General features: G+C 42.2%; 1 protein-coding gene and 1 long non-coding RNA gene across 3 annotated transcripts in view; both read left to right on the top strand.

The window, feature by feature from the left end:
• Window positions 1-1,203, top strand: part of LOC311088107 — a 1,733-nt gene extending 530 nt beyond the window's left edge. The window contains exons 2-3 of the long non-coding RNA XR_014607446.1: window positions 106-166; window positions 891-1,203. This is a non-coding gene — a long non-coding RNA (uncharacterized lncRNA). The remainder of the gene's footprint in view (window positions 1-105; window positions 167-890) is intronic.
• A 19,486-nt stretch (window positions 1,204-20,689) lies between these two features.
• Window positions 20,690-44,923, top strand: LOC311088095 (bactericidal permeability-increasing protein-like). Of its 2 annotated transcripts, none has more exons than XM_084121751.1 (16): window positions 20,690-20,753; window positions 28,927-29,036; window positions 34,682-34,793; window positions 35,015-35,143; window positions 36,923-37,075; window positions 37,189-37,252; window positions 37,368-37,428; window positions 37,799-37,890; window positions 38,689-38,865; window positions 39,046-39,105; window positions 39,340-39,507; window positions 43,407-43,471; window positions 44,292-44,334; window positions 44,429-44,492; window positions 44,638-44,714; window positions 44,846-44,923. In XM_084121751.1, exons 2-16 carry the CDS (start codon window positions 28,940-28,942, stop codon window positions 44,894-44,896), a joined length of 1,413 nt encoding a protein of 470 aa, XP_083977877.1. In that variant the 5' UTR covers window positions 20,690-20,753; window positions 28,927-28,939; the 3' UTR covers window positions 44,897-44,923. The 2 variants fall into 2 exon arrangements, with proteins under 2 accessions (XP_083977877.1, XP_083977878.1); XM_084121752.1 differs by having other exon boundaries at window positions 20,704-20,753; window positions 28,930-29,036.
• The last annotated feature ends 27,166 nt before the right edge of the window (window positions 44,924-72,089 follow it).

The following is a 72,089-nucleotide window of genomic DNA, read 5'->3' as shown; positions in this document are numbered from 1 at the left end:
TCTTTGCTACATCCACAAAGTAGTTAAAATAAAACAATATTGTTTACTGTTTTTATTTAACTACCCTCTTATTTAAGTTTGTGTGTGTTTTGTTTTCATTAACAGAATTTCCAAATGTTGTCTTGCCTCTTGACCGCTGCATTCGGGAGAGAGCACAGAAGTGAGGGTATGTGTGTTAATGGTCTTTTCCAGCCATGGGGTTGTCCTATCCAAAATTGAATTTACATTTTACAAATCTTTACATTTTGAAATAGCTGGCATCAGACCCTCAAGGAGCACTTACCTCATGTCAACTGTAAGTGAAAGTAAGAAATATTATATATTTCTAATTATTGTGAACAGCGTGATTTTTTGTTTTGTAAGATAAAATCAGAGATTGATTTGGTAAATATGGATGATGCTCAAAGACTGAGATGGCTGTTCACATATGAAACATAAATTAGCCAATTATCTTGAGAAAGCCTGGGAGAAGAGGAAAAAAGCTCTTTATCGAGATGATCTGTAGACGAGGATTTGTTTGTATATGCTGTGTGTGTGTGTGTATGTATATATTTGTATTCATGTATATCTCTGAATGATTTGTATATGCGACCGGAAGATGTTTGCTAAATAAGTTTGTGGTGTCTTGTAATCCCATGTGGGATGGGCCAAATGTTTGGCATGACACAGAAATAAAATTTAACTGACTATATATGGTGTGTTTAAAACACTGTCTTATTTGGAGTTTGTTGTCAACCTTTGTTAGAAGTGCAAGTATTTAACCAAGTATTGAATGATTATTGATACCATTGTTTTCGCTCGATGTCAATTCAGTCTCCCCTGAATTGACCTTTACTTGGATTTTTTTTTTTTTTTTGAGGTGAAGTAATCCTGTGTAATTTCTTTCACAGAATCATGTCAAATGCCTTAATGGCGATTTTCAATATGAGGAGTGGTGGCCAAATTGAAAAGAAGTCATTCAACGCTACACGAACGCTTTGTACGATGTAATTCAAGGTAATTTTGGCCTTATGACAGTAAAAAAAAAAAAAATCTCTTGTTCCTTGTCTAATATTAATGTAATTTTTATTGTTAACTTTTATCTATTCAGGGGACATTCTTTAAAAGACCACCTGTCTTTATCAGAAATGTCCTTTTCACTTTTACAGTTACACACCTAGTGAAGGGTCTTTCTTAAGGGCTCAGTATTGAAGAGGGCAAATGCTGTTTTTTTTCCGTTTGTTTGTTTGTTTTGTTTTTTCACTATTCGAACACATTTAATGCAGAACATATTGGCATAAGATTATTATGCAGTAAAATAACATGGTTATTTTCCGACATTAAAAAAAAAAAAAAAAAAGTATGTCATTCTTTTTTTTTAAACCTTATTCTCTTTCCTCAGATGCTGTGATGAGGTGGAGCCCAAATGCTACAGACTCAGACTGAGTGCAGCAGCGGAGGAACACCTGAAGAACGCTCCAGGAACAGCTGGGGGTGGTGGATTTAAAAAATGAGCCATAAACAAAACAAAAACCATAAAGCCATAAACAGACTTCATAGACTCTTAATAAACTTTTATTTATGGCTGTTTAACAGTAATGCAAGACTGTTAGTAACTGAAACTTAGTACTGCCACAGCTCTGACTTCTATTCATCAATGATGGCATATTATAGAAAGACTCTAAAAATAGAATGTGTTGACTGTTCCTGTACTTTTGTTATATTCTGGTTTGATTAATGTCTGCTTAACCTTAATGTGAAACTGTTAGAGAAAATGCCATTACCACAGAATTTACCACATTGTACTATTTCTATTATCTTTTTTGAATAGTAGCTGTTTAACAACTGGAAGACATTTCAAATGTAATATTCACAATAAAATGTTGTGCTAAATTATAGCACTCTTTTTTGCTTTAGTCCACAAATAATCTGTTGATGTACACGCAGAGGTGGAAGTAACGAATTACAAATACTCACGTTACTGTAATTAAGTAGTTTTTTTGGGTACTTGTACTTTTTTGAGTATATTTTTTAATCTGTAATTTTACTTGTACTCAAGTACATATTAAACTAAGTAATCTACTTCGCTACTTGTAAAATCACATTTCGTTACTGAGTACAATTTGAATTGATATTCAAATCTTTGACCGGCATTTCGGTAGCCAATAAAAATATTCCATCGTAAACGGACCAATAAAACCCCTGATATTTGGACTGAATTAAAGCCGCCGCAGTCGCAGCAGGTTTTAAGTGAAGGAGGCGAGGAGCTCAGTGATTAATGGCTGGACTGAAAGTTTGGAGAAACATTGTCAAAATATCTATATTTTGATACATATCAATACTGAAAAATCTATCAATACTCATTTTGGCCTATACACCGATACGATACCAGCTGCGCGTTCTCATTCTCTCATCTCAACGACAGCGAGTTTGACACACCCGCCTCCTCTCAGCGCGGGATTGCAGGTAGGCCTATTACGCATAATTGTATTAATACCTGCAAGTTGCTATGGCATATTTTAATGGCAAATGTCACGAGTGCAATATTGTAACGCGAGGGCACATTCATGTGATCGCAGAAAACTGGACGCGAGCTCTCAAATACGAATGAACTGGACTCGGATATTGCGTGTGCGCTTTGGGACTGTGTCATCATGTGCAATCGCGAATCTCTCCAAGTGGTTCTCACTGCAGACTCAAATGACGTCCAGCTCCAATCTCTCCATGCTCTTGAATTAAACGTTGTCAAAAGTTATGAAAAATCTAGTCTTTTTTGCAAATTAAATTCAGTTTGAAATCAAGCTTCCTAGTGCTGTGTGTGAGCTATTGCAACTAACATTACCCTATTGTAAAGACAAATACACTGAGTGAGTAAATATTTAAGTTAGATTATTGTAATGGTTATTGATCAATGTTTAAATATGTAAACAAAAGCCTAAATTAAAATCTCACTGTATAAAGTGACGTGTCTCTTCAGAAGACTTGAATTAAACTTTTCCATTCAAATAGATTACTGTTACAATGAGTGTTGTGCTTTTTGATGCTTGAGAATAATGAATGCATTGACAAAATGGATGGACAAAAACGTAGATATTAATTAAAATATTAAGTATGTGGTAGTTTTCCCGATGGTATTAAAAATGATAGGCTAGGCCTACTGAATACTGACATATTTCACGGTGTCATATTGAAGTTAGAAATTCCAGTATCATGACCACTAATTAATGTCCTTCGACAATAAGGTAAAAACGTGTTAAAAGTAGCCATTTTCTACATAAATCTATGATTTGGTTGAATATTTATTGGTAATACATTAACTATCGCCAACTAAAAAGTAACTAGTAACTAGTACTCTGAGTAGTTTTTGAGAAGAGTAATTTGTACTTTTACTTAAGTACTTTTTGACACCAGTACTTTTACTTGTAATTGAGTATTATTTCAGCAATGTAACGGTACTTGTACTTGAGTACAAATTTTCAGTACTCTTTCCACCTCTGTGTACACGTGATTAGACGTTCAGGTCTGACCGGACCGATTTTGGACCTTTTTAGAACTTTTGTCAAGTTCAGATGTGTAAAAATAGCCTAAATGATTGCCTTTCACGGTGTTACACAATATGGGTGTGATTATTTTATATGCAGGATTATATATACACATACATTTGGCAGCAACACATCTTATAAACATCCAGAAGAACTAAAAAAAATAAACCCATTTAGACGTCGTGGGACGCGCAGAAAAGACGTGGAATTCACGGCCAGACGACGTCAAAGATGTCGGTTCAACTTTCATTTTGAAACTATTTTTCAACCATGACGGGACGTCTCAGACGGACGTCTTTTCAACGATCATTAAACGTCCAAATGTTTGCTGGGTATTCTTAAGAGCAATTCTTAGAAGTTTTATACATACAGGCCCAGGTGTAAATGCCCTCCGAAACGCATTCGAGACGGATTTGAATCCGATCGCTCAAACCACTTCAGGAGGAGGTCTGGGCTGCATTCCAGACGAAGTGTAAATGCATCTGGTTGTTGAAACGTCTCGGGTTACTGGATGTAACCCTGGTTCCCCGAGAGAGGGGAACGAGACGCTGCGTCTAATATAAACGCTACGGGGAATGCCTTCGGCATGCGTTATCTGAAGCCACTATACAACTATTCCAATCTGGATTGGTGCGCGTCATCGTGCGTCATGACGTTGCATGTGACGGTGACCCGGACGCTATATAAGGGTCACAGGAACAAGGAAATGACAGCTTCGAAAAGGTTCAAAGCAGCTGTTCTCAGGGCACCCCGAAGGTGGGGAGAGGGGACGCAGCGTCTCGTTCCCCTCTCTCGGGGAACCAGGGTTACATCCAGTAACCCGAGACGTTCCCCATCGTTTCGGGGAACTCCCGCTGCGTCTAATATAAACGCTACGGGGAACGAGTACCAGCTAGCCCCCACCGAGAACAGGCGCCCCTGGTGTGAAACATCTGGCACACTCAGAGGCGCTAACGCCAAGAGTTGACAGATCCCACTAGACTAAGAATCATATTCTTTATTTGGTGTAGTAAGGGAAAGATGCCTCAGCAGCATCAAAATTGAAATACAACCTGTATAATATAAGCAGGCCTTTTCAACTCCTAACCCGTCTAGAGGGAGACTCTGGAAGCCCAAAACCAGGCTCTCTTGCACCGTCCATGCAACAGAAGATAAATACCTGAAGAATTAAAAGCCTCCGGTCCCAAAGGGACCGGGGATGAGAGAGCTTATAATCCTAAAATACCCTGCAGTGCCGACAGGAGCCAGGGATCACCTGTCAGCCTGCAACGACAGGATTCATCCAAGAAGCTACAGGATCAATGGAGGTCATGGGACGGTCCCGTGTGCCCACCCTCAGAGCATACGGAGGCCGTATGCGCCATAGAGGCTCTGAACGTGGACGAGAGGTCCCGGAAGGGTGCAGAAGTTCCCGTACTGAAGCCAATGGGCAATAAAGACCGAGTTCCCCCTCCCTTTAGCTATCCTGCATAGCCAAGAGTTCCGGAAGGAATTAGAACTAAAGGGATCTGGACCCCCTCAAGGGCCAGACCCAAAGATTCCAATCTTCAGGGCGCGGGTGAAATAAAGAGCCCGCCGCCTGAGTCAAAAGGTCTCCCCTAAATGGTAACTGCCATGGGGGGTCTGCCAGGAGACTGACCAGGTCGGAAAACCAAATCCGTGACGGCCAGAACGGAGCCACAAGAATAATATCTACTCCATACCTCCTTACTCTTTCCAGAACTCCAGGGAGCAGAGTCACCGGGGGAAAGGCGTACAGACGTCGCCTCGGCCACGTCTGTACCATAGCATCCAAACCCAAAGGTGCAGGGTGCGAAAGAGAGAACCAGAGCGGGCAATGAGAATTCTCATGAGAAGCGAATAAGTCCACCTCCGCCTGGCCATATCTCTCCCAAATGAGCTTCACCACCTCAGGGTGAAGCCTCCATTCCCCGGGCCTCGGCCCCTGCCTTGACAGGGTGTCTGCTCCCACATTTTCAACCCCAGGTATATACATGGATCTCACAGAGAGAAATTTGTCCTTAGACCACAGTAATATATGATGGGCTAGCTTGCACAGAGGTCGAGACCTCAAGCCCCCCTGATGGTTGATATAAGAGACCACTGATACATTATCAGACCTAACCAGGACATGATGGCCTCTGAGATCTGGGAGAAAATGCCTAAAGGCGAAAAACACTGCCATCATCTCGAGGAAATTAAAATGCCGAGAAAGATGGCGGTCTTCCCAGACCCCCCGGGTGAAGCGGCCCTCCATAACCGCACCCCAGCCTGTGCGGGAAGCGTCCGTGGTCAGAATTTTTCTGTGACCCGAAGTCCCCAACACCTGGCCTTGAGACAGGAACCGTACATCTTTCCAGCTGACTAGAGCACGAAGGCATCTGGACGTAACTCTAATCGTGCGGAAGGGGTTAACTTTTGGGGAAAACCCCCTGGTCCTGAGCCACCACTGTAGGGCCCTCATGTGGAGCAAGCCGAAGGGAATTACGACTGAAGCAGCTGCCATAAGGCCCAAATCTCTTTGAAATCGTTTTACAGTGATGGCCTGACCTAGCCTAATCGTCTTGACCTCAGTTAAGATACTCTTGATACGAGTTTGAGTCAGTTGGACTCGCATGGCTTGCGAATCCCACTCTGTCCCCAGAAATGTTGTTCTTTGCTGGGGAGACAAGGAACTCTTCTTAACATTGAGCCTTAATCCCAAGCACTGAAGATGACGCAAAACAACATCTCGATGTTGGATTGCCAGGCTTTCTGATTCTGCCAGAATTAGCCAATCATCTATATAATTAAGAATGCGAATCCCCTGAAGTCTCAATGGAGCAAGGGCTGCATCCATGCATTTCGTGAACGTGCGAGGAGATAAGGCTAGGCCGAAAGGAAGAACCCTATATTGATAAGCTTTTCCCCCAAAAGCAAATCTAAGGAACTTCCTATGATAAGGAATGATGGAAATATGAAAATAAGCATCCTTAAGATCTATCGTCACAAACCAGTCCTCGGATCTGATTTGTTGAACGATATTAGATATAGTAAGCATCTTGAACTTAAATCTCCTCAGAGATCTGTTCAAAACCCTCAGATCTATTATAGGACGAAGTCCACCATCCTTTTTAGGAACGATGAAATACCGGCTATAAAAACCGAGTTCCCTCTCCCGAACAGGGACAACCTCTATCACCTCCTTTGCTAAAAGGGAATTAACTTAATCTTCCATCACCTGGCTTTGATCAGCAGGAACCAAAGTGTGCAACACCCCCTGAAAATGAGGTGGTTGAATTTTAAATTGGATCCTATAACCTTTCTTAACCCTCTGGGGACCAAGCTGTTTTTGGGGTCCTTGAGATGTTCTGACATGCCTTGACATTTGTGCTTTTTTCAGTTATTTATAAACATGTTAATGGCAAAGGTGTAAATTCTCTCTATATAGCACAAACAGGGCTACCATAATATGCGAGCAACGTGTATGTAGATGTTTGTATTTTTAAGAGAATAATGTTTATGCGTGGTTATTGGAAAAAATTAAAATGAAAGTTGCTGAATTAAGACCACAAAACACATGTTAAATATGTGTCCACAAGACTTTTGACTAATGGATGTTGTCCCTTTGAGTTCTAGCTTCAAAATGATGTAAAAATAGTCTTGCTTTATCGTTCACAAAAAAAAATACATTGATTTAAATGGTGTAAAACAGGTTTTGCTTGGAAAGCCAATATGCGAGGGGGAGGAGTAGTTTACACCTTAGATTACAATGTCCCACCCACTCTGCATAATGAGCCATTCATTCAGGTGTGACACTGACTGAGCCACAATGCAAGGACAAAAGATGTATTTAGAAGAAGACTTATATTGACCATTTAAGATTTCGCTTACATCTCTCTTGTAAATATGTTTTGCTATTTTATTAAAAATGTTACAATTACAACAATAATTACAATTTCAACAATATTTCAAGTGTACTCTTTCTTTGTAAAAAAAAAAAAAAAAAAAAAAAGATTATAGGCCTACATTTTATCATATGTATTCATTAGTTTGAATATAGCCAACATTGGAACATCTAACATCTTAGTCTATGAATTTATTTTTGACAAAAATAGTTTTTTTTTTTGCAGTTTAATACGTTGCTTATACAAATACATTTTATTTCAACATATTCCAGTCGATTTTTACTCATCTCAGTAGGCTATAGCAAAGCAGTTTATTCTTTCACACACAGACGCGCGATTCATATTTAGGCTAAACAGTCTTTACAAATATGTCCCCTTCATTCATCTCACAGAAAGGCGAGTCATATTATAGAAATGCGATTCATCTTTTTGCGGTTTACATAGGCCTACACTAACGTTATTCCATAACGTTATTCCACACGTGAGAAAAGAAAACAGCCTACCTCACTCCTCAGCGGAATCTGCTCCTCATTTCAGGAGATATTGCTCCTCATCAGCACTGTTCTGAGGAATCTTTTCTCCATAAGGCAGGCTATAATGTCTCACTCGCGAGGAGTCGCGACGCGCTTTGTTTACAGCTGATGTGGGCGTTTCACAGCTCTGAAATAGTTCTCAGAATTTGCGTTTGAATAGCACGCGCTCTCCGGGGAGTGGTCACATTACTGTGAATTAGCTCGTAATGAGCTCGACAGGAGTCGCTCTCTTTTTATACAGATTACAGAAGCTGAGAATATTTGTTTTTTATATAAATGACTTCATTTAAAAGATGCGATCTCAAGCTTTATGCCCTTGGGTCTGTTTGCCTGTTTGACTGAATTTTCGCGGAGTTATAGATCATTTTCGAACGCGTTTCAAATGGGAGTTTACTGACAGAGAGAAGGCAGAAATCGCATCATGTTAATTTTTCTTTATTTGTCAAAAAGCAAAACACTTTATTTTTATTGTGAGTATACAGAAAAAAAATAGAAACTGAACAGGATCGATTGATGTATTACACGAAAATGAAAGATCAAAATTAACAGAGCATTTAGTGTTTATTTTCATTGCTAAAAAAAAAAAAACGAGCAAAACGCGCGGGCGCGTTTGTGGTCCCCAGAGGGTTAACTATATCCAGAACCCATTTCGATATATTCGGAAGGCCTTTCCAAGCGTCTAAATAATCTGAAAGTGGGATTAGTCTTTCTGGGCTAGTCTCAGGCGATAAAGCAGATTTCACAGTGACCTGAAGCAGTTTACTGGCAGGAAGTAACTGAATCCTTTTCTTTTCAGCAGACCTCAAGAGGGTCGAATGAGACAGGGTTTTTGTCACACGGAGGGGGACACCCTCTGAGGCCTGCGGATCCCGTCATGGCCTCTTGGCCGAAGCCTTCCTGCCCTGAATGACGGTCCTCAGATCCGCCTTCTGAGCCGGGGCTTTCGACCGAGCGAGTTGCCTCCGGAACCAGGCCTTTTGCGGGGGTATCCGGGAGGCAACACTCTCTTTCTGCTGTTGGAGATGTGAGGAGCTAGAGGCGGCGCCCTCACGAGACTGCCCCCTGGCGGCAGGCTCGCGAGGTTTGGGATGACGGCGGAGAATCAGCTGTTTAAATGCTCCATTCCCAAACAAACCACACAAAGAGCGTGAGTATCCCCCTCGCACAAAAAGCGTGGGCAAGGAGGTACACATTTCTGAAAACTCTTTTCCGCCATAATATATACTCTTTTCAAAGACAAACAACACCAAATAGAACAAACAGTGACACAGAACGCTGCTGAAGAACAGAAGCTGTCATTTCCTTGTTCCTGTGACCCTTATATAGCGTCCGGGTCACCGTCACATGCAACGTCATGACGCACGATGACGCGCACCAATCCAGATTGGAATAGTTGTATAGTGGCTTCAGATAACGCATGCCGAAGGCATTCCCCGTAGCGTTTATATTAGACGCAGCAGGATTTCCCCGAAACGATGGGGAACCACATGTAAATTGTACTCCTCCCAAAAATGCTAAAAAAATAAACGTGTGAGAGCGTGTTATAGGCTATATGTCATGTTATAGCTAGATATGACGACACTACTGCAACACGCATCGCCGAAGACGAGCAGCTGAGCATCTCTTCATCAAGCCAACGTGCAAACTATCGCAAATCACAGTGAAAGTAAGTCACAGACACTTAACACAATCATCATCATTAAAAGTAAAGAAATGAAATGATCATCTTACCAGGGCGGTTGCCGCTCTCTCTTATTGCGCTCTTTGATTTTGAAATTTTAGCTGATGATTAATAAAATGCTGCTCATAACTGTTGCTTTTGGTGACGTGAACTCCATTAAATCTGCATATTCTCCATAAACATGTGGGATTTGAAGATCGGATTTAAATCCGTTTTGCAAAAACACATTTATGTGACCAGGTGTAAATGGAATCGTTTTGATAAATCAGATAGCTATCCGATCTGAGAAAACACATGAAGCGGCCAGGTGTAAACTTGGATATTGTCTGCTCTGCTGATATGAAAAGCTCACTGTATATTGTAATAATAAATAGCATTTGTGACAGCAATGATATTTTGTGATATGTGATGATTTATAAATATGTGTACGTGTATATTTCCATTGCAGGTTTGGTCTTAAATTTCATATAAGTTTCATATTGTTATCTAGCAGGTTCAGTTAGTGTGATGGTTTGGTTTAATTGAAATATTTATTCGATAGTAGTTTAGATACACAGTGAGTGCTGCCAATCTTCAATGGGCATGTTGCCTCTTTGCTTTGGAGATTCCTCGTTGTAAACCAACCAATCAGCGTGCAGCTCATCTAAATATTCATGAGCATACCATAAAAGGGAGAAAACCGCAGGGTTGCATTAGGGCATTTAAAATAGCCATCAGGGCATTTTCAGCCCAACCAATGTTACATACCCTATTTGGAGACCTTAAGGAACAGTGTGAAATACCCTATAAAAACATTATATCACTCCTTTAATCATTTAGCAGAAGCTTTTATCTAAAGCGACTTACAAATGAGAACAATAAAAGCAATCAAGTCTCATTTTGTCCAGCACAGTACACGTAACAAGGTTGTTGTTTTTTTAAATACAAAAATAAATAGAAAGAATAGAACAATGAGTCGAAAAAGATGCATCTTTAGCTGTTTTTTGAAAATGGCTCAAGGCTCAGCTGCTTGGGTTATTTAATACAATTAAGGCAAGCAACTTATTTATTATACTATGTAAAATACAGTTTTATGGCCGATTTTAACCATTTATTTTTTCTGGCTGATTTTAACATGAAGTTAATTCTGGTCTACAAGCCATGATACACCTGCTCTGCCTGCATCATGTTTCAAACCAGATCTAAAATCCTCTCCCCCTTTGCTGGAGCGATCCAGCTTTTCACTACAGTTTTATTTTGACTTTTGGATTAATTTTATATTTAACATTCCTCATTGTCATTATCAGTAACGGGTAGTGGATTTGTTCTCAGATCACATTTGTGGTTCCCCTTCATCAGCTCACTATGACGTGAGTCAGAAGTGATTCTGACGAATGGGGATCGCTTGCGAGAGCCTATCTACTTCGAGTGAAACTAACGAGCCAATACACATTGGCAATTGCGATAATTGCGCGAGCATAAAACAAGCAGCAGGTGCGTTCGTATCCTTGTCTTTCGCTTCGGAGCCAGACGGTGTATGCTGTTCTTATCTTCTGCAAGATCTACTGAGTGTCTTCGAGTCTCTGCAAAGAAGAAACTCTGATTCGTGGTGTTGGTGTGACGGCGCTGACAGCGAGGATCGCGATCTCTCTGCGTCTTCTCTCTCAGCATAAACAGCTGTTTTCACAGCTTTGTCGGTTCGGTGGGTGTGTCGATTGAAAGTGAGTGCTCACACTGGGTTGCATTCCTGGTGTGTAGCCGCGGCTATCTCCCTGTGCGTTTCAGCACCTCAGAGCACTTCTAAGAGAGCTAACACGATCTGTCTGCGTCTTTTTCAAGATGTCATTCAGATCATGTGTTTCTGTATGCGGTCAATGTTTGACTCCGGCTGACGGGCATGATCGCTGTATCACGTGCTTGGGCTATAGGCACGCCGAAATGGCACTCATGGATGACTCATGTTCTCATTGCGGGAACATGACCATCGCGGCGTTACGGTCGAGACTCCCTTACCTCGAAAGAGGTGGAGCCCCTTCACCTATTCCCCGATCTAGCGCTTCTTCTTCCCAGCAGAAGAAGCCTACTTCGGTTAATACTCCTCGGGCCCCTCACTCCTCTGTAACGCCACCCGTGGAGCCCCCAAGAGAGTGCGCTGGACCGTCCACGGCGGCCCCAGTCATTTATTTCGGAGCTTCACCAGATGATCAAATGTCGATCGCTGCATCGGAGGGTGAGCTAATGTCCTCGGGGGATGAAGACTAGGCTGCGCTGCCTCCTTTGGTTGTGTCAGCGTTGTCCGAGTCAGACCCAGAGCTCATGGCTATGCTTTCCCGGGCCGTCGCAAGTGTTGGGCTCGAGTGGAACCCTCCACCGTGTCCCGAACCTTCGCGGCTGGACGATTGGTATCTCGGGGTGGCCCGTGCTGGTTCTCAGCGCCCCGCCCCAGTGCCCTTCTTTCCGGAAGTGCATGAAGAGGTTACCAGGGCATGGACAGCACCTTTTCCAGCCCGAAAACGTTCTGGTGCCTCTTCCTCCCTCACTACCCTCGACGGCGGAGCGGCGAAGGGTTACATGGGGATCCCCCCCGGTGGAGCGGTCTGTGGCGATGTAGCTGTGTCCCAAGACCACTACCTCCTGGTGGGGAAATCCACGCCTCCCCTCCCGGGCGTGTAAGTTCTCGTCCGCTCTCGCGGACAAGGCTTAACCCTCTGGGGACCAAAAACGCACCCGCGCGTTTTGCTCGTTTTTTTTTTAGCAATGTAAATTAAATATATAATGCTCTGTTAATTTTGATCTTTCATTTTCGTGTTATACATCAGTCGATCCTGTTCAGTTTCTATTTTTTTTCTGTGTACTCACAATAAAAATAAAGTGTTTTGCTTTTTGCCAAATAAAGAAAAATTAACATGATGCGAGTTCTGCACTCTCTCTGTCCGCGAACTCCAATTTGAAACGCGTTCGAAAATGATCTGTAACTCCGCGAAAATTCAGTCAAATAGGCAAACATACCCACAGGCATCAAGCTTGAGATAGCATCTTTTAAATGAAGTAATTTTTTATAAAAAACAAATATTCCCAGCTTGTGAAATCTGTATTAAAAGAGACCGATTCCAGTTGAGCTCATTACAGCTCATTCAAATGTAATGTGACCACACCCCGGAGAGCGCGCGCTAGTTTCAGTCCTGTGAAATGCCCATCAGCTGTAAACACAGCGCGCCGCGAGTGATGCATAATATAGCCTACATAACAAACAGTGAGCAATAGATCCCGCTGAGGAGTGAGGTAGGCTAAGTTATCTTTTCTTAGCGTTAATGTGGAATAACGTTATGGAATAACGTTAGTGTAGGCCTATGTAAACCGCAAAAAGATGAATCGCGTTTCTGTAGATGAATGAAGGGTACATATTTGTAAAGATATGTACCCTTCGGGTTCTCAGAATTTGCGTTTGAATACCGCAAATGAATGTTTGCCTGTTTGAAACAGAATGTTTGCCTGTTTGACCTAAATATGAATCGCGTGTCTGTGTGTGAAATAATAAACCGCTTTAATCAACTAAAATGCTTGGCTATACTGAGATGAGTAAAAATCGACTGAAATATGTTGAAATAAAATGTCTGTATAAGCAACATATTAAACTGCAAATGAACATTTATATGCCCTAATATTTCAGAAAAACAACGTTATAGTCAGGCGAAATATGAAAGACAACATTTTGTTGACTAGATTTGGGTACAGTTTTTACTGTAGAATATACTGCCACATCAAATATATATATATATATATATATATATACTATTTTTGTCAAAAATAAAGTCATCAACTAAGATGTTAGATGTTCCAATGTTGGCTATATTCAAACTAATGAATACATATAATACACATAATGATAAAATGTAGGCCTATAATCATTTTTTTTTTTTTTTTTACAAAGAAAGAGTACACTTGAAATATTGTTGAAATTGTAATTATTGTTGTAATTGTAACCTTTTTAATAAAATAGCAGAACATATGATAAAATGTAGGCCTATAATCATTTTTTTTTACAAAGAAAGAGTACACTTGAAATATTGTTGAAATTGTAATTATTGTTGTAATTGTAACCTTTTTAATAAAATAGCAAAACATATTTACAAGATAGATGTAATCAAAATCTTAAATGGTCAATATAAGTCTTCTTCTAAATATATCTTTTGTCCTTGCATTCATTCTTTGCTCAGTCAGTGTCACACCTGAATGAATGGCTCATTATGCAGAGTGGGTGGGACATTGTATTCTCAGGTGTAAACCACTCCTCGTTCAAGCCCCCCTCGCATATTGGCTTTCCAAGCAAAACCTGTCTTACCCAATTTAAATCAATGTATTGTTTTATGTGAACGATAAAGCAAGACTATTTTCACATAATTTTGAAGCCAGAACTCGAAGCGACAACATCCATTAGTCAAAAGTCTTGTGGACATATATTTAGTATGTGTTTTGTGGTCTTATTTCAGCAACTTTCATTTTTATTTTTTTCAATAACCACGCATAAAAATTATTCTCTTAAAAATACAAACATGTACATACATGTTACTTACATATTATGATAGCCCCGTTTGTGCTATATAGAGTGAATTTACACCTTTGCCATTAACATGTTTATAAATAACTGAAAAAAGCACAAATGTCAGGGCATGTCAAAACATCCCAAGGGCCCCAAAAACACCCTGGTCCCCAGAGGGTTAATCAGCCTGTGGAGAAGCTGGCTCCGCCCTGCATGCCATGGCGCTCCTGCAGGTCTACCAGGCCAAGGCGCTCAAGGAATTGCACGAGGGAATTCCGACCCAGGGGTTATGCAGGAAATGCGTACAGCGACGGACCACGCCCTCTGGGCAACGAAAGTCACTGCACGCCCTCTTGGTCAGGCAATGTCCACGTTAGTGGTCCAGGAGCGACACCTGTGGCTGAAGGCCGGCCTCTTCGGCGACGCTGTGGAAAACTTTGCCCAGCAGTTTTCCGCAGCACAGAAGCAGACGGAGTCGATTAAGCACATATTGCCCCGATGACCAGCTGCTGCCTCCACCCAGTCATCAGCGGGGCCTCTGTCTGCTCGTCACCAAGGGCGCCCCCCTGCGGCCGCCACCGCCCCTGCTCAGCCTAAGCAGCAGCCTCCACCCAGGCAGCAGGTGGCCGGTCGTAAGGGCAAGCGGCCCTGAGACGGGCGACCCAGCGATGGAGGAAGTTGCTCTTCGGGAGATAGTGTCCGCACCTCTCCCCCGGAGGAGGACCGGGTGGAGAATCTTTTGTTTCGTTTTGTTTCTGTTCTGTTCTGGTACCCACATTTTCAATAAAAGAGCAATTTCTTCCATCTCTGGGTCACAAGAGGGCGTGGATTGCAGTGAGTGATGCTCCCATGCCTTGCCACTCCTATCCCCCTCTTCCATCGCCAGCGGACAGCAGTGTGCGTCTCGGGGTCACCACCAAGCCTTCCCACGCACCCTCTGCCCCACCTTGGAACCAGGTAAGAGTGGCACATTAAGTACCACTTTTAGTGTGCAAGCAATTAAAAAAATACTGTTGGTTTAATAAGCTTGGGATAAATGGTATAATGTTTTATTTTATAATTATAATTACTATTTCGGAGTGTCTATTCACACTAAGTGCAAATAGCCTGCCTTGTTGGTTAACCCCTCCATTGTCTGATTGAGCCTTTGATAACTGGATCAGTGGTGTGGAGAGTAAGGTGGGCTATATTTGCCCGGAGAGGCATTTATTTTAAATACAAAAGAAGAAAATATTTGAAAAGTGGAAATAAATACTAAATATGTTGTTTTTTATTGCATACTGTGCTATATCTACAAGTACAAGGATCACAGAATCAGCATATCAATAACTTATTTCTGTCATTGCTATAAGTGGGATAAGGTGGTGACAGACGAGAAATGCAGTTTTATGCTATCATGCTGTTAACATTTATTTAGTAATTTCGGCATTCATAAAACCAGAAACATAATGGTAAGAATCACCCACAATTCTAACATGTTGTTTCTGGTTTATGATGCAAAACATTAAACCTTAATAAAACCAGTCCTCTGATACTAGCAAAAAGAGCTCAAAATTAACATTTGCCAAGTCTCAAAATTTTGGCTTTGGTCAACTAATTAAACATTGTTACTGGCCAGTTTTTACATGTTACATGTCAGAATGATATTTAGTACTGCTACATTATTGAATCAAGGAAATAAAAGACATGGAAATCAAGGAAATATAACCTTAGAGAAACATGAGGAAATCAGTGACTGTCCAACGTGATCTCATGAGAATACGTGTGTATTTTTACGTAAAGTGTAATTCTACCATACGTACATTTACTTACGTTTTATACACACAGAAACGTATAATACTGACGTATTTACAGCACTAAAACGTAAAATATTTACGTATTAACAGCACAAAAACGTAAATTATTTACGTATGAACATCTCTACCGACGTACATATTTGTACGTATTCTTATTTATGCATATTAAAATCGTGGCATTAATGTTTTGACTCTATTGCATTCAAATGTCTTATCAATTACGTTTTCAGTCGCATTTATTAAATGCAGTTTACTCAAGAAATAGGCTAATAACATTTCGCTCTGTTCGTGCCTTCTGCTGCAAACTCATTTCGGAGGATTAGCCTACATGCAGTTAAACAAGAATACACTTTAAAACCTTAAAAATACCTTATTTAATCGTTTAACCATTTAGTAATATTTAGTTTATTTACAGTGAGACACAAAATGCGTTTTCTCCAATAGAACAATAATACACCAAAACCCAACATAAATTCAAAAAAGACATCAATTTTATTAGCTTGATAATCCAAATCTTTAGAATCCATACGTTTGCAAGAAAGAGATCCAAATTCAGCCCTTTATCCAGTGAGTGATCTTCATCTCCATTTCACAGGCTATCACAGCAGCGCAGTCCATAACTGTCAAATCCCGCGCTCGTGATAAATTCAAATTAAAAAATTGCGCCCTCAAGAAGCGTTACGACATGTTTTACGGCAGTGATATCAAACGCTCATTGGCTCTCGCCACAGATTGCGACATGCCGTATTTCAGTCGGTAAACTACATTTGAAATGGAGAAGCGCACAGAGCGAAGCCGGATTAACATTTTCATGGATTAATAACTTAAATTCTGCTCTGTACCTCATTCAAAACTATTATATACTGAAAGAGAGGACTGTGACTGCAACACATCGTCATGTGAATGACTTTTGGTACCGGTTTTGACATTTTCGCAATAAATAAATTATTGTGATTACACGTATGTTGTTTTTCTTCATAATTGTAGCCTAAGTTATGTAGTTTTAAGAAATTGTTATGGCTAGGTTTAGGGGTAGGAGTAGGATTAGCTGCTAAAAAAATCTTTTAATGCTATATTGTTAATAAAATTGCCATTTCCCTACACATCTCTACGTTTTGTCCTTTTTATATTCTGTATAAAATGGGTAACGTTATGTTTAGGTTTGGGAGTAGGGTTAAGGGATCTTCCATTTATCTATAAAACGGTAAAAGGTAAATTATACAGATATCTTAATTATATGAAAGATTCGTAAATATTTTACGTTTTGTAGCTGTAAAAAACGTAATAATGTTACGTTTAATTGTTGCAGATACGTCCATATCATACGTTTCAGCATCTATCCAAACGTACAAAACGTACGTTTTCTATCTTTGAAAATTACGTATTAATACTACGTATTAACAATGAGACCAGGCTGGACTGTCAACAAGTTTAACTCTACTGACAAATACTGTCAGGTGTTTATCTGGAAAGGCAAGCTTTTCTTTATTGTGTGCCAAAACATGTTTGACTTTGCCTTAGAGGCAACCAAACAAAAATATGAGGAACAAAATCACAATGGAACTGTTTTCCGTGAATATTGTTCTCACCGACAGATTGCCAGTGTATGTATGCTTGTGCTGTTTGATACACATTTACTTTTAATCATTTAGCAGAAGCTTTTATCTAAAGCGACTTGCAAATGAGGAGAACAATAAAAGCAATCAAAGTGCTGTGACAAGTCTCATTTTGTCCAGCACAGTACACGTAACAAGGTTGTTGTTTTTTAAATACAAAAATAAATAGAAAGAATAGAACAATGAGTCGAAAAAGATGCATCTTTAGCTGTTTCTTGAAAATGGCTCAAGGCTGCTCGGGTTATTTAATACAAGGCAAGCAACTTATTTGTCAAAGAAACAATGTAAAATACAGTTTTATGGCTGATTTTAACATGAAGTTAATTCTGGTCTACAAGCCATGATACACCTGCTCTGCCTGCATCATGTTTCAAACCAGATCTAAAATCCTCTCCCCCTTTGCTGGACCGATCCAGCTTTTCATTACAGTTTTAATTGGACTTTGGTGCTTTCATTGACCTTTTGAGTAATTTTATATTTAATGTTCCGGTAACACTTTATAATAACGTTCAGTTGTAAGTCATTTATAAGCGGTTAGTTAATGATGAACTAATCATTTACAAAACATTCATAAATGATTAGCAAGTGATATACTAACATTTTATGTATGTTTTGTAAATTCCGTTACAAGTCATTTACAAGTGATTAGTTAATGATCAACTAGTCATTTACGAAACATGACTATGCATTCATAAATGATTAATAAGTGATATGTTCATTATTTTATGTATGTTTTGTAGATTCAGTTATAAGTAATTTATATTTGATTAGTTAATGATTAACTAATCATTTACAAAACATGAATATGCGTTTCATAAATGTTTAATTCAATTTTTTTTTTTTTTTTATGTTTTGCCCACATCAGGTGCACAGTGGTTAAAGACTCCATGTGTTTCAGAGAAGACAGCTGTCTATACCCTCACCAGTCAGCACTTACACTGCAGTACACACTACAGTGTTCAACACCTGTTATAGATGTGTAAATGCATGAATAAATAATTTACAACACTTTCTGCATCCCCTAATCTAAATTGTAAACTATTCTTCACTTGTAAATGTGTTACACATCATTCGTAGATACGATTTGTTGATCTTATGCCTTGATTGATTCTTGAAGTGGTAATCTACGAATGATGTGTAATTTTTGCGATTTTTGTCATGTTGACAGTGACAATGACAGTGTTTGAGTTTCTTCCTCATATTATGAAAGCATGATATGACTTGTATCCTTTGACAAACAATGTTAGTCTGTTACTATTTGTTTTACCATCTGCCTTTTTTATTCATGTAAATTTGTATTTCTTTCACTTTCAGTTTTTTATCATTTTTCAGACGTTTAACTTTTTTGTCATTGACACCATTATTATGGTTTAACTCATTGTATGTTTGCTTTGAAAAAGCTTCATGAGGAGAGATGGTGAACATATTATTTTTAGCACTATATATTAGACAAATTTGGTAACTAGAAACAGACATTTAAAATGTAATACGGGCACATCTGAGTAACTCGAATAAGTTAACACCATAAACATTGCTGGACTAAACATCCTATAGGCAGTTAAGGCCCCATAAATACATTTTAAAAAGCTCTCTATTACTATGTCCCATCAGTCAACATACTTTAAGATCTACATTATGACTCACCACACTCAATTCAGACTGATAACTCAGACACAATTCAGACTGATAACTCATGAATTCAGTTCAAAACAAAAACTAAACAAACTAAAACCCACAGTGAGAAACTGGTTCCATCATCCACTGTAAAAGTCCCTGTATTTCCCCTATGGCTCTATGCCATGAAGCCGGTTCACGTTCTGGTAGACTGAGGAAGAACCTGTTACACAACATGAGAACCAGCAATCAGTTCACGCATGAAGGCAAGAGAATCTTTAATAGATATGCACTTAATTACATTTTTAGGAGATTATGCAAACATTTACTAAATATTTCACATTTTGATATGAGTTCACCTTCTTTGTCCATTAGTCTTGGCTGCAGATGGAAAACTTTTTGGCAAAAGCTGTTAATATATGTGGTAGAGCATTGCTAGAATATAACTATTGAATTGCAATAGCTTACATCTACCTTATTTTACACTTAGGCCTTGATTTACCAAACGTTGCAAATGTCATGTAGTTTACTGAAGATTGTATCTTTTAGATGCACAAAATAGCATGTCCTGTCATTAATCTGCAGGATTTTTATTGATGTAAAATACAGGGCAATGCCAATGCCAATATGATAATTTTATCAGCAGAGAGCTTTGGGTTGGGATCAGTGATGGTGTAATGCATTAAGTAAATAATTACTGCAATTTAATTACTATTCCCTTGAAAAGTAAAGTAAGGGATTACTCTTAATTTTTCTGTCATTTAATTAGTTACTTCTAATGTAAGTGCATTAAATACTGTATAGACTGCAGAACAATTTTTTTTTTTTAAGTGGATTTAACATCAATATTTAACGTTTAATGTTGAAATGTATGTTTTTAATGTAACCTTCTCTGTTTAAATACTTTGTACAATTCAAGAATGAATCATGCAGTTTTATATTATTTATTTGAAAGGATTAAAAGAGCAACTTCAAGTCAATCCTTGTATTGTTCAACTGGTCGAGGGTGATATGGGATTTAGAAAGTAATTAGTAATGCAATACTTTCTAGAGAGAGTAAATAGTTCAGTAATCAAATTACACTGTTGAAGATGCAATTAGTAGCTAGTAATTAATTACTTTTTTATAATTATAATGGGATTTTGGTGGACAGAAATACAAAATAATGTAAAAAAAAAAAAATGGATGTAAAGTAAATTTTAGTACGAGGATTTAAGGGAAAAACTAACCATAGACTTTTTAAAATAATTTTTATCCAGCTGCAGGGAGATATTTAAAGCTTCTCTTTAGCTGACAACATTTTTCTAAACGATTCTCGTTACAAATTTAGGAAGATGACAATTAGTTATAGAAATACTGTATGTGTGATTGATTAAATTTGTTTTTTGTAAATATGTTTTTTATTTTTATTATTTTTATTGAAAGCACTAGTAATTATCCTTCAATATTGAAAGACACCCAGAGCAGGAACTGAACACGCGCCCCTCCCTTGTGAACGGTGTTCTTTTGAAGCAGCTTTTGAGGAAACACTCGCACAGAAACACTCACTTTCCCTTCAGACACCAGGCTGTGCTGTATGTTTTGAGGTACGTTACAATTTCATATCAAATATGAATAAGAAAGTATTTATTAAATAATGTTTTTTCATATACAAACTTTTTTTTTTTCCTGCAAGGGATTCATGTTGGATATAAATATAAACATACCAAACATAAACTTTTTGAAACTTGTTGAAGCTCAACTGGTAGAATGGAATGCCAATGTCTGGAGTTTGATTGGCAAGAAATATACAAGCTTATCAAATGTCAAACTTAAAACCACAGTTAGTCACTTCAGATAAAAGCATCTTCCCAATTGATAAATATAAATGTGCTGTCTTTATTTGAAATCGCTGCTTTCTTCTCTGCTGTGCAACTCAAAAGCTGCAAGACTGTAAAAGATTCTGAGAGATGAAGGGTTTTTATACACAGATCAAACTGAAGCATCCAGTGCTCAGCATACAGATTACTGTTCTCATCGTCAGAGAGTGAAGATACAGATTACTGTTCACGTCGTCAGAGAGTGAAGATACAGATTACTGTTCACATCCTCAGAGAGTGAAGATACAGATTACTGTTCACATCGTCAGAGGTCAGAGAGTGAAGATACAGATTACTGTTCACATCGTCAGAGGTCAGAGAGTGAAGATACAGATTACTGTTCACATCGTCAGAGACTGAAGATACAGATTACTGTTCACATCGTCAGAGACTGAAGATACAGATTACTGTTCTCATCGTCAGAGAGTGAAGATACAGATTACTGTTCACATCGCCAGAGAGTGAAGATACAGATTACTGTTCACATCGTCAGAGGTCAGAGAGTGAAGATACAGATTACTGTTCACATCGTCAGAGACTGAAGATACAGATTACTGTTCACGTCGTCAGAGAGTGAAGATACAGATTACTGTTCACGTCGTCAGAGAGTGAAGATACAGATTACTGTTCACGTCGTCAGAGAGAGAAGATACAGATTACTGTTCACACCGTCAGAGAGTGAAGATACAGATTACTGTTCACGTCGTCAGAGAGTGAAGATACAGATTACTGTTCACATCGTCAGAGAGTGAAGATACAGATTACTGTTCACATCGTCAGAGGTCAGAGAGTGAAGATACAGATTACTGTTCACATCGTCAGAGACTGAAGATACAGATTACTGTTCACGTCGTCAGAGAGTGAAGATACAGATTACTGTTCACGTCGTCAGAGAGTGAAGATACAGATTCAGATTACTGTTCACGTCGTCAGAGTGAAGATACAGATTACTGTTCACATCGTCAGAGAGTGAAGATACAGATTACTGTTCACATCGTCAGAGGTCAGAGAGTGAAGATACAGATTACTGTTCACATCGTCAGAGAGTGAAGATACAGATTACTGTTCACGTCGTCAGAGAGTGAAGCTACAGATTCAGATTACTGTTCACGTCGTCAGAGTGAAGATACAGATTACTGTTCACATCGTCAGAGAGTGAAGATACAGATTACTGTTCACGTCGTCAGAGAGTGAAGATACAGATTACTGTTCACATCGTCAGAGAGTGAAGATACAGATTACTGTTCACGTCGTCAGAGTGAAGATACAGATTACTGTTCACATCATCAGAGAGTGAAGATACAGATTACTGTTCACATCGTCAGAGGTCAGAGAGTGAAGATACAGATTACTGTTCACATCGTCAGAGACTGAAGATACAGATTACTGTTCACGTCGTCAGAGAGTGAAGATACAGATTACTGTTCACATCGTCAGAGAGTGAAGATACAGATTACTGTTCACGTCGTCAGAGTGAAGATACAGATTACTGTTCACACCGTCAGAGAGTGAAGATACAGATTACTGTTCACATCGTCAGAGAATGAAGATACAGATTACTGTTCACGTCATCAGAGAATGAAGATACAGATTACTGTTCACGTCATCAGAGTGAAGATACAGATTACTGTTCACATCGTCAGAGGTCAGAGAGTGAAGATACAGATTACTGTTCACATCGTCAGAGACTGAAGATACAGATTAGATACAGATTACTGTTCACATCATCAGAGACTGAAGATACAGATTACTGTTCACGTCGTCAGAGAGTGAAGATACAGATTACTGTTCACGTCGTCAGAGAGTGAAGATACAGATTACTGTTCACGTCGTCAGAGAGTGAAGATACAGATTACTGTTCACACCGTCAGAGAGTGAAGATACAGATTACTGTTCACATCGTCAGAGAATGAAGATACAGATTACTGTTCACGTCGTCAGAGTGAAGATACAGATTACTGTTCACATCGTCAGAGGTCAGAGAGTGAAGATACAGATTACTGTTCACATCGTCAGAGAGTGAAGATACAGATTACTGTTCACATCGTCAGAGGTCAGAGAGTGAAGATACAGATTACTGTTCACATCGTCAGAGAGTGAAGATACAGATTACTGTTCACGTCGTCAGAGAGTGAAGCTACAGATTACTGTTCACATCGTCAGAGAGTGAAGATACAGATTACTGTTCACATCGACAGAGAGTGAAGATACAGATTACTGTTCACGTCGTCAGAGTGAAGATACAGATTACTGTTCACGTCGTAAGAGTGAAGATACAGATTACTGTTCACGTCGTCAGAGAGTGAAGATACAGATTACTGTTCACGTCGTCAGAGAGTGAAGATACAGATTACTGTTCACGTCGTCAGAGAGTGAAGATACAGATTACTGTTCACATCGTCAGAGAGTGAAGATACAGATTATTGTTCACATCGTTAGAGAGTGAAGATACAGATTACTGTTCACATCGTCAGAGAATGAAGATACAGATTACTGTTCACATCGTCAGAGAGTGAAGATACAGATTACTGTTCACATCGTCAGAGAATGAAGATACAGATTACTGTTCATGTCGTCAGAGTGAAGATACAGATTACTGTTCACATCGTTAGAGAGTGAAGATACAGATTACTGTTCACATCGTCAGAGAATGAAGATACAGATTACTGTTCACATCGTCAGAGGTCAGAGAGTGAAGATACAGATTACTGTTCACGTCGCCAGAGAGTGAAGATACAGATTACTGTTCACATCGTCAAAGAGTGAAGATACAGTTCACATCGTCAGAGAGTGAAGATACAGATTACTGTTCACGTCGTCAGAGTGAAGATACAGATTACTGTTCACATCGTCAGAGAGTGAAGATACAGATTACTGTTCACATCGTCAAAGAGTGAAGATACAGATTACTGTTCACATCATCAGTGAGTGAAGATATCAAACCCCTGCCATGCATGCCTATGCATTGACTTGGTTAAAACTGATTAGCAGTGTTAAAGGAAATAACTGTTATAGCTTTAGGATAAAAATTATGGTAAGCTGTGGTCATAAACACTGCTATATGTGTGTCTGAGCAGAGTCCTCAAATAAGCAAATGTGTTTTGGTCTTAGTATCAGTTCTCTATCATTTAAGGAAGTGACCGATGCAGCTGAACTGAGGGATCATGAATGACATTTAATACAAACTTCTGCTAAAGCAGATAATTTGTGGAATGCAAATATAAAATACAGGCCTACACTCTTTTAGCAATACAAAGGTCAAGGGCTCCATTTACACACATACTGATAAATGTACACTGAAAGCAGTGTCGGTTCAAATCATCCGAAGAGGCGTTTGGATGCAGAGAAGGTCAAACACATATACAGTCTAAAGACATCTAAGATTTGTTATCTGCTGCTGGAGCCACTTAAATGAAGATTAAAAAGAGAATACACTACACCAATGAGTTTAATACACAGCATGTATTAAAAAAAATATATGACATCAGATTTTTTTTTTTTTTTTTTATCATAATACAATTGATGTGATGTTTGGTTAAATTATATTTTCATCTTGACCAAAAATAAATAAATAAATAAATAAAAACGGTGTGTGTGTGAGAATTAACACCAAAATTCTAACTAAATGTACACTCAGTAATTGTAATAATAAATTGATGTACTGTCAGGATTCCATCACCATCTCCTTCCACTCATTCCCTCACTCTGCCCACTCAGTCATTCACATGCTCATTGTCACCTGATTACTAATCACCGTCACCTGGACCTCATCATCAGTTCACCCATATATACCTGCTACAAACATTCAGTCATTGTCTGATCTCGTCTATACATGACACAGACTCTCTGCCATACTTACTTGTATACCTACCTTCGATCCCGATCTTCTCAGCCAGTCACCATTCCGTCTTCTAAGGAACTCCTTCATCATCATCTGCAAGAGACAGAGAGAGAGAGACTTGGTTACACTTCAGTTAAGCTATCATCTGAAATTCAACTTACTGTTTACTCACCTGTTTCGCTGTACCGATCCATTCTGCAAATTAAAGCATTTAACTTACCATTCTGTCTGCTTCGTCTATGCCAAACCTGACAGAAGATCAGACCACCATGCAGAATCCTTCGGAATCCACAGCGAATTCACCGGTCAATCCGATCGCCATTCATCAACACACCTCTTCAGCTTCACTTCCTCAAGCGCCCGTTGCTTCATCACTGCCTCAGCGTGTCCCATGGCCCGACCAGCGACATTCTCCGGTGAGGCGGAGTGGGTTTCTACTTCAGGTATCTTCGTATTTCTCCATGCTCATCCTGGGACACCCCTGGTTAGTTCAACATCAGCCGACGCTCCACTGGAAATCTGGTGAAGTATTACGTTGGGGTGAGTCCTGCCATTTGTCCTGTCTATCATCCATCAAGAAAATCCCTTCTTCATCATCGACGCCTCAGAAGAGGTCCAAAGTTCCTGTTTGTTCCACCTCGGTTGAGAGCCCTGAAGTAGAGCATCAAGTAGAGATTCCATTGGAGTACCAGGTGTACCAGGATGTGTTCAGCAAGAAACTGGCTACTAAACTACCACCTCATCGGCCATGGGACTGCGCAATCGACTTGCTACCTGGAGCCACTCTACCTAAAGGTCGTATCTATCCACTGTCCATCCCGGAGCAGAAGGCCATGGAGGAGTATGTGGAGGAGGCTTTACAACAACAGTTCATCCGCACATCGACCTCCCCTGCCGCTTCAAGTTTCTTCTTTGTGGGTAAGAAGGACGGAGGCTTGAGGCCCTGCATCGATTATCGTTATCTCAACTCTCAAACCGTCAACAGTTATCCCCATCCTCTGGTCCCAGCTGCCTTGGAGCAGGTGCGTGGGGCTCGCATATTTTCGAAACTGGACCTTTGGAGTGCATACAACTTGATCCGTATACGGCATGGAGATGAGTGGAAGACAGCGTTCGTCACCCCATCTGGCCATTATGAATATCAGGTTATGCCCTTCGGGCTGTCCAACCGCTCCAGCGGTCTTCCAAGGGTACATGAATGAAGTGTTCCGTGAGTACCTCAACCACTTTGTGATTGTCTACATTGACGATATCCTCATCTATTCATCTTCAATTGCTGAACACCATCGTCATGTCATTCAAGTACTAGAGAAACTGAGAGAACACAAGCTTTACCTGAAATTGGAGAAGTGTGAGTTCCATATCACCTCAGTTCAGTTCCTGGGTTACATCATAGATCAGCATGGTATCCAGATGGACCAGAGGAAGGTGGAAACAATCCAAGACTGGCCATTACCCACATCTGTCAAAGAACTTCAAAGATTCCTCGGTTTTGCAAACTTCTACAGAAGATTCATCAAGAACTACAGTCTCATCAGTGCTCCTCTCACATCTTCATTAAAGAATCGACCCAAGTCTCTGTCCTTGAATCCCACAGCTATCCAAGCCTTCTATCGCCTCAAAGAAGTCTTCACGACAGCACCAATCCTCATCCATCCAAATCCAGAACTTCCTTTCATCGTTGAGGTCGATGCATCTTCCACTGGGGTTGGAGCGGTGCTGTCACAGCGGCAGGGTGAGCCTCCCAGACTCCATCCATGTGCCTTTTCTCAAAAAGCTGTCCCCGGCGGAGCAAAACTACGACATCGGCAACCGGGAACTGCTAGCCATAAAACTGGCTTTAGAAGAATGGAGACATTGGCTGGAGGGAGCAAATCACCAGTTCGAAGTAATTACAGATCATCGCAACTTGGAATATCTTTGTGAGGCAAGAAGATTGAATCCTCGCCAGGCCCGCTGGGCACTCTTCTTCACTCGATTCAACTTCGCTGTTACTTACCGTCCAGGAAGTAAGAATTGCAAGGCAGACGCTCTTTCCAGACTCCATCATTCATCTTCAGAGGACCTCAGTACTGAAACCATCCTCCCTCCAGCCTTAATCCTCAGTCCCATTCTCTGGGACATCGACCAGCAAATCTCTCAGGAAAATTCTCGCCATCCTGCTCCGCCGGGAGGTCCAGAAGGGCGTACTTTCATACCTCAACATCTTCGTACTCTCCTTCTGGACTCTGCTCACACAGTTCCGGGCTCTGGACATCCTGGTAGCAAGCGTACCCTCTCGCTCCTCAGTCAGCGGTACTGGTGGCCATCCATCTCCGAAGATGTCTCCAGGTTCGTCCGTGGCTGCTCAGTCTGCGCCATCACCAACAATCCCAGGAAACTACCTGAGGGTAAACTTGTGCCACTACCCAGACGCCCTTGGTCACACATCGGAGTGGACTTCATGACTGACCTTCCTAGATCCGGTGGATTTACCTGTGTGCTCGTCGTTGTGGATAGATTTTCCAAAGGCTGCAAGCTGATACCTTTACCTGGTTTACCCACGGCTTTAGAAACAGCTGAAGCATTGTTTCATCATGTATTCCGAAATTTCAGCATTCCAGAAGACATCGTTTCGGACAGGGGACCCCAATTCATCTCCCGGGTGTGGCACGCCTTCTTCAAGCTCCTCGGGGTCACTGTCAGCCTCTCTTCAGGATATCATCCGCAGACTAACGGCCAGACTGAGCGGAAGATTCAGGAGATAGGACATTATCTGCGAACTTATTGCCACCAGTACCGATACCTCCCCTGGGCGGAATACGCCCAGAATTCCCTCACTCAGCGTACCACCGGGCTCACCCCCTTTCAGTGCTTCCTTGGATATCAGCCACCTCTCTTCCCTTGGTCGGGTGAGCCCTCGGAGGTTCCAGCTGTCGACTTTTGGTTCCATCAGAGCGAGGGGGTATGGGACTCTGCTCATGTGCATCTACAACAGGCAGTGCGGAGGCACAAGGATCAAGCGGATCATCTACGAGCCGATCCACCCCAATACCAACCTGGTCAGAAGGTGTGGTTATCGACGAGGGACATTCGCCTCCGCCTGCCTTGCCGTAAGCTGAGTCCTCGATTCATTGGACCTTTCACCATCCAGAGGCAGTTGAACGAAGTAACCTACAGACTCAACCTTCCACCTCAGTACAAGATCTCTCCTTCCTTCCATGTCTCTCTCCTCAAACCCTTCACTGACCCAGTCTCTTCTGTTCCCTCAGATTCCACCTCGGATGACGTGCCTCCTCCTCCCGTTCCTGTGGAAGAAGAGGCCATCTACAGAGTTCGATCCATCATGGACTCCCGGCAGCGAGGTCCCCGTCTGGAGTATCTGGTGGACTGGGAGGACTACGGTCCAGAGGAGCGTTCCTGGGTGCTCCGTGATGATATCCTAGATCCAGCCTTACTCTCCCAGTTCCATTCTGACCATCCTCGCCGCTGGCAACATCTCTCTTCTTCCCAGCCGTCAAGAGCCGCCTCGGGAGGGGGGGGGGGGGGGGTACTGTCAGGATTCCATCACCATCTCCTTCCACTCATTCCCTCACTCCGCCCACTCAGTCATTCACACGCTCATTGTCACCTGATTACTAATCACCGTCACCTGGACGTCATCATCAGTTCACCCATATATACCTGCTACAAACATTCAGTCATTGTCTGATCTCGTCTATACATGACACAGACTCTCTGCCATACTTACTTGTATACCTACCTTCGATCCCGATCTTCTCAGCCAGTCACCATTCCGTCTTCTAAGGAACTCCTTCATCATCATCTGCAAGAGAAAGAGAGACTTGGTTACACTTCAGTTAAGCTATCATCTGAAATTTAACTTACTGTTTACTCACCTGTTTCGCTGTACCGATCCATTCTGCAAATTAAAGCATTTAACTTACCATTCTGTCTGCTTCGTCTATGCCAAACCTGACATGTACCAAATGTGATACTTTTTTAGCTTTGCAGTGTAAATGCCTGTCAAAAGTTAAAAGACAGGTTAATCTCATGAGTTATATATTTTGTCTTACACAGCAGGAGTTGAAGGATGCAGCTGGTAATTTATTTCCTGATGATAGTAACATACACACATGCAGATTATCCTGCATTAAAAGCTCTTCTGTCAGAGAAGGGTCTCAGAGATGGTAAGTTTTCACTGCATTGATCTGAAATTATATCTAACAACATTCTTTATTGTGAGTTAGACATGATAGCTACTGTCCATCAGGGAAATGCTCAGTGGTTGTTTTCTTTAATATATTATACATTTATCCACTGATTCCTTTCATATGTAACCTTTTCCCTCTAAAATCTAAATTTTTAGTAAGAGGAAAACTTATTTCATGTCACCAAAACAGGATGACATCCGTGAATGTTAATCATAAATGTTTCTAGGCTGGCAGTAGTAGGACATAAACACCAGCCACTGGCACATGCAGTGATAGTGTTGAAAACTGGGCTTAAAGGCACAATATGTAATATTTTTGGATTAATATACCCCAAAACAACTAGAACAATCTTATATATTTAGTTGACTTGTGTGCTTGCATTATCCCAAATGTTTCCAACAATGTTTAAATCCAGAGAAATCACAATTACAGAATTACAGAATCACTTACAGAATACACAAATGACCCAGGAGGGGGCTGCATATGGAGAATCACTGAGGTGTCCAGCCGCAGGTGGAATATTTCAACACCAGGGGTGGCAAGGTGGCTTGCCGAGGGAAAGACACATGCTTAGAGAGGCCTACAGTGGAAATACACATGTGGGGGTCGCCCAGAGGGGGAACTATGCACATGGAGGCACCTAGCCAAGCGCAAAAGCTGCCGGTGACATAACTCTGGCACTGACGTGAACAGTGCTGAACGAACTCAGGGCTTATCAGGCTCACCTGAGGAGAATATCGCACGTATCCCGTCCGTGGAGAGGAATGTCGAGCAAGTGAAGACACCTGAGCAGAATCTAGTACCGGCTGGTTGAAGCGAGTACATGAGAAGAAACTGGCTCCACTCTAAGATTGTAGAATCTCGCGAATGTGTTATTTGTCACCCAGCCTGCAGCTCTACAGATGTCTGTTAGCGAGGCGCCATGCGTTAGAGCCCAAGAGGAGGCCACACTCCGGGTGGAGTGAGCCGTCACACCAAGGGGGCACGGTCGACCTTGCTGCTGGTATGTCAAAGCAATGGCGTCCACTATTCAATGAGACAACCTTTGCTTGGAGAGAGCCTTTCCCTTCAGCTTCCCACCATAACAGACAAAGAGCTGGTCCGAGGTCCTGAAACACTGCGTTCTGTCTATGTAAGCAAGGAGGGCACGTACTGGACAGAGCAGTGCCAAGGCTGGGTCTGCCTCCTCCGAGGGCAGCGCTTGCAGGTTCACCACCTGATCTCGAAAGGGAGTGGTGGGAACCTTGGGCACATATCCAGGCCGGGGTCTCAGGATCACATGAGAATTAGCCGGCCCGAATTCCAGGCACGCTTCATCAACGGAGAATGCCTGCAGGTCCCCTACCCTATTAATGGAGGCCAGTGCAACCAGGAGCGCTGTTTTCATTGACAGGAACTTAAGCTCCACTGATTGCAGAGACTCAAAGGGAGCACTCTGCAGGGAAGTTAGTACCACTGAGAGGTCCCAAGAGGGAACGAGAGGAGGGCGAGGAGGATTTAGTCTCCTCGCTCCTCTTACGAACCTGATGATCAGGTCGTGTTTTCCAACGGACTTACCATCAACTGCGTCGTGATGTGTGGCGATAGCGGCAACATACACTTTCAGGGTGGAGGGAGACAGCCTTCACTCCAACCCATCTTGCAGGAACGAAAGCACAACACTGATCGGGCATCTCCAGGGGTCATCTCGGTGAGAAGAACACCAGTTGACAAAGAGGTTCCACTTCAACACATAGGCATGTCTCATGGACGATGCTCTAGCGGAAGTGATGGTAGCCACCACCGCTGGTGGTAGGGTACTCAAACCTGCCTCGTCCCCTCCAGGAGCCACATGTGAGATTCCAGAGATCAGGACGAGGGTGCCATAGGGTGCCCCATCCCTGAGAATGAAGGTCCTTCCTCAGGGGAATTGACCAGGGAGGTGCTGTCGCGAGGAGTACAAGTTCGGAGAACCAGGTCCGGATGGGCCAATGTGGCGCAACCAAAATGACCTGCTCCTCGTCCTCCCTGATCTTGCACAGGGTCTGTGCAAAAAGGCTCACTGGGGGAAACGCATACTTGCGTAGGCTCTGCGGCCAGCTGTGCACCAGTGCATCAGGAAATAGAACAGGTCGCAGTGGGACGAGTCATGGGAGGCAAACAGGTCTACCTGCGCGTCCCCGGACTGATCCCAAATCAGCTGAACCGACCGGGGATGGAGTCTCCATTCTCCAGGGAGAGGCCGAAGCCGTGAGAGCTCGTCGGCTGCACAGTTCAGGTCTCCCAGAATATAAATGGCTTGAAGCGACCTCAGATGCTTCTGACTCCATAGGAGGAGGTGGCGGGCGAGTTGCGACATACGGCGGGAGCGTAGACCACCTTGTCGGTTGATGTACGCTACTGTCGCGGTATTGTCTGATCGGACTAGTACGTGCTGACCCTTGAGCAACGCATGGAAGCGGTGCAGGGCAAGATGTACAGCCAGCAACTAGAGGCAATTGACATGCCAAAGGCGCTGGGGTCCTGTCCAGGAGCCCGCGGCAGCATGTCCATTGCACATGGCGCCCCAGCCCGTGGTGGAGGCATCTGTCGATACAACAACATGCCTGGAAACTCATTCTAAGGGCACTCCGGCCCGTAGAAAGCTGAGGTTCGTCCACGGGGTGAAGGTCTGATGGCAGGCCGGAGTCACTGGTACTTGGAGCGTGCCGTGTTGCCATGCCAACCTCTGGACTCGATCACGAAGCCAGTGCTGAAGTGGTCCGTTATATGAAGCAATCCGAGCGGCGTTGCTGGGGCTGTGGATGCCATATGCCCCAGGAGCCTCTGAAATAGTTTCAGTGGAACCGCACTCTTGCCCTCCAATTGACGGAGGCAAGTCAGCAGTGACTGCACGCGCTCGCTCGTAAGCTGCACGCACATGGCGACCGAGTCGATTTCCAAACCAAGAAAAGAGATCCTCTGCACAGGGCAAAGTTTGCTCTTCTCCCAGTTGACCCGAAGGCCCAGACAAGCTTGGTGCACTAGGTCCCTGTGTTCGCAGACCTGGTCTCGAGAGTGAGCTAGGATCAGCCAGACGTTGTGATAGTTCAGGATGCGAACCCCGTGTTCCCGTAGAGGAACAAGGGCTGCCTCGACGACCTTTGTGAAGACACGAGGAGACAGGGCTAGCCCAAATGGGAGAACCGCGTACTGGTATGCCCACCCCTCGAAAGCAAACCGTAGGAACGGTCTGTGTCGAGGTAGAATGGAGACATGGAAGTAGGCGTCCTTCAGGTCGATCACTGCAAACCAATCCTGTGGCCGCACACATTCAAAAATGCGTCTGGCCGTGAGCATCTTGAACGGCAGCCTGTGAAGGGAGTGGTTCAAGACACGCAGGTCCAGGATTGGCTGTAACCCACCGGATTTCTTGGGGACAATGAAGTAGGGGCTGTAGAACCCGGACTTCATTTTGGCTGTAGGGACAGTCTCGATCGCACCCAGGGTAGGACCAGCGTTCCACGGAGGTCTGCTCTGCTAGGGTTCTGGCGACAGAGGAGGACGAGAGTGGCGAGGCCCGTGGGCGGCGCACACTGTCATCCGAGAACTCTGTGACAGAGGGGGATGAGAGTGGCAAGGCCCGTGGGCGGTGCACACTGTCATCCGAGAACTCTGTGACAGAGGGGGACGATAGTGACGGGACCCATGGGCGGCGCTCACAATCATCCAAGGGATGGGGGTGAGAACACTGAGAACATGACTCATCCACAAACGCTGCCTTAGCGTGATCAACGCCCAAACACGCAAGGCAGCGATTGTGCCCATCAGAGTCAGAAACAGTCCGACCGCAACCAGAAGTGCACGGGCGAGGCATCTTTAAAAAGACGTGCCGCGTGCAAGCTCTTTTTGTGAGAGGAAAACTCTGCGGATGTTGAAGTGGTCAGGGAGAACACACTCACTGGCAGATCACTGCACAGATCAGCAGGCAATGTGAACAAGCTGAAATCGCCGTCACACCAACACCGGAGAGTTGCTCGTCTCGAAGAGATGTAGAGAAAGAGGAAGAAAACTCAGGATTTGGCTTGTGGAGTGAAGAGATGCTCTTGGCTCCGAAGCGAAAACATACTGAGCTATGCCAGCGTACTTCCTTATATACCCATGGGGTGGGGCATGCAAAACCCGCAGACCCAAGGCATTTCCATTGCCACTGGCTCGTTTTCTAAATCTCGAAGGTGATAGGCTTTCTATGCGAAATCCCATTTCGTTGTCACTGACATAACTCGTAGTGACCACGAAAGGGAACAGCATTTTCTCCACCATACAATGTTTTAAAATTAATTATAACAGATAGGCATAATAAAAACCAGGGCTGTTGATTTAACGTGTTCATTTAATTTATTAGTTATGGGAAAAATTAATGTGTTAAACTTATTAATGCATTTAACACACCCTCCTGCCCCAGATCAGACTTACGTAGTTCATCTTACATTTCATACAGTTTATTGGTGATGAACATGGTAACAACACACTGTGTGATCGAGCCTATAGAAAACAGTTAGTTGCTCTTAACATTTAAGATATCAGGGCAAAAATGCCCCATGTGAGTTTTTGTCTCATATTTATATTGTAGGCTATATGACATCGCACAATTTTGTCAATGAAAATTTTACCTATAATGCCAGAGCAGAACTGTTGTGAACTAATGATTCAATGGCACATTCATAAAGAGAGCCATTTACTTAATTCCTGAATAAATCAGCTGTTTGAACAAATCGAATGAATGAATGACCCAATGACCTACTCATTTAGATATTTACCGCCATCTACTGGCAGTTTTAGCTTTTTATTTAAAGTATAATTTAATTAACTTGCGATTAATTAAGCACCACATTGTGTAATTAATTAGATAAAAAAATTGTAATTGCTTGACAGCCCTAAGAAAAACACCAACATAAAATGTCCTAGTCCTCTCTTGTGCCTTTACTGTCGTCATTCCTCCTTATATCCTTCTGGAGCTCCTCCGTGGGACTCGAGACCGGTGTGTCTCTCAGTAACTCACTCCACCGGCCTTGCTCCGCTCCTAGGCTCTCAGTGAAACTTACATACTGTGCCTTTAAGAATACTTGATATAGCTTTTGATGCGACCATCCAGAGTTTGAATCAACCTTTTTCCAATCACATTGTTCTCCCTTTTCCCATCAAATATCATATCATCATATTCAGAGAGGCATTTATTTTAAATAAAAGTGAAGATAATTTTTGGTAAGTGGAAATAAAGTCCCCTAATGGTCATTTAATAGCATCTATCATTCCCTTGCTTAATGGGTATTTATTGAAAGAGACATGACAGAATGTAATATAAATCCACAAATATTTAATGTTTTAATTATTTTGTTTGAATACTTAAAGGGTAACTTCAGCAATTTTCTTGAAACAAATATGGTAACACATTAGTTTAGGGTCCAATTCTCACTATTAACTAGTTGTTTATTAGCATGTACTGTATATTATTAGGATATTGGCTGTTTATTAGTTAGCCAAGATTTATTAAAAACTCACACTGCCAGCGTGAATTAACCCTTTAAAATACAATCTTGTAATCATGAGGATGCTAAAGAGGTGATATGTGCTTCTGTATCTGTTTCTGTACATGTGTTCAGTGTCTCAGATGTTGTCTGTCCAAATACAAAGCAAACTGAAGAGTACTGAAATCCCAGAGGTCCAGGGTGGGGTGGACATCAAGATCGGCACTGTACATTATGTCTTATCAAAGTCAGTTTGTTGACAAACAATCAAAGCAAATTAACTAATTAAAATGTCTTTAATTTTCACAGATACTAAATGCATATATTCAAACACAAATACATGAAATTCAGTCAGTAGTTCTTATATTCATCACATGTAATAAACAGTTATTTTAACTTAGAAAATATGACTGCGTCTACATGAATATATTCCATAAATGGTGAACCGTTGTGTTTTTGTCTTTCCAGCATGCGGGTTGTGGAGTGCAGCATGCCAGACCCGTCACTGGTGTTTGTAGAGGGAACTGGTGTATCTGTGGAAGTCAGTCAACTCACACTAGCCATCAATGGCAACTGGGCAACACAGTTTGGCATAATGTAAGTGTACCAGTGAATCATGGGCAAGGGGACAGCAATCAAATCAGTTTCACCTGACGTGACCTTGAAAATAAATAACATTTTCTATAAACCTTACTACACATTCACATGAACTTAGTCGATAAGAAGGACCATGCACACAGACATAAGTCAAATAAACCCCAACAAGGGGGATCAAGAACCCAACATAAAGTGGTAATAACCGTTGGTTTATTTATATCCCACTTATTACACAGAATTGACTTATAAATAAATAATTGGGCAAGAACTACTGATTTGAGTAGAAAAAAAAAATATTATTTCACTTTTAATAAACTAATAGCTTCCACAAAGAAAAACAGTTCCCGCACTCTAGCAAACAGCTTTTATCCAAGACGAGCAAACCAGTTAAAACAAGTCGAACATGTAATGAAAAGATAATGTACAGTCATCCTGTTTATTAACCCTTTTCCACACAGCAACCATTTTGGCAAATGAGCATATATGACATTCCCAAAATAAAAATTGCTGCTCATTAGTCATTCTGAATAGACACAAAACCAACATATGTGACCCATGCTGGCAAAATGAGTCTGAATGAGCAAAAAAAATAAATAATTATTGTTATGTTATTTTCACAAAAACCTTCAAAATGATGTATGATTTGTTGGAATCAGACAAATAATTACTGAGCTACACCTGTTTGAAGTCGATAGAGTCAGCAAAGTCCATTTTGAGAAACATTGGGTTTTCTGAAGGTTTCAAAACAAAATCACCCAGCAACCATACCTTAAAATCCCTGGTAATAACACCAAATTTGGCACAAACCCAGTCAAAACCAATATCTATGGGTGCTGGAATGTCTCACGGTGTTGGTAAATTCTTAAAAAAATGTATTATTTTGGGTTAAAATGAGTTGTTGTAATGTGCATTACTGAGATTGTAATGCGTGTAATATTACCAATATTTGATCAGAAATGCGTTATATTACTGCGTTACAGCAAAAAGTAATACTTTTGTAATGCACTGACCCCAAGCTTCTCAGGGTCCTTCAGGGCATGGTTGCGATGACACATACCAAGATTCATAACAATACGTTGCTATATTCGTAAATAATTGCATTTTATTGCAAAACAATTATCAACAGGCAAAACGGCCAAATTTGATCAACACTGGGTCTTCCAGCAAGACAACAACCCAAAGTACATCCAAGTTGGTCCAGATTTTGTTGAGGGACAAGTGGCCCCTGAAAGCCCAGATCTAAATCTCATTAAGAATCTATGAGCTGGAGAAATTTGCCAAAGAGGAATGGGAAAGATCCCTCAAGATAGCTGGCAAGTTAAACATATCAAAGTAAAATGTTTTAAATAAGACATTGTTAATGTAAGAGTTGATTGTGTCACAGTGTCTGGTTTGTGTATCCCTGGGTAACCACTAGAGGTCCTCTTTCCCCCACGGTGTCATTCACTCATGAACTGCATTTCCCATAATCCTTTGTCTGTACTCATCACTCATCATTGCACGCAGCTGTTCCCTCTCACCTTGTTAGTATCTGTGTATTTATACCCTGTCTGTTCAGTCATTGTCACGGAGTCCTTGTTGTATGTCACCTGGCACTTCTGAGTTCTGCTCCCGGTTGTTTTCTTGTTTGTTTCTCGTGTTGGACTGCTTTGTATGGACTATGACCTTTTGCCTGCCTGGATTATGATTATGGATTACCCTTAAACAAACTGCTGTTGGATCTTACCCCGTTTGTTTATAAGATATGTCATATGATTGTCTTTTGTTCTATGATTGCAGCCATGATGGCGGCTCATTTGATCTGGCTGTGTACAATATCCACATCTACACCCTCCTGCAGTTAGCGGATGATGCTGGCCGTCTCTCCATCACCACTGTTCAGTGTAGTGCTAATGTAGGAGGTGTGAATATTCAGTTCCATGGAGGAGCTAGGTAAGTAGTAACAAAACATAAAAGACAGATGATACCTGAAGATACACGCAACAATTGTGAATATCTCTTATGACTACCACTAATAGAGCATTTCTATTCTTTCTATTCTGCAGCATTTTTTTCAAGCCATTTATAAGTGGTTTCAGTGGAAAAATATCAGAAATGATACGTGAGCAGGTTTGTCATTTTATCAAAACAAATTAGCCAACACTATTATCTGCTGCTGATGATATTACTCATTATGTCTTGTATTGTCATTGTCATTATTATTATTTTTATTTATTTTTTTTAGATTTGCCCGGCAATTCAACAAGCAATAAATGGATTAGAGACAACTCTACAGGAAATACCTGGTACTGGCACAAAAATGTCTGAAAATTATATATTATATATAGATCACATAGATTTATAGTTAAAAGAAGACATATTATGCATAAAGAAAACTATTTTTAGGACCAATAATTTTTTTTTTGCATTGTGGCATTATTTTCCATAATCATTATGATAAATGTGATTTAATTGTAATTCAAAAATCACTCTACTTCACCCTACTGTGGGTTATTTCAGCCGTATTATTGAGCTATTGCTACTTAATGACATTAATGTTGTTGGTGTGATTGTAAATACAAAATCCTTAGAAAACTACTTAGAAAACTACAGCACACATTACATTCCTCTTCATTAGATGACTACAGTAATCACGCTCAAATGAATTCTTTCTAGTTAACATACCCGTGGGTCCGTATATATCTCTGAGCATCCCTCTGACATCCTCCCCGGCTGTGACAGCACAAAGCTTTGAGTTAGATATTAAGGTAAGGATTTTTAATTCAGCATTTATAATAATAATTAAAGCCAGGCATACACTGTGCGATTTCAGCATTTATTTTATTAAATACCAACTCTCACTGTACGAGTAAATCGCATGTGATGTAAAGCCAAAGCTCACGATCTATACGGTCCGAACGTGGAGCTGAGACTTAAAATATCTATTTCGTGTCGCAATGGTTTAAATTCTGTTTTCAGGCAGGCGCAGTGAAGGGAAAAGGCACTGAGTTTAGGGCAATTGGTTCGTAGCTCTGCTTCAACTGTGCGATACCCTCACAAGAGGAGACCAAAAGTTCTAACATCAGTAATTAACCCGAGCATCTGATTGCCGGTCGGGAGAGGTTAATCGCCTGTCGTTTCCCGCTGTACACTGCACGACAAAGCTGAAATTCGGCCAGACTAAAAAAAAAAAAAAGAGTCATACAACTCAGGAATCGGCTCAGATTCAGACGAAAATTGCACAGTGTTTGCGCAGCTTAACATTTGTTACAACAGGGGTGTCCAATCCTGCTCATGGAGGGCCACTTTCCAGCTGATCAAGGTCTGCAGAATCACTAGAGACTTCCAGGCATGAGTGTTGAGCTAAACTCTCCAGGAGCAGGATTGGCTTCTCTGAGCTGTCCAACCATCCCTGAGCCCCAACTATTATTAGGTTTCTCTTTCTGAATATATTTAGAATTTGAATAGATTTCTTGATTTGTAAACAGTATTATAGATTTTATTTATTCGCTTTGGAATTTTTACCGTAACCTGCCAGTGACGTTTGGTTGTTGTTCCTGTGACAGGGAGAGTTTTACAGCCGCAATTCTCCGTCTGAACCGCCTTTCTCTGCAAGCGCGTTTGACGTGCCGTATGCAGAAAACTACATGCTTTCAGTGGCTGCCTCTGAGTTCTTCGTGAATTCAGCAGCGTATGCATTCCTCAGCTCTGAGGCTCTTCAAATCAACATCACAGATGACATGGTGAGGAAGTACAAAAAAATAAATACTTTTACCATCTCCAATGAATGAAACTATACAGCATTTGTGTTGGAAGAGTTCTGTATCTTACACTCATTATAGACTTACAAGGAATCATGCCCTCTTATAGATTTAAAATATAGATTTAGCTATTAAGTCACTCATTCTTCTCATTTAATGTAGATACCAAAGAGTTCTCCAATCCATCTGAACACCAGTCAGTTTGGTGCCTTCGTTCCACAGGTCAGTGTATGTACAGGTTGTGACTTTGTAAGGGAAAAATAAATAAATTATAAAATATCTTATGTTTAATGTCAACCAGTAAATAACTAGAGAATATGACTTGTATATACTGATGTAACACCAGTCACGAATCTCATGTGTATTTACATGTCTAAAATGTGTCTATAGTTTTCAAGTAAAATCAAGTTGTTATCAAGATGAATAATGTGCTCTGTTTACAAATTATTTGTTCAGCTACGCACATTGTATCCCAACATGGAGATGCAGGTGCTGTTATACGCCAGCGAGACGCCACTATTCTCCTTCAGTTCAGGGGTGATAGACATTCATGTGCCGGCTGCAGCAAAGTTCTCCGCTGTTAAACCTGATGGTACGCTGGTGCCTCTCTTCAGACTGGATGTGGTGAGTTTCGTGTTTGGATACACAAATTATGCACAAAAACATTGTATAAAAAAGGGAAGAGGAACCCTCACACTTTAACAGGAAAAGGCTAATATCAAAACTGCACAAAACATGTTGGCAAGACCAGGGTGGGGTGAAAGGTGGTGACAATTATAGGGGCCCCCGCTGTCCAGGGGCCCCACAAAATCCAGGAGTTATACTATATAGGCCCCTGTTGTATGAATAATTCTAATATTTATATTAGTTGTATGCCTGAGATTTAAATGAAAACCACAAAAACATGCAATTTGGTTAAATATTTTTTCCAAATATCTGCTTCTCTTGCCTCCCTAAAAATGGTTTAGTCTGATCTAAAGTATTTATTAATTATTCAGTCAGTGACAAACATCAGATGGACCCAGTAAAATTGTAAGTCCCACCCCAGCTTGTGAACAGAACCAATCAGAGTTGAAGCAGCAGTGCCTGAAGTTAACGATGAACTTGGTGGAAGAGCAGGAGATTGACTGAATGAATGAAAAATGTTGGGGAAAAGAAAACATAAACCAGGGTACTAGTAACGCCATAAAAACAAGGAGAGGGAGGCCAGGAGAGTTGTTGTATCCCAGTTGATCAAGACGTTCTTAAAGACAGGTTGTATTGTTATTTTGCTGGGAATAAGAAAATTGCCGTCTACAGCCTGCCGAGTACTGTCACTCTTCATTATCGGTGCGCACCACAATCCACCGAATGATTACGTGGTCAAAATGTTGTCTACAGAGCCAGGTTCTTCAACCCAGCAAATGCATGAAAGTAGGCCAACATCAGTTAGTGAAGGTCAAAGTGAAGAAGCTGAAAGTAGCGCCAGTCAGGACACAGTCACAGACAGCCCAATCTCAGCAAGCGCAGGGAGAAATGAAGGCGAGAGTGGGGGAGATTTTTTGACAGCTGATCCAGGATTATGGCCATAGAGGTTAACAGATCGTGAGCGTGAGGTGATCGTTAGAAAGCTAGCCACTGCCAGTCAGACAGACCTGAAAGCTATTATGCCCAAGGATTCAGAAGCCAAGACATTTCCAGAGTATCTCCAGTTTATTAAGTCAGCAAATGGGCGAGAAAAACAGAAGAGAGACTGGGTGACGTACAGTCTAAGCGTGGATTCATTATATTGTGTGCCATGCATGCTCTTTTCACAAGATAACCTCAAAAATCTGAAATATTCTATGATAGAAGCAAAAGGAATAGATAGCAGCTTGCAAAAACAAATACAACTGGAAGTTGAAAAAAACAAAAGCAATTCTTGAAAGATGTCACACTTTTTTTGACATCAAGAAACTTAGCATTCAGAGGAACCAGAGACAATTTAGGTGATGTCCGCAATGGTAACTTCCTTGGCACATTAGAGCTGTTGGCTCGTTATGATCCTCTGCTCAGTGATCATTTGCAAAAAGTGTCAGAGAGGAGGACAGGTGCAAGAATGACACATTACCTTAGCCCAGAATCACAAAATGAATTCATTGAGATCTGTGGAAAAAAAGGTCTCGAAAGAAATATTGACGGAAAGGGAGCATGCAATTTATTATTCTATGATCTGTGATGCAACTCCTGACATTTCTCATATGGAGCAGAATGTGATTCTGGTAAGATATGTAGCAAAGAAAGAGAAAGAGAATGACCAGTGGGAGATAATTGAGCGTTTTTTACACTTCAAGGCTTTCAATGGTAAGACTGGCCGGGAAATATCAGAAATGATATTGAAGACTTTGGAGGAGCATTGCATTGATATTTCAGATTGCAGGGGACAAAGATTCGACAATGGGGCAAATATGTCCGGCAAAGTGAAAGGGGTTCAGGCTGAAATGAAGAAAATAAACCCTCTTGCCACATATTCACCCTGTGCCACACACTCTCTGAATCTTGTTGGTGTAAAAGCAGCAGAGTCATGTCCTGAGGTGTCCACATTTTTTGGCTGTTTGAACCGCTTATACAATCTCTTTAGTGCAAGTCCAGAGCGGTGGGCAATCCTTAAAAGTCAGACTGGCTGCTCCCTTCAACGCTTGTCAGAGACCAGGAGTGCGCGCATAGCTGCAGTTAAACCTGTTGCAAACCACTTGCCATCAATTATAGAAGCTCTGGACACCATCTGTGCTCAGTGCAGTTTAACAAATGAAGCTAGGTCAGAGGCCAGTGGTCTAAAACAGTACTTCATGTCCTTCAAAGCTACAGTTCTTCTCTCTGTATGGAAGAAAATCCTGCAGTCCATTGAAGACAGAAACACAATTCTACAATCAGGGAAAATGTCAATGGAAGTTGGAAGTACAACATACAGGCACTGAAAGAAGAGATGGGAGTTTTGCGAAACTCATGGGATCATCTTTTAGCAAAAGCCTCCCTCATTGCAGAAGCTATGGATGTGCCCAGGGGGTTTCCAGTCCGCCACAAGAGAAGGAGAAAGAAGTTTGGAGATGAGAGTCAGAGTTCAGAGGATGCAAACCAACAGGAGACAGAACAAATTTGGTTTCGGAACAATGTGTTCCTTGTCGCATTGGATAGTAAAATCTCTGCCTTGGATACCCGCTTCCAAACCACTGCAAATATATATGAAGAGTTTTCTGCAATCTTAAAGTTAAAAGACTTAGAAGAAGATCAGATTCCCCCAGCTTGCCACTCATTAGTGAGCAAATATACAGAGGACCTTACAGCAGGCTTTGAGAATGAAGTGAGGCATCTTAAGTCTGTGTATAATGCCAGTCAGTCAGTCTCCTCTCGACCTGCTGAATTCAGTCTACATGATGAAAAAGAGCATTTCTGGACAAGTGTGTGTTGCAGTGCGCATCTTCTGCACTCTACCTGTCTCTGTTTCTGGTGCATCTCAGGTCTACCCAAACTCAAGAGAGGTTTAAAGTCGACATGAAATCAAAATTGACCCTATTTACTTTGTTAGCGCATATTACTAGTCTTGTGGTGAACAATTAATCTGTGCAAGTTAATACACAGATTATTATTATTTTTTGCCATGGGAATCTTTAATCAAAATCTGAAAAGTTACTTCCGGTCTGGAATGGTGTTCCTTCTCTGATAACGTCAGTTTGACAGCTTGGGTTGAAAACACTTAACCACTCCTCAAACCTTTAGTCTGCTGTGAGCAGAGATGGAGAGGAGGAGCGCTAGAGTAAAACCCTGCCCTCTGTTCAATATTCCGTTTACTTGGAAATGCGTCTAACACTGGAGAAAAGTCGTTTGCAACATCCGGTTCACAGGGACTTTAATAGCCTTGCCCGACTTTCAATTGAAAGCCAGCTAAGCAGACAGCTGGACTTCAAAGAAATCATAAGTGACTTTGCCAATAAAAAGGTCTGACAATGGGATTTTGGTTCATCCTAGGTGAAGTGACGTGTAAGGTCATCAAAGGTTAAAGATCAAGCAAACCGATATACATATAATAATGATTCGTATAATTTTCATAGTTATTTCAATGTTCATTACTGAAGGAAAATTTGTTTTAGTGTTTGCTATTTATTTGCTTTTATATTTAATGTTATATTTGTGTATTTTGCTTTTGCTGATGTTCAGTAAAAACCTTTATTTACATGTATTTGTTGTTATTAATGTGTTATCAAACACATTATCTGCTTTGTTATTTTGTAAGAAAATTCTATTAAGTTACATGTGAGCCTCCATGCTCATATATTGTACAGTATATGATATTGGTGGAGGGTGGTGGGGGCCCACATCAATATTTTTTCAGGGGGCCCCGAATCCTCTAGCCACGGCCCTGGACAAGACCTTCTATAAGCTGTAAAGTCGAAACTGCAAACAGTGATATAGAACCATGTGTTCACCAAATTGATCAATTAATCAAAAAGGAAACAGCAATTCAGCTTAGAATTAACTTTAGTGTTCTTCTCTCACTCCACCTGCAGGACGGCAGTTTCAATGGAAGTGCTTGGATTAACAAAAACCTGATTGGAGCTTTCCAAATGAAAAAGTGAGTTTCACTGATATTTGTCCAGTTAAAACGCAGTCAAATGAGCTTCATTTTAAGTTGTGTTTTCATTTCAATCATGCATTGCAGTTTTTGGTAACGCTTTAGATTACAGCCCGAAAGGAAAGTACTGTGCAAGTAAAACAAATTTACAACGTACCTTTCTGTAATTATAACGTATCTATAAAGTACGTAAGTGTAGGTATAAGGGAACAATATGTAAAGTTTGGGGAATAAAGGGGTAACAACCTGGAAAATTAAATTATTTCTACTGTAATTATTTTAGAACTAAGGGGCACTTATTCTTCTATTATGATACAACACTCTTACATTTGGGAGCAATTTATTAAGAACATACTGCGTAGGTTTTTGTTATAATAGTGTACTAATACGCAAAGGCTTTTTAAAATTACAGGGTACATAGTGTTTTGATAGCAAAAGTGCACTGATTAAGTTTGGGCTTCTGTGTTTCAAGGCAAGTAAAACTAAACCTATTTAAACTTTTGCTTAAATACTGGGTAAATATACTCTTGTTTCATGTAGTTACAGGATAAGTGTGACATTGCGGGCTGTAAATTAAAGTTTGTTACCCTCTTGTTCCATGTATTTACAGGGTAAGTACATAAACACGTACAGTACTTTCCGGGCTGTAATCTAAAGTGTTACCCAGTTTTGTTTGTTTTTTGTTTTTTTATTAAGTTCCCTGAGGTCCACTTATAATGTTATTAGTATCAAACACACTTATATTTTAGAAATAATTGGCCATTTTCTACATATGAAATAAGTATTCTACATCATCTTTTGCCCTGAATGCTGCATCAAGTTTAACGCTGACTCTCGGATCATCTGAGATTGGTGATTTTAAGGTGAGACCAGACAGTGATGATTCATGTCAAATATTCACTTTAGTAGATCAGCATTATGATATGTTTTATCTTTGTCTAATCATTCAATGTACAGACTGACACACTCGAGCAAATGTCAGTGATGGCAGTGAAGATGTTTGTACTTCCAAAAATAAATGGTAAAAAATCTCTTAATGATATTGCATTTATTACAAACTTGCAACCAAAAAAGCAACTTCTGAAAACTATAGACTTTGCAAAACAGTTTTTTTTTAGAAAGTCTGGGAACTGATAATTAACACCTTTTTCCACTTTACATTTTAGCGGCCCTGAAGGCTGGTTTTCCCTTACCCACACTGAAAGGCTTTAGTTTGATCAATTCTCAATTGCTTATAAAAAATGTGAGTACTATTAAATGTTAAACTATTTAATGTTTGTATTGTGAAATGTATGGGGTTTGGATTTCGTTTGATATTGCAAAATTGTTGGAAAACACAGTGATACAGTCTGAATTTGTTTGTGACTTTTTCAGGGCTTTGTGGCCATTTTTACTGATGTCCAGGACTCCCTGACGGGCCTCTGAGCTCCACACATGACCTGCACAAAATAACTAATAACTGTACAACTGCAGAATTGTTTTCAGTGTAAGAATTATATAATCATTACTTGAAATTTCCATATATACAAGTTGATCAAATATGACCATGTTATTTTTCCATATAATATTATGTACAAACTTTTTTGCCACTCATCAATGCAAAATACTCTACAGGCTATTTTCTACAGTTTACAGTGAAAAAAGAAAGAAAAAAAAATACATAGTTCCTTCATTGGAGTTAATTTGCATAAATAATCTGGCTTGCATGGAAGGCTGGCATGATGTCTTTTAGCTATGAGCTAGAGTTTGTGTGAAAGCTTATTAAAAAATATATAATCATAAGCAATCCAACATTCATGTTATTTCACTACACCATTAAAGCCTTTTGGATATGACCAAGGCGCTATATATATATATATATATATATATACTCTGTGTGTGTGTGTAGTACTCCTGAAAATAAGTATATGAAGTTATAGAAAGAACAACGCTAATGTGTATTTCCCATGAGGTAAGCACATCACGGGTGCGCCCCCTAACAAAGCGTGAGATGACGTCAGCACGCAGATAGGCGTACGTTTAAGGTGAGTCAGCGAAAGTGGCCCTCCAAAAGCAGAATTGGACACCTCTGTTTTAACAAGAGCCTGGAAGAGAGTCGGCGTATTGGACAGGCCAAAGGGCAATCCTTGGTATTCAAAGTGCCTTGTTGGAGTGTAAAAGAGCCCCTATTATGCTCATTTAGAGGGTAATAATTTTGTTCAGGGGTCTACTAGAATACGTTTACATGATTTAACGTTCACAAAACAAAATGTTCTTGCAATATACATTGTTGCAGTACCTGTTTTCACTTTAAGTTTCGGTTTCTTAAAAAAACCCGCCTTCCAAAAAGCCCAGTCTGCTCTCATTGGTCAGCTGGCTCCAGTCTGCTCTCATTGGTCAGCCGGCTCCAGTCTGTTGTCATTGGTACAATGAAATGTAACATCGGAAATGTAACAATGAAATGTAACATCGGAAATGTAACATCCCTTACCATAACCTTAGAGTCCAGAGGCACTCAAATACTGCTCATGTTAATTAAGGTATATAAGTTTGAGTCTGATAATGACAGAACAACAAACTGATCGACCCAAACCACCTTCCCAAGCATGACTTGTGCAGGAGATTTGAGTGACCATACTCTGCTTCTGGCCCTTTCTCCACCTGTCTTTCGACGATCATCTCAATAGAAGTGCCAGCATGTCCTGAGGGTGAGACCGTAGCATCAAGAAGGAAAGTCCTTGGTTTAGGGAGTTCCACAAGCTGTAGTCTCATGAAACACAGAAATGTAAGGATGCTGCAAGTAATTCTAATCATTTTGACCATCCACATCCATTCAATCTCACACTCTCTCTCAGAAACTCTGCTCTCTAAAGACTGCCAACAAATTCAAACATGCAAAATGATCCATATAAAAGATTTTGAATAAAATATGTGTATATAGATTGCACTGACAATGGCTTCAAAAAGGGAACTCATTCATCAGTAGATCAATGTTACACATGGTTATTCATGTCTCAACGGTTTGTAATGCATCAATAACCTTCTGATGGTGGTGTTGCGAATCACACAGTCCTGCCAGTTCCTCTCTACTAGAAGTGTCCTCAAATGTCATCTCTCTGAAAAAGAACAAGCCACACAACTCTTCATAGAGTTCCTTCACATCCTTGCAACTGACTCAACTTCTGATGATAACACCTGTCAAACATTCATTATCCCCAGTGGAATATCTGTCTGATACCGTAACTACACCGTTCACATCAGAAATGAGATTAGACACTAGATGAGATCAGTGAATCAGACCACATATTATCATGGTGATTATGAACTTCAAATGAACCTTTCAACATACATATACAATTCAAATATGGAACAGAAGCTCAAGGACGTTGAGACTCTGTGGGAACACTATACCCACAACGCCATAATAACCAATGCCTGTCTGTGTGAAATCATTGCGCACACTAAGATACAAGCACCCTAGACCCTGGAGTGGAGCCTAGATCCAAGTTATAAAACCTCTCAAATGTGTGAGGTGAGGACCAGCCTGCCACATCACAAATGTCATGAAGGGAGACACCCGACAATAAAGCTTTTGAAGCAGCCATACTCCTGGTAGAATGGGCCCGGACAGCCATAGGTGAAGGCTGACCAGCCGCTTCATAAGTAAGTGTGATAGCCTCAACCACCCCCTTGCTCATTCTCTGCTTAGATGCAGTGTACTCTTTTCTAGGTGACCCGAAACAGAGAATGAGTTGATCTGACTTTCGCCACAGGACAGCTCTGTGGACATAAGCATCCAAAGCCCTAACAGGGCATAGCAGATTAAGTTTTTCCTGATCTGATAAGAAAGGTGGAGGACAGAAGGCCTGCAGCATAATGGGACCTGCAACATTAGTTGGGACCTTAGGGACATAACCTGGCCTATAGTGAAGGAAGGCATTCACCATACCAGGTGCGAATTCTAGGCATGAAGGAGCAACCGATAAGGCTAGTAAGTCTCCAATTCTTTTGATAGAAGAAATAGCAAGGAGAAAGTTTTTAACGTTAGGAACTTTTTTGAAGCCTCTTCAATAGGCTCGAAGGGAGCCAAAGCCAGGCCTTCAAGCACAAAGGCCAAATCCCAAGCCAATGCTCTAGTGCGCAGTGAAGGCCTCAGCCTCTGAGTGCCATGAAGAAAACGAGAAATTAAATACATAGGCTATTAATTCTGATTTCTTACAATTAAAGCTATCTTTTGTTGTTTTGACGACAACATTAATGACAGACACATATGGCTGCTGTCACTTTTAGAGCTAGTGCACAGATCCATTGCTGTTTTCATTATACTGTCTGTCACACTGTCACATGCGTTTTAGTCTTATTTAAGACATAACCGACTGTGTTAACGAGTATACTAACCAAGACCAGAATTTTGACACAATTTTGCGTGTTTTTTTCCTGTTAGGGTTAGGGTAAGCGATATAATCCGCGAAAAATAACTTTTGTTACTCGCAAGCTGTTTTTGAGGCGACTTTACTGTATGTATGCACGCAGAGAAAACCATCTCTCTGAGAGCATGCGAGTACTGGATAGGTAAAATCGCTTGAATGTTTAAACTGATAAGATTTGAAAAAAAGTGAAAATTATAAACTTTAGTTACAATGTAATGCTCAAAATTGCCCTTTTGAGAGACAGAGAGAGAGAAGGACGCAGCCCTGCTGAACACTCATGCAGTTTGTGAAATTGCGTCTCGGAGAAAGTTTTAAATTGATTGATTTGATTTTATGATCTGTGTGGATTCATTTAGGCTACTCATACAATCTACATGCTAAAGTGAATCAATGTTTGTGGTGAAATTTCCTGCATTATAAGTGGGAGACCTGCAGGAATTATTAAAGGGGTGGTATAATGCCCCTTTTTACAATAGTGAGTAAACTATCCCTTTTTATAGAGTGTGTATGTGAAGTTTTAGCTCAAAAAACCCCACAGATAATTTTGTACAGCATGTTAAAGTTGTTCCTTTTTGAGGGTCATTAAAAACGTGTCATTTCGTGTGTGTCCCTTTAAAAGCAAATTAACTGTTTCGCCATTTATGTTTAAACTGGAGTTGGACAATGATGGAGAGAGTCAAGAAGAAGTGACAACATGTAGAAGCAACAGGACGTTTCTGAATGGTTAGTTGATGAATTTATGTTGCTGATGTGGAGTTAACTATCTTCAAGTCATTGATTAGCATATTCTGTCATGATAATCTATACAATTGCTTGTGTGAGAACTGTTGTAAGATGCATACAGAGTGACATGCTATTGCATTTGTGTTAGACCTCAGTCTAGAGTCCAGATTCTATGAGCTGGGCACCCTCAGGGGCCAGGCCCACAGTTTCCACAACTCCGGGCGAGGGTGATAAATCGTGCCCCCTGCTTGGGACAATAGGTCCCTCCTGATCGGAATCCCCATTGGAGAGCCATCTAGAAAGGACACCAGGTCTGAGAACCAAACTCGGGCCGGCCAGTACAGGGCTACTAATAGTAGACGGGACCGGCGAACCCTCTCCAGAACTCCCGCAGGGGAGCTGGATGCGTGATGGAGAACCACATGGGACTGTGAGTTGTCTCTGAAGATGTAAACAGGTCTACTTGTGCTTGACTGAATTTCTCCCATAGGAGCTTCACCGCCTCGGGGTGAAGTCTCTATTCCCCGGGCCTCAGCCTCAACTTTATATATACTGCCCTGAGAGACATTAATTTCCTTTGGTCCAACAGGAGGATCTGGTGAGCCAGTTTGCATTAGTGACTTGACCTCAGACCCCCCTGATGGTTGATGTATAAGACCACCGATGTGTTGTCCATGCGGACAAGCACACGATGGCCCCTCAGGTCTGGGAGGAAGTGTTTGAGAGCTCGAAACACCGCCATGATTTCTAGCCGATTTATGTGCCAAGAAAGTAGATGGTCCTGCCACAGACCTTGCGCTGAGCAACCTCTCATGATCGCCCCGAACCTGTGAGAGAAGCATCTATCGTTAGCGTTACGCCTTGGGCAAGGAACCAATGTTTCTTCCACATGACTAAGGTAGTAGGCATTGCCACGTGACCTTGATCATGCGAAATGGATTTCCCCTCAGAGAAAACCCCTTGGGGGGGCGCTAGAGAGCAGCACACGGAGTAGGACGCGTTTTCACTTAGCTCCGTCACACTTGACGAAATAAATAATCTAAAACTTCGTTATTCCTACTAAATTTGATAGTTGTGCGTAATTAACACGCCAATGATGAATAAATCTAAAAAGGCTATCAAAAAGGCTCCGTCCCCGGCTGCCGATACCGTGGAAGGCAACCCAGCAAAGCTTTGCTCCAATTTATCACAGGAGAATACGTCTTTGAAGTCTAAGGTAGCGGACTTAGAGGCCAGATCCCGCAGGCAAAATATCAAGATCGTAGGTCTTCCTGAAAACGTCGAGAAGGGCAACCCCACACAGTTTGTATCTGGCCTGTTACCTTCGCTGTTGGGCGAAGCTAACTTTCCGCGTGGCGTAAAGGTTGACCGAGCTCACCGCATTGGCCCTGTCGTGAACAACAGGCCGCGAGTTATGATTGCCAGGATTCATCATGATACTGTTAAGACTGAAATACTGCAGCTTGCCCGTAATCAAAGTCCGCTTTCTTTCGACGGGGGTCGAATCAGTATCTTCCCGGATTTTCCAGCAGAGGTGTCCTCCCAATGGAAGCAGTTTGCAGTTTAATGGTGCACGGGAGAAACTAAGAGCTAAAGGAATAAAATATGGTCTGTTGTATCCTGCCCGTCTCATCTTCACTCATGAGAAGACGAAGAAAATATTCTCGTCCCCGCAGGAGGCCGAATCATACATTGACAATCTCTCACGGTGATGGATCGCGAAGCAGATTAACGTTATGGTGGTACATCATGGTAAGACACTGTTCCTAGCTATGTTACCGATGGCCTGCGCAATCCATGGACTTGTTAATTTTGTCATTAAGGACTAAAAAATGACCAGGACAGTAATGTCTGAAGATTGTTCATGTGTTTATGCTTTTGTGTTTGTTTATAGGTAACGTTATACAGAATGTGCATTCGTTTATTTATACACAAAGTTTTTTTCCTTACTATTACGAGTGGAGACGGAGCTGTGTGTTGTTGTTAGGTTAGGTTAAAAGCAGTTAAGTCGTCGATCGATTTTTGTTTTCTTTTTCGCTTTATCCTTTTATCCCCCTCCTCTTTGTGTCCCGTTCGGCTGTCCCACGTTTAAATGGGGTATTTTGATTCTCGCGGGGGTTCGAGATGCGAGTTTATTGGGTTAAACTTATGCCAGCTTATTTTTGTGTTTATTCGTTTTTTTGTTTGTTTTGCACATCTAACAATGCCTATGCCTGTACTTAATTGTCACTTATTTTACCCTGTGGTTTACCCAAAACTACACTTAAATGAGCTCCCTTAAGAAGCAGTTGAATATTCTGAGCTGGAATGTGCGTGGTTTAAATGATACTGTTAAAAGATCTAAAGTCTTCACGCATTTAAATTCTTTGCATGCAGACATATTGTTCCTACAAGAGACTCATATTAAGCATTCCTGTGCTCACAGACTTAGATGTAGGTGGATAGGCCAAATGTACCACTCTACTTTCTCTTCGAAGGCCCGTGGTGTGTCTATATTAATACGCAAGAATATTCCCTTTCAACATTTGTCCACTTAACAGGATATCAATGGTCGTTAGCTTATTGTGACTGGCACAATTTTAGAGAAACATGTTACATTTGTGAACTTATACGCTCCTAATTTCGATGACCCACATTTTTTCCGATCTGTTTTTAATATCATTCCTGATGTCAATTCCACTCATCTTATTATTGGAGGGGACTTCAATTGCATCTTGGATCCTTTCATGGATAGGCACTCCCCCAGCCCTCCCAAACCTTCTAATTCAGATACTGTTCTTAATAATCTCATTCATTCACTTAATATACTTGATATTTGGAGGCTTCAGCACCCTACTGACAAAGACTATTCTTTTTTTTCTAATGTTCATAATTCATACACAATGATTGAATATTTTTTAACAGATTTCAAGTTAACCTCCAAGATCTTATCCTCTAAATATCATAATATTCTAATATCTGATCACTCCCCGGTTTCTATTGCAGTAGACTTTGGGATTGAAAACTCCCCCTACTCTTGGCGTTTTAATCCCACCCTATTAAATGAGGACCGTTTTAAGGAAACTTTTGCCACCCATATTGCTGAATTTCTTGCTTTGAATGATAACGGGGATGTGTCTGATTCAGCATTATGGGAAGCTCTTAAAGCTGTCATTAGAGGCCAAATTATAGCTTTTCAAGCAGAATTGAAAAAGCAGAGGGGCAAAAGACTTTCAGAAATTGAGACAGAGCTGCCAGTGCTAGAGCATCAGTTCAAACTCACATCGTCCAATTTAACTTTGGCGAGTATTATGAAGCTAAAATATGAATATAATACACTCTTATCTGCCCAAATTAGTACCCTTTTATCAAAGATAAAGCAGAGACAATTTGAACTAGGTGACAAACCCAACCGCTTGTTAGCTCGTCAACTTAGGGGCATACAAGCTAGTAGAGCCATAAAAACCATCAAGCTTAAATCCGGGGCCTTGACCAACAAACCAACAGAAATAAATAATGTATTCCGGGAATTCTATCAGGAATTCTATTCCTCTCAAAGTACTGTAGGATCAGTTGATATTACAAAATTCCTCCGCTCCCTAGGACTTACTAAAATCAGTGAAGATGCGAGGGAAAACTTAAATTCAGACATCACATTGGAAGAAGTCTTTACAGCCATTAGAAGTTTTCCCAATGGGAAAGCGGCTGGTCCAGATGGTTTCTGCATAGAATTTTATAAAGCTTTTTCTAATCAAATTGGCCCCTTGATGTTAAGGATGTTTAAAAATTCTATTGAAAACGTCTCGGTTACGTATGGTAACCCTCGTTCCCTGAGTAGGGAACGGAGACGTCTCGTCGGAGGAGTTTCCAACGAATTGGGATCACGCTAGGGAGACCAACTGTCTTCGAGTGAAATAAAACGAGCCAATAAACATTGGCATGCAGGATTTGCATTCCGCGGCCCGCCTACCAGCGCGGGTATAAAGCGGAAGCAAGCGCATACTCAAACGCTTTTCGCTGAGGAGCCGAACGGTGTCCAGTCCTCCGCGAAGGTACAGCAGCATGGCGACGGGACGAGACGTCTCCGTTCCTACTCAGGGAACGAGGGTTACCATACGTAACCGAGACGTTCCCTTTCGTTCGGGAACTCCTACGTCTCGTCGGAGGAGTTTCCAACGAATTGGGATCCCTAATAAAACGCCATGGAGCTGGCCCCTTCCAGCGCCCTACCTAAGCTTCAGCAGCAGTTTCTCTTAATTTACTCCTATGTGCGGAAGCTTAGCCGGGAAGAGTCACACTGCTGTTCCGCAAGACCCGCTCAGTGGACATTGGATAACACTGGGAAAGCGTGCACAAGATGTAGAAGGGAACGCTGCGGAGCCCATAACCTGCCCGAAGGGAGGCACTAGGAATACACATGTGCACTAGCCCGTAGGGTAGTGAACACATGGCAGTCTCTGAGGTAGTCCCAGCCCGAAGGGTGGGAGCGTACTCAACAGAGACGACAGACAGAGTCTGTCAAGGGGAAGACACTGGCTAACCCGAAGGGTAACCTGGCGTGGAAACACCTATGGGGTCACCGTAGGAACCACTGCATAGGACCCCAGCCTGAACTCAGCTCACATAGAGAAGGCCTGGCGACTGGCGATCCGCCTCGCCTGTCACCGGAGGGGGAAACGGAGGAACTCACGAGGTTAGCCGATTGTTGGGTAACCAACGGAGCAGAATAACGCACGTATCTGGCCCATGGGGAGAGAATGGCGTAGCAAGCCGACACTAACCTAATTCCTCGCGCTACTGGCCGAAGCGAGTACACGGGAGGAAACAGGTTCTACACGAAGGCTATAAAACCTAGCGAACGTGTTGGGTGTCGCCCAGCCCGCAGCTCTACAAATATCTGTCAGCGAGGCGCCTTGAGCCAAAGCCCAGGAGGAGGCAACACTCCTAGTAGAGTGTGCCCTCAACCTAGGTGGACAAGGCACGTCCTGGGAATCATAAGCCCGGACGATTGCATCCACTAGCCAGTGGGCTAACCTCTGCTTGGAGACAGCCTTCCCCTTTTGCTGGCCTCCGTAACAGACAAAGAGCTGGTCTGAGGTCCTAAAGCTTTGAGTCCTGTCAATGTAACAGCGCAGAGCGCGAACAGGACAGAGCAAAGCCAGGGCTGGGTCTGCCTCCTCCGGGGGCAGCGCTTGCAGGTTCACTACCTGATCTCTAAACGGAGTGGTAGGAACCTTGGGCACATATCCGGGCCGGGGTCTCAGAACAACGTGAGAGAAGTCCGGCGCGAACTCTAGGCACGATTCGTCAACCGAAAATGCCTGCAGGTCCCCTACCCTCTTGATGGATGCCAAAGCGAGCAGGAGAGCTGTCTTTATTGACAGAATATTTAAATCGACTGCATGCAAGGGCTCAAAAGGTGGATTCTGGAGTGCTCTGAGCACTAGAGTCAGATCCCAAGAGGGTACGGGGTGCTGATTACGAGGAGGATTCAATCTCCTAGCACCCCTGAGGAACCTGAGGATCAGGTCATGCTTCCCCAAGGACTTACCTTCTACTGCATCGTGATGTGCGGCTATTGCGGCAACATACACTTTGAGGGTGGAGGGAGACAGCCTTCGCTCCAACCCATCTTGCAGGAAGGAAAGCACGACACTGATCGGGCAAGTTCGGGGGTCTTCCCGGCGGGAAGAGCACCAATCGACGAATAGGTTCCACTTCAACGCGTAGAGGCGCCTCGTAGAGGGGGCTCTAGCGGAAGTGATGGTGTCTACCACAGCCTGTGGTAGGCCACCTAGAACCTCCGCGTCCCGTCCAGGGACCAGACATGAAGTTTCCAGAGGTCTGGACGCGGGTGCCATAGAGTGCCCCGTCTCTGAGAGAGAAGGTCTTTCCTCAGAGGAATGGGCCAAGGAGGGGCTGTCGCGAGGAGCATGAGTTCTGCAAACCAAGTCCGGGTGGGCCAATACGGCGCAACTAGCAGGACCTGTTCCTCGTCCTCCCTGACTTTGCACAGGGTCTGTGCGAGAAGGCTCACTGGGGGAAACGCATATTTGCGAAGACCCTGGGGCCAGCTGTGCGCCAGTGCATCCGTGCCGAGTGTTCCTCCGGTCAGGGAATAAAACAACTGGCAATGGGTCGTGTCCGGAGAGGCAAACAGATCTACCTGAGCGGCTCCGAAGATTCCCCATATCAGCTGGACCACCTGGGGATGGAGTCGCCATTCTCCCGGAAGTGGCGGCTGTCGTGAAAGCTCGTCGGCCGCACGATTGAGCACACCAGGGATATGAATGGCTCGAAGCGACCTCAGATGCTTCTGACTCCAAAGGAGGAGATGGCGGGCGAGTCGCGACATACGACGGGAGCGTAGACCACCTTGATGATTGATGTACGCAACGGTCGCAGTGCTGTCCGTACGGACCAGTACGTGCTTGTGCCTGAGAAACCCCTTGAGGCGACACAAAGCTAGGCGTACTGCTTGCAACTCTAGGCAGTCGATGTGCCAATGCAGTTGGGGCCCCGTCCACAGACCCGAAACTGCATGCCCGTTGTACGTGGCCCCCCAGCCGTTGGCAGAGGCATCTGTGAAGACCACAGCATGCCTGGACACCTGGACTAGAGGCACTCCGGCCCGTAGAAACGCAGGGTCCGTCCAAGGACTGAAGGTTTGGCGACAGTGTGGGGTGATGTTCACCCGGAACGTGCCGCTCTGCCACGCCCATCTCGGGACTCGATCGTGAAGCCAGCGCTGAAGCGGTCTCATATGCAGCAAGCCGAGCGGCGTTACCGCGGCTGCGGCTGCCATATGCCCCAGGAGCCTCTGAAAATGTTTCAGTGGGACCGCTGACCTGCCTTGAAAGGACTTGAGGCAGTTGAGCACTGACTGGACGCGCTCCTCCGTGAGGCGCGCAGTCTGGCCGACCGAGTCCAACTCCATACCGAGATAAGAGATCCTCTGCACGGGGCAGAGTTTGCTCTTGTCCCAGTTGACCTGAAGTCCCAACCGACTGAGATGGTGAAGCACCATATCCCTGTGTTCGCACAACAGGTCTCGCGAGTGAGCTATTATAAGCCAGTCGTCGAGATACTTGAGAATGCGAATGCCACGTTCTCTCATGGGAACAATGGCCGCCTCCGCGACTTTCGTGAAGACACGGGGCGACAGGGCCAGCCCGAAGGGTAGGACCTTGTACTGATATGCCCGACCCTCGAATGCAAACCGAAGAAACGGTCTGTGACGAGGAAGAATCGAGACATGAAAGTACGCGTCCTTCAGGTCGATCGCTGCAAACCAATCCCGGGGACGGATGCATTCGAAGATGCGTTTCTGCGTAAGCATTTTGAACGGGAGCTTGTGAAGGGCCCGATTCAAAACTCGCAGGTCCAGGATTGGCCGTAACCCACCGCCTTTCTTGGGTACAATGAAGTAAGGGCTGTAAAACCCAGACCTCATCTCGGCTGGAGGGACCGGCTCGATCGCGTCCTTCGCCAGCAGGACGTCGATCTCTTTCCGCAAGACAGGGGCATCCTCTGACCGCACACGGGTAAAGTGGACGCCCCTGAACCTGGGAGGCCGGCGAGCAAACTGAATTGCATAGCCGAGCCGGATGGTACGGGTGAGCCACCGGGACGGCCTGGGAAGCGCTAGCCAGGCTTCGAAGAACCGTACCAGTGAGCCGACCCGAACCACCGGCGTACCCGGGGTGGGGCAGCGAGGTGGAAGGCAGGGACTCGACTCCGGAGGCCCTGGGGCGGCCGGAAGTGGAATCTGGGTGTGACATGCAACACCAACCTGCTTCCACGCGGGGGCAATCGACAGGGAAGGCACGGAGGCGTTCGGCTGTTCGTTGCCTCGAGGCGAAGGAGGGAGGGGAAACGAGGAATGACGCCCGAGGGGATCGAGTCCAAGTATCCGCACCTCCCTGCCCAGTGGGAAATGAGAGTGATGAGGCCGAGGCGGCATTACTGTCATCTGAGCACTGGAAAGAGGGGAATGAGAGCGGCGATGCAATGCTGCGGCGCACACTGTCATCCTGGCCCTCTTGGACGGAGGAGACTGAGAACGGCGAGGCAACTGAGCGTCGTCCTGAACTACCAGTCCCGACCGTGTATGACCCAGGGGAAATAGAAATTGCTCTTTTATTGAAACTTTGGGTACCGCTGGTCTGCTGGCCAGCGGCGGAACAGAAACAAAAGGAAACCAAAGATTCTCCACCCGGCCCTCCTCCGGGGGAAGGAGAGGTGCAGAGGCACCCTCCCGAAGAGCAACAGGTACGTCCCCTGGGTCGCCTGTCTCAGGGTCTCTTCCCTCTCCTCTTGCCTGGAGGTTTAGAGGCGCTGGGAGCAGGCTGGGCAGCTCTCTTGCGGCCGGCACCCTGCGGCTTAGGTGAAGGCTGCTGCCTAGGCTGAGCAGGGGCGGAGGCGGCGGCAGGAGGGCGCCCTCGGCGACGAGCAGCAGGAGGCGGAGCCGGTGAAGACTGGGCAGCAGCACCCTTTTTCCGTGGCATGATGTGTTTGATGACCTCCGACTGCTTCTGGGCGGCGGAGAACTGTTGGGCGTAATCCTCCACCGCGTCGCCGAAGAGCCCACCTTGGGATATGGGGGAGTTCAGGAGCTTACTCTTGTCCGACTCCTTCATATCGGCCAAGGTGAGCCACAGATGTCGCTCCTGGACCACAAGCGTGGACATCGCCCGACCCAGGGAACGTGCGGTGACTTTCGTCGCCCGTAGGGCAAGGTCCGTCGCCGTACGCAGCTCTTGGAGCACCCCTGGATCAGTACCACTCTCCTGCATGTCACTGAGCGCCTTCGACTGGTGAACCTGGAGAAGCGCCATGGCATGCAGGGCGGAAGCAGCTTCCCCACACGCACTATAAGCCTTTCCGGTCAGACCGGAAGAGAACCTACAGGCGCGGGAGGGGAGCGTGGGGTTACCCCGCCAGGTGGACGCGGTCTTGGGACACAGATGCATCGCCACCGACCGTTCCACTGGGGGGATGCCCTCGTATCCCTTCACTGCTCCGCCATCAAGAGTGGTGAGGGAGGAGGAGGGAGAGAGTCTGTGTCGGGCCGCCAGAGGGGCCTTCCACGTCCTCGTCACCTCCTCATGCACTTCCGGAAAGAAAGGCACTGGAGCGGCGCGCTGAGAACCAGCACGGCCCGCGCCAAGATACCAATCGTCGAGCCGCGAGGGTTCGGGACACGGTGGAGGATTCCACACGAGCCCGACACGCGCGGCCGCCCGGGCAAGCATAGCAGCCATTTCCGGGTCCGACTCGGGCAACGCTACCACACCCGAAGGGGGCAACGCAGCCGAACCGTCATCCCCAGAAGATGACTGCTCTCCCTCCGATGCCGCGATCGACATCTGGTCCTCCGGTGGAGCTCCAAAAGAAACCGCTGGAGTCACACGAGATGACCCAGCCGTCTCAATTGAAGACTCCGATGGTTGCGACACGGAGGATTGAGGGGCCCGTGGGGGTCTTTCACCCGGCGGGTTATTCCTCACAGTAATCCTCAGATCACCCATGGGATTAGCCGAAGTAGACTTCTTCTGAAGTGAACCAGAAGAAGAGCTAGATCGGGGAATCGCCAAAGGGACTCCCCCTCGTCTGAGGGATCTCAGTCTCAGTCTCAATGTCGCGATGGTCATGTTCCCGCAATGAGAACATGACTCATCCACTAACGCTGTCTCAGCGTGCGCGAGGCCCAAACACGTGAGACAGCGACCGTGACCATCAGCCGGAGGCAGATACTGACCGCACCCAGAAACACATGGGTGAAACGTCATCCTTAAAAGGACGCGATCTTCACTCGTGTTGCTCTTTCAGAGAAAATACTCTTTTAGTGTGCCGAAGCACGCAGGGATCAACGCGGCAACACAGCGGGGAAACTGCAAGCCCGCTGTGTGCACTCAACCGAATACCAGCTGTGACAACAGCTCTTTGAAAAAAGCAGCTCGCCTGAAGTGACAGATGGGATCCGGGAGATCGCGAAGATCACTGCCGCGCCGTAACACCAACACAAAGAGACTTCTTGAAACAGCAGACTCGTTGAGCTTCACGGAAACACAATCCAAAACGCTCATACACTCAGAGGACACAACCGGTCGGCTCCGAAGCAGAAAGCGTTTGTGTATGCGCTTGCTTCCGCTTTATACCCGCGCTGGTAGGCGGGCCGCGGAATGCAAATCCTGCATGCCAATGTTTATTGGCTCGTTTTATTTCACTCGAAGACAGTTGGTCTCCCTAGCGTGATCCCAATTCGTTGGAAACTCCTCCGACGAGACGTAGGAGTTCCCGAACGAAAGGGAACAAAAAATTACCAGAAACACTTTATTCAGCCAATATTGCATTGATTTTAAAGAAAGATAAAGATAGTACGGACCCTTCCTCTTATAGACCCATTTCCCTCCTCGGTAATGATCTTAAAATATTTACTAAAATCTTAGCAAACCGGTTAAGTAAATGTATAAATTCAATAATACATGAAGACCAAACAGGCTTTATTCCCGAGAGATTTTCTTTTCATAATGTACGTAGGCTCATGAACATTGTCTATAGGAGTAAAGGAAAACAGGATAAAATAGCCATTCTAGCCTTGGATGCTTATAAAGCATTTGACAGTGTGGAATGGTCCTATATATTAAGCACCATCAAAGAATTTGGACTGGGACAAAAATTTTCTTTGTGGGTTGAGATGTTGTACCTTTGCCCCTCCGCCTCTGTTCTCACAAACAATAACAGATCACCCTCTTTCCGCCTTCATCGTGGTACCCGTCAGGGTTGCCCACTGAGCCCTTTACTTTTTGCTATCGCGATGGAAACTTTAGCGATAAGTATAATGTAGCGGGACTCCCTCTTCTACACGAGGAGCAAATATAGGAACACTACCTCTAGCTTAAACATGACTACGCCACCCTGTTTACCAGGGAAATATTAATATTATGGATCTAAGACTTTACACTAGACACACAGGAACGTGATTGTCAAGAAGGGCTAGAGACGTGGATACCAATAATACAAAAGCTTTATTTAAATACTCACAATAATTTTAAAAGATATCAAAGCTGGGTCGTCAACATTCACAATACAAAAGAGACCATGAGATAAAGGAGGCCGAGGCTTAACGGCAGATGCATGAACTCAGTAAGCACAAGGCTTCTATATCACTCTCAGCACCCCGTGTACAAGTATCAGCACACACACTGCAATCAAGTCAAGAAATAACCACACAGCACTCTGTGACGAGCCCTCCACCACCGAGTAAGGGCCTACTAGTGGCCTGCCCTGAAGCCTCGGCTCCTGTAACGAGAGCAAAAAGATTACTACAGGTCTCAATGTACACAATGACACTCACTCCAAACATGCACAAATATAAACATTTAAATTAGTAAACCAGAAAGCAATACTACAAAAAAATTAAAATATGAAAGTCAAGGTTTAGTGCCAACGCTGGGTATTACCCTCACTGACATTCTACCAGCACCTTTGAAGTAAATCACAAATCAAACAAAAACAACACTGCAAAACACTCAAAGTAAACCAATCAGAACAGTCAGTAGCACCAACAATGACAAATGAATATACTGAAAAAATGTATACCAAAAACAAATATACCAAAACCAAAAATACAAAACAATTTGAAAGTATAGTGTGGAGGACACCCAGCGATCACGGTGGCACGTACTGGAGAACGAGCGGGCGTCACACAAGACACTTAGGCTATGCACACACACGTGTGTTGGGAAGAGAGTTTGTTATCGAGATAATCTTTATGTAAGCAGCAGCGTCAAATCAGCGTTGCCCACCAGGCGTCGCGGAACATCTATTTCTCCTTTAATTCATAAACCCGTCGCCCATCCACGCCACGCATACACAGGACACGGGACACAACATCCCCGAAGCACGGGAATGCAAAAGGGGAATGCAAAGGGGAGAGCAGCCGCCGCTCAAAGCTCACACCGCGAGCTATCCCCGCAGTATTTGACCCCACAAGAGAGAGGTGCAGAAGAGGACTCAGAGTTCCCACAGCTGACGCAGAGAGTCCGACCTTCCAGGTATGACCTAAACCATTCAAGCGCTATGCCTTTTATGCCCACCTAATGCTCCAAGCGAGAAATCAAAATTTCATGGTCCACAGTATCAAATGCAGCCGTCAGGTCAAGAAGCACAAGAACAACATAATTACCAGCATCTGTAGCTAAATAAATATCATTAAAACTTTTAAAAGAGCAGATTCTGTACTGTGTAAAGATTTGAAGCCGGACTGGAATACCTAAAGGATATTGTTGTCTTTCAAAAAAGCCATTATTTGATTGCAGACTATCTTTTCAAGGATTTTAGAAATAAAAGGTAGTTTTGAAATAGGCCTAAAATTTGCAAGATCTGTCGGATCAAGACCAGGTTTTTTGAGTAGAGGTTGCACTACAGCGTGTTTAAAAATTTTAGGGACCACACCAGAGGACAGACTGCTATTAGCAACTGCAAGAACAGATGGTCCTATAGTAGAAAAAACCTCCTTAAAGAGTCGAGGAGGAATAGCATCTTGTGGTGAACCTGAGGGCTTCAAATTTCCAACAATCTCCTGTAACATACACAAAGTCACAGGCTCAAACTTATCAAATACAGAAGAGCAGCTAACAGAGACTGAGGTCTTAGACTGAAAATTAGAGCTCTAATGGAAGTGACTTTATCATTAAAAAAGCGTAAAAAATGTTCACAGACAGCCGGGGAGGCATCAACACAGACAGTTTGTGGAATATTAATAACTGAATCAATAGTTTTAAACAAAACACGAGGCTTATTACTGTTCAAGAGAATGATCTCAGAGATATACATTCTTTTAGCTTCTTTCACAATTGTCTGATAGTGACGCCAACAGTCCCTTAGCATTTGAAATGACACTCAGCTTATCCTTTTTCCATTTGCGCTCGACTTGTGTCATTTAGCCATGGTTCAGTTTTTGTTTTTGGTTGCCTGAGTTTTAATGGAGCCACACTATCTATAGCAGATTGACAGGTGGAGTATAACCATGAGCTAAGCTCCTCTGAATCATTATGCTGTGGTATACCAAAATTCTGATTAAACACAGATGAAAATTTAACAGCAGTAGTAGAGTTTATAATGCGGCAGGGCCGAGCAACAGTGCAGAGTTTGTTTGTATTACAGTCCAGGGCAATCTCAAATAGTATAGGCATATGGTCAGAGAACACTGCATCACCGATCTCTAGATTATAAACAGGCAACCCAAAAGACAGAATAATATCAAGTGTATGTCCACGTTCATGTGTGGGGCCAGCCACAAACTGCGTGAGATTAAAAGAGTCAATAAGGCATAAGAAGTCTTTTACCATTGGGGCATCAGTACAACACACATGGACATTAAAATCCCCAATAATTAGGACACATATTTCGGCATTATCTCGGCCAGGAAGACAGAAAACTCATTTATAAAGTCCTTATTATATTTCGGAGGCCGATAGACCACTGCACATAATACAGTATGAGAACGACCCAGCTCAAATAAACAAGGTTCAAAACTGCTAAAAGGTGTTGATAAGAATATCTGTTTACATGTATAGGTGTTTTTATAAACAGTTGCGATTCCTCCTCCTCGTCCCGACGTCCGCGGGGAATTTAAATAGCTGCAACCATGCGGTAAAAACTCAGAAAAAACGCTGGACTCACCAACACTCAACCAAGTCTCCGTCACACAGAGGAAATCCAGTCCTTGGGAGGTGAAAAAGTCCTTTAGGATAAAAGTTTTGTTTTGTTAAAGTTTTGCCAGCGAAGGCGAGGAGAGCAAGAAGCACGGGCCTGGAACTCCTCATCCGGTCCGACGACAGGTACCAACCAGGCATCGACAGGGTCCAGCGATCGGCGAGAAATAAAAGGACGAGGCACCGCTCGGTACTTGGCCCAGGGGATCATGGAAAAGTGCGCCAGGGAAGCCTTCATTCTCACCAGCCGTCCGCTGCGTTTACCCCGGCGACGATAACGCTTACGCTGGTGATGTAAAGCCGTAAAACGGCAGAGAGAGGCTGGGATCTCAGACAGGAACGGTGGCAATGTATTTTGTCCACCATGATCAAATTTAACAGTAGGTCGAAGATCCAGTAAACTTTGGCGCTCATACACCAGTATAGAGTCAACATATTGAACAACGAGTGACGCAAACATCACAAACGCACATATTGACTGCAGGATAAGACGGCAAGCCACACACACTGGCGCCATCTTGGATTCTCGTCACGGAGACTCCGTGTCAGTGACTACGTTTACATGCAGCCAATAACCCGTTCAAAACCGGGATATTAGCAATAACCCGGTCGCGCACGGCCATGTAAACACCGGCAAAAACCCGAATATGCTCATATCCCGGTTTTTAAAAACCCGGATATGACCCCTGGGGTACCCCTTTTCTAACCCGAATATATGTAAACGCGTATCGGCATATCCCCATCAAAAGGAACATTGATTTGTGTTCTGCGCATGTTCTATTCGCAAGGAATCTTGGTCTTTTGAGTAGAGACGGCGCATACAAAAACCCGCGTGCAGTATACCGGAAGTAAACAAGAAGTAGAGGTAAACATGGCGAGACGCAGCACAGCACCACACTTTTGGAGCGAGGAGGAAAGCGCAAACAAAGGCGATCGCTATCTGCCCCGAACTATTCATTATCCGCGTGCTGCTGCTGTTGTTGTTGTCTTTGGATACAGGAAGAAGAATCGGAAATGACGCATATTGCGTCTTAAGGTTGTCCGTACGTCCAGACGCTAACCGTGCATCGCCGTTTATATCGGGATATTGCCAATTGATTACAAATTCCATGTATACAGGAGTAACTCTCTCTGCTCACGCATGTAAACGGGTTATTCCGAATGTTTCAGAAACCCAAATAGTGACTTGAGCCTCAGCCCCGAATTTCTCATGTGAGACAGAACGACATCTCGATGCTGAACAGCCATCTTCTCGGATTGCGCTAAAATCAACCAGTCGTCGATATAATTCATACAAATGCCCTGGAGTCTCATTTTCATTTTTTTTTTTTTTCATTTTTTCATTTTTATTTCACACACGTCATATTAAAGACAAATACAAAATTGCAGTAGTTATAGTTATAGGATGATTATTGTGTGAAAAGGGGGAACCCCAAACAAGCTATTAAAAGCTTTTAATAGGGGGCCCAATACCAACATACAACAAATAAATAACATACAAAAAAAAAAATAGATAAAATAAATAGACTAAATCCATAGACACAAATAAATAATATAATAAATACAACAAGACACAACAAACAGACAATCCCAGCACAAGTATAATACTGAAGTATTCAAATGGTGTATGTTAATAGCATTTTTACCTTAAGATGTTTCTTAAAAGCGGAGATAGAATGCAAAAGTTTAAGATTTTCCTCAAGCTCGTTCCAAATCTGCGGACCTCTACAGACTACACTCAGGCTCGTACATTTCAATCGTCTTATTTTTCCAGTAATTAAATGTTTTTCCCTTGTATGATGTGTATGCTGGGGTCGACTGATTGGGACAAGTTCACACAATCGGTAATTTAGCTTATGGACAACCTGAAATATCGTACAGGCATTATGAAAAGCATTATATTCTGTAAGTCTTAATAAACCAAGGCGATAAAACAAAGGACGCGAAGGGGTATTTTGCTCAGACCACGTTAATACCCTAATAATTTTTTTCTGTAAAGACTGTATTTTTATCAAATAACTAGTAAAAGTGTTACACCATATAACGTTACAATAATTTAAATGTGACTCAAACAAGGTTTTATATAAGATGACAAGTGCTGACTGTGGGAGAAAATGTCTTACTTTGAAAAATAGTCCAACGTATTTTGATAATTTGTTTACTAACTGATCAATATGATATTTAAATTGTAGACATTCATCAATAAAGACTCCAAGAAATTTAGTGGTGTTTACTCTTTCAATAATTTGTTCATTAATTTTAAGACAAACATGCTTATTAGCCAATTGATTCTTTTTGGAATGAAACACAATGTAGTTTGTCTTGTTTATGTTAAGAGATAATTTATTACACCGAAACCAGATAGCAACATTTCTTAGCTCTCTATTTATTGTTTCTTCCATCACATCTGGACTCTTATGAGCCATAAATAGGTTTGTATCGTCAGCAAATAAGACCCTGTGTAAAGCCATTGTTGAATTTTCAAAATCATTTATATATATTAAAAAAAGAAGAGGGCCCAAAATGGATCCCTGAGGGACTCCACATTTAATGGGTTTACTTATTGAAATTTGGTCATTGATACTTACATAGTGCTTTCTATCAAGTAGGTAACTTGTAAACCAGCTAAGGCCTATTCCTCGAACTCCATAATGGTTTAATTTATTCAAGAGGATATTAAAATCAATAGTATCAAACGCCTTAGATAAATCTAAAAAAATACCAGTAGCGGTATCACCTTTATCGATGGCATCATTGATCTTTTCAATCAAATCGAGTACCGCCATACATGTGCTTCTTTTTTTTCTAAAACCATATTGAGAAGAAGAAATAATATTAAATTTATCAAGGTAGCCATATAGCCTATTGTACACTACTCTCTCTAAAACTTTTGAGATTGTGGGCAAGATTGATATCGGACGATAATTGCACATATCATTTTTATCTCCAGATTTAAACACTGGTATAATTCTGGCAATTTTTGTCCTTTTTGGTACAATTCCAGAGAACAGAGAGAGATTAATACAATAAGTCAATGGCTCCATGATATTATATGCTATAGCTTTCAGAACTTTACTACAAATTTCATCCTCACCAGCAGTGTACGTGCTACGTAAATTTGTAATTATTTTATAGACTTCATCGCAATTAGTTGGTTTCATAAAAAAAGAATTTACATAGGAGCCCCGCAAGTAGTGGTCAAAAGTGATACCCAGAGGTTGAACTATTTTGTTAGAAAGTTTTTCCCCAATAGAGTTAAAATAGTTATTAAAATTATTTGCTAAATCAATGTCATGCGTATATTTATTACCCAAATTTAAGTGTATGCCCACAGAATCTGGAAACACAGCGTTGTTTTTGCTCTTGTTAAGAACTTCATTTAGTACTTTCCAAGACTTCTTAGAGTCACCATGTGCCGCTTTTAGGAGGTATGTATAGTGGTTACTTTTACTTTTCCTTATTATGTTAGTAAGTTTATTCCTGTAAGTAGTATATGTGTCCTTGTTCGTAGCACTTGGACATTTTAAGAACCGTTTATAAAGCTTATTTTTATGGGTAATAGATTTTAAGATACCCTTTGTAAGCCAAGGGTTGAGACCAGTTGCGCGGTGTCTGGCGTTCTTTTCAGGAATAGTACAACCAATAGAGCTTGTAATCTCCTTTATTAAGTTATCATACGCAATATCAGCATTGTTGCTGTCATAGACTGCTTTCCATGTTTTAGCCTGTAAGTTTTCACTCAGTAGTTTCAGGGTTCTCTCATTTATTACTTTAATTTTTGTTTTTTTCCGTGGTAAATCGTTCTTATTTGCAAGATCTAGAAACAATACAATCGGAAAATGGTCAGTAATGTCAGATAACACAACTCCAGATTCTAGTCTAGTATTTCGAATGTTTGTGATGATATTGTCAATAACTGTCCTAGTAGAACGCGTTACTCTGGTAAATTGATTTATAGTACAAAAAAAAGAAAATGAGTGCAAAGTATTAACAAAGTTTCTTTTTACAACGTCATCTTTGGAGACATCAATATTGAAGTCCCCAAGTATGACACAATCTTTGTTTTTCTTGTTTATGGAAAATAAAATGTCCTCCAGTTTACCCTCGAAAACATCAAGGTCAGAGTCAGGAGGGCGATAAATCACTCCTACTATAATTTTTTTTGCATTAGGGAGGTTTATCTCAATAAAAAGTGAATCAGAATGATTGTCATCTAAGACAACATCATCACAATCATTAATATGATATCTAGAGTGAACATATAAACAAACACCACCACCAGTACGGCCAAGCCTATTCTTGGTAATGAGCTTATATTCATCTAGGTTGAGAATATCAGTAAAGGTCCTATCATTAAGCCAGGTTTCACTGCAACCAATAACATCAAAGCTACAGTCAGAGTTAGAAAGTAAAGTAACTAATTCTTCATGGTGTTTACCCAAGCTTCTAATGTTAAGGTGCAGAAATGAACAACTGTTTGTATTATTTAAGCTTTTTAATTGTTCAGGAGTGTAATATCTGCAATTTAAATTATTATCTATATCAGTACAATGTTTTACATCCTCTCCATCATAATTCAATTCATCAAAGGCCATAAAATAATAGTATCGTATTTGATTTGATTAGTTTGATAAGTTGATTAGGCAAGAAGTTTGCTGGGATCATATAAAAATAAAAATAACATATACACACAAAACCCATACATACATACACAGACATGTTTACACAGATAACGTTAATCTACTGCTATAATAAACTAAACTAGCTCCCTATTTAATTAGCTCTCTACCCACAGCATTACATTGAGAGCTTATAAGGAAAATAAATTAAAGCCAAATCTGAAGGATAACGTCAGGCGCTGTACTTCAAAAGAAAACAAAATAACTCTCCCCTTTATGAGATGCATACAATAAAATACCAGAACACATGATAGGGGAAGAGTGAGTCACCTCTGAAAAACAATGTCTCAATAGTAAAGTCTTAGAGCGTCATTAATCAAAATCAAGTCCATGATCATCAATACTTTACTTAACAGTCTGATAAGCATACTACTGTTTTACGAACTAGGGTATACACACACACTCCCCGGGGCAGACAAATGCAATCGTGCACAGTGATTAGTGAAGTGAATAGCATGGTTTAACGAAAAGATGCTATATAATCTTTGGCTTCCGCGACTGATGCAAATCCTTTCCTGCCTCCCTCTTTCAGTTTAATGGTGAGCCTGGCAGGGAACAGCAGGGCTGGTTTAAGTTCTAGTTTATATAGCTCAGTCATTACCTCTCGGTATTGTTGTCGTTGTTCCAAAACCTCCGGAGCGTAATCCTCATATATGGAGATCAGGTTATCCCGGTACTTCAGCTTCCCTCTCATTGACCGTGCTTCGCGAATTATTTTATCCTTTACCTGGAAACTCTGAAGGCGGATGATCACCGGTCTCGGCCGCTGACCCGGCTGTGGTTTCCCAATGAAGGTCCGGTGAGCTCTGTCGCATTCCGGCGGAGAGTCAAGAATCTTATCGCCAAAGATCTCAGCAAGCATCTTTGAAAAGAAAGTAGTGGGATTGTACCCCTCGATCGATTCCGGAAGACCAAGCACTCTGATATTCTTGCGCCGACTACGAGATTCAAGATCAATAACTTTAGCAACAAGTTTAGCATTGCTCTCAGTTAGCTTGGTACATGTAGTTTCCAGAGCTAGCAGACGTTCGTCCAGCAGGTTAGCATTCAATTCGAGATCTCCGATCTTCACAGCGTGATCCGTCACCGTAGTTTGAATACGATCAAGCTTTTTTTCAAGTTTCACCATGCAAGCGTTGAAATCAGCTGTAAGAGCTTTTCGGTTCTCCTCTAACAGGGTGGCTATGGACGCCAATGTCAGCACTTCTCCCCCGTCGTCAGAACTTGTAACTCCTTGATCAACTCTGCTCTTCCCAACTTTTGGAGGCATAATCCAGCAGGATGGTAAAGTTTCTTCCGTTGTGAATGAAGTTCAGTTAAAGCATAGCTTAATTTAAATAGTTAATGCAACATAAGTTGTGGGAGCATAGCTCAGCGTGCACGTGTACATGTAGTTACGTCATTTCCTCCCTCAGTGGAGCCAGAGCCGCATCCATGCATTTCGTGAAAGTGCGGGGTGATAAACCTAGGCCGAAGTGAAGAACCCGATATTGGTAGGCTTCGACCCTGAAAGCGAACCTAAGGAACTTGCTGTGATGAGGATGGATGGCTGGCTACATGGATGTACGCATCCTTCAAATCTATAGTGACAAACTATTCCTTGAACTGAATCTGTGACACAATCTGTTTGAGTCTAAGCATTTTGAACTTAAGTTTTTGAACCCTGTGGTTTAGTTGACGCAGGTCTAGAATAGGATGCAGCCCTCCATCCTTCTTTGGAACAATGAAGTAACGGCTGTAAATCCCTGACTCCCTGCTGGGAAGAGGAACCCTTTCTATAGCCTCCTTTCACAGAAGATTCTGTACTTCTTGCTCCATAACCAGAGCCTGCTTGGGGTCCACCACTGTAGGGAGGACCCCTAGAAATCTGTGCGGACGAGAACCAAACTGAATTCTGTAACTCTTTTCTATTTTAAGCAGACCCCAATGAGATATATTTGGCAGTATTTTCCATGCTGCCAGAAAATCTGCTAAGGGGACCAGCCTCTCGAGACTGGCCTCTGGTATTGGTCGAACAGCCACCTCGGTGCCCTGAAACAGCGAACCGGCAGGGAACAATAAGAGAAAAAATCTGTAGCGCCACCCAATTCTTGAACTGCATCAGCACTTACTTCCTCACTTTCATCTAGGTCCCTTAGCAGGCCAGCCTGATATGCTTGCAATATAGACATTGTATGGAAACATGCTGCAGCCTGACCTGCTGCTGAATACGCTTTACCCACCAGCGTCAATGTAGCTTTGAGAGGCTTGGTGGGTAATGTCAGGGACTTTAGTGACAATACAGACTCAGGAGAGAGATAGCTCGCAAGCGTCTCTTTAGCCTGAGGAATCGTCAACTAAACATGTTGTTTCAGCCCTGTGATATTACTATAGTTTGACGTTTGAGGGCTGAAAACAGGATATGAGACCGGTTTCTTCCACGATTTCAACATCTCAGTGTGGAGACGCCCATGGTCCAGTGTGGACCATTTTTCCTGCCGACCAAAATTTCGTTATTTCAGATGTAGGCGGGTCGCGGGTCGCCCACAACATTGCCCGACGTCAAATGGCAAACGTAACGTAAGTGGAACGAAACTGAGCTACTCGTTATTGTGTGGTTGACGGACCGTTGTTTATCAGTTTGGACCAAAGCAGCGTGAGCCAATCTTGATCAAGCGACACTGTTACTACACAGCGCTAAGAGATCCAGTAAATAAATCATTTGAATTCGCTACTTAAGTAATAACATTGCTGCGAGATCTAGTGAGAAACATTCACATTTCTCCGTTATTAACGGATCAAACAGTGCCAGGAAGCACAGTGGAAGCCAGGAAGCCACATTGTGCCATGAATGTGTCCACAGATCTGCAACATTCACCATGGATTTACTGTAGTAACACTAACTGCAACCATGGAAGTTTGGCAGGAATAGTAGGCTATAATGCTTTCAAGTAACATTACGTTGGTTTTATTTTGACATTATGAATAAAATTGCTGCCCTCAAATGTTAATCTGAACTAAAATATACCTTTATATATATACAAAAGTCTATACCTTTGTTTATAACTCCTACAATATTAGGCTACATTTCATTTTTTCCAAGGAGCTGTTTTGTTTTATATGCTCATAAGAAGAGTATATTATAGCTCCATCATTGCTCAAAGTAAAAAAAAAAAAAAACATACTTTATTATGTTAGTTTTAATAAAAAAATAAAAATCTCTGGCATTTCTTCACAAGTTCTTTTAAATGTCACTATGTATTTAAGAAACACGTGCCCTTTAGTCATTATTTGGGTAGCACACATATTCTGAATGCCTTCGGCAGAATTCAAATGAGCCATTTTAATCTAGATTAATCTAGATTAATTCCAAGATTACAGTGAGATTAATCTAGATTAAAAAAATTAATCTATGCCCACCACTAATATATATATATATATAAATATTGTAACTGCAATGCCAATACAACACTAAATAGACAGAAACAGTATCACAGACAGTGCTTGCTGAGGACACAGAAGCTAGTGTGGGGGCGTTCCCACAGAGTCTCGACGCAGCTTGAAAGGGAACTCTAAATATTTGAGGTAATCGGTCACATAAAAAATGTTAAGAGAAATTAAAATTAAAAGTTTAAGTTAGCAGAACTGGCAGAATTGTATTTTGTTTAGCATAACAATTGTTGAATGAGTACGACAATATATAACATATAACATATATCTGTTCTCAAACCAAACTCATGCTCCACTCGTCACCATGATGGAAACCCCCTAAAAAACACCACATAACAGAAACTCTTCTAAATTAGCATAGCAAATCATTAAACACTACTACATTTCCCACTTAACATTAATCTTGCACAAAAAACAAACAAACATGATATAACACTTAAAGGAGAAGTTCACTTTCAAAAAAACTTTTGCTGATAATTTACTCACCCCCATGTCATCCAAGATGTCCATGTCTTTCTTTCTTCAGTCGCAAAGAAATTAAGGTTTTTGATGAAAACATTCCAGGATTTCCCCCCATGTAATGGATTCTATTGGGACCCAAACGGTAGAAGGTCCAAATGACAGTTTAAGCTTCAAAGGGCTTTAAACGATACCAGACGATGAATAAGGGTCTTATCTAGCGAAACGATCGGTCATTTCCAAAATAAATAAAAAAGTTTAAGTTTTATAAGCACAAACGCTCGCCTTGCTCTGTTCTGTGATGCGCGTTGAAGACGTCACGTAATACGCAATTACGTTGAAAAGGTCACGCTTGACGCGTTTACAAATGTGCGGAAGGAGGACCATATACACATTTTCAAATGTATTTGTGTCAGTTTATCGTTTAAAATGCCCATTTCGTGTGCGTATCCTGGGTGTTTTAATATTAAAAAGCCAAAAAGAACATTTTCTTCAGGACAGAAATTTTTCAAGCGTGACCTTTTCAACGTAATTGCGTATTACGTGACGTCACGAACGCGCATCACAGAACAGAGCAAGGCGAGCGTTTGTGCTTATAAAACTTAAACTTTTTTATTTATTTTGGAAATGACCGATCGTTTCGCTAGATAAGACCCTTATTCATCGTCTGGTATCGTTTAAAGCCCTTTGAAGCTGCACTTAAACTGTCATTTGGACCTTCTACCGTTTGGGTCCCAATAGAATCCATTACATGGGGGGAAATCCTGGAATGTTTTCATCAAAAACCTTAATTTCTTTGCGACTGAAGAAAGAAAGACATGGACATCTTGGATGACATGGGGGTGAGTAAATTATCAGCAAAAGTTTTTTTGAAAGTGAACTTCTCCTTTAATTTAAGCAATTACAAAGAATTATAAGAAATACAAATTCCAGCCCAGTTTCAGTTATATATAAGTTTGTCTAAATTCAAAAAAACAAGTTCATAAAACTTTAAACAATGAAACAATGAAACAACTGAAACAATTTAGATTACTTACAATGTGTCAGTTTTGTGAACTCTGAAGAAAAAGAAAGTTCTAAATACATATACAAGATAACTAATTTGTTTAATTTAAATTTACCCTTCTCAAATCAATTATTTTGAGCATTAGGGTTTACAGTGAATGTTTTTGCATTTACTGTTGTAGAATCTGAACTCAGCAGGAATGAGGCTTTATGA

Source organism: Abramis brama, assembly GCF_963993115.1.
Source record: "Abramis brama genome assembly, chromosome: 8".
In the NCBI taxonomy this organism is placed as follows: Eukaryota; Metazoa; Chordata; class Actinopteri; order Cypriniformes; family Leuciscidae; genus Abramis; species Abramis brama.
The sequence above is the reverse complement of the archived record's forward strand: the minus strand, read 5'-3'. Positions and strand labels throughout refer to the sequence as shown.

Coding starts and splice junctions, on each gene's coding strand:
- LOC311088095 (XM_084121751.1), top strand. CDS start 28,940: ATGCAGCTGGTAATTTATTTCCTGATGATAGTAACATACACACATGCA. Junction 39,508..43,406: donor CTCTCTTCAGACTGGATGTG/GTGAGTTTCGTG, acceptor CTCCACCTGCAG/GACGGCAGTTTCAATGGAAG. Junction 43,472..44,291: donor GGAGCTTTCCAAATGAAAAA/GTGAGTTTCACT, acceptor TGCTGCATCAAG/TTTAACGCTGACTCTCGGAT.